This window comes from Vombatus ursinus, unplaced genomic scaffold (assembly GCF_900497805.2).
Source record: "Vombatus ursinus unplaced genomic scaffold, bare-nosed wombat genome assembly UNPS02014932.1, whole genome shotgun sequence".
NCBI classification, from domain to species: domain Eukaryota; kingdom Metazoa; phylum Chordata; class Mammalia; order Diprotodontia; family Vombatidae; genus Vombatus; species Vombatus ursinus.
The window spans coordinates 7,609,173-7,681,097 of NW_020954710.1; the positions used below are offsets into that span (position 1 = coordinate 7,609,173).

General features: G+C 45.8%; 1 long non-coding RNA gene across 2 annotated transcripts; it reads left to right on the forward strand.

Annotated features, from left to right (window-relative positions):
- The first annotated feature begins 19,266 nt into the window (after nucleotides 1-19,266).
- Nucleotides 19,267-46,790, forward strand: LOC114029527. 2 transcript variants are annotated; one of them, XR_003567503.1, is made up of 3 exons: nucleotides 19,267-19,326; nucleotides 33,479-33,720; nucleotides 45,474-46,790. It is a non-coding gene; the product is annotated as an uncharacterized LOC114029527 (long non-coding RNA). The 2 variants fall into 2 exon arrangements; XR_003567502.1 differs by lacking the exon at nucleotides 19,267-19,326 and adding an exon at nucleotides 21,126-21,369.
- The last annotated feature ends 25,135 nt before the right edge of the window (nucleotides 46,791-71,925 follow it).

A 71,925-nucleotide genomic window follows, 5' to 3' on the forward strand; every position in this document is an offset into this window, starting at 1 on the left:
CCTTCTTTAGTTGTTTAAGACAAACAGAGGTTAAGTGACTTGCCCAAGGTCACACTGCTAGTAAGTGATCAGGTCTTCCTGACTCCATCCTAGTGCTCTATCCACTGAACCATGTAGCTGCCCCAGAATCAGGAAGACCTGAATTTAAATCTAGCCCAAGACGTGTGACTTTGGACAAGTCATGTAACCTCTCTTTGCCTCAGTTTCCTCATTTGTAAAATGGGGGTGATTGATAATAGTATCCATCTCCCAGGGTTGTTGTAAGGATCAAATGAGATAATATTTTCTGTCTGACACATAGTAGGTGTTTCCTAAATGCATATCCTTCATCTCGGGAATTCCCCTTGAGGAAACTCCCCCTACCAACATACACCAACACATACCCTTGCAACTGAGTTGCCTGAGGGCACTGAGAGGTTTAAGTGACTTGTCCAGGGACACACAGGCAGAGGAGAGACTGGAACTCAGTTCTTCCTGACGCCTGGGCAGCTCACTAGCCAGTATGCCATGCTGCCTATTACTTCTCCCCAATGGTAAACCCAGAGAAATAGTCCCCCAAAGTTGGGAACCAAGGTCCTTTTTTATGGTCATTTTAATTGCTCTACTGCGCCCCCTGCACAATCTGAGTTTCCCTTCTGGGTGCTGCTCCTGGTTAGAAGAAAACAGAGACCATTAGGTCTGGGGCCGTTTGGGGACCCCCACCATCCTTAGCCCCCCTCTCTTAGAATATCGCCAACCAACTTGTGCATCCAAGACGTGTCCCCTTTCCTAATGAGGAAGTCCTTGAGGCCCAATCTGAATGCCCTGGAAGATGAGCATTTGCATATTCATGAGCTCTAATTACCCCTTGGTGAATGGGAGTGAATTACTGTAATTATAGGAGCCGGCCATCTCTGCGCATGCTTGGAGGATATTCTTTCGGCACTATGGTCAAATATGGCTCTCAGACCTCACGGTGCATTCACATGTGCATTCATCGGGAGTTTTGCTTCTTTTTCTCCCGGTTAGGAAGCTTTCGTTGGAGGCTAGGGTGTGAGTGTGAATGAAGATGTGAGTGACCCTTCCCTTTTCAGATGGCCTTCCACTGCCCTCTCTCTCTCTCTTTTTTTATTAGGCAGTTGGGGTTAAGTGACTTGCCCAGGGTCACACAGCTAGTATGTGTCAAGTGTTTGGTCTGAGGCTGGATATGAACTCAGTCCTCCTGACTCCAGGGCCAGTGCTCTAGCCACTGCGCCACCTAGCTGCCCCTATTGCCCTCTCTTACACATTCATTTGCTTGCTGCCCCCCCCCCGTTTAGATTGTAGGCCCCTTGAGGGCAGAGGCTGTCTTTTGCCTTTCTTTGTATACTCAGTGCTTAGCATGATGCCTAGTACACAGTAAGCCCTTAATAAATGCTTTTTGGTGTTGATTGGCTGATATTGCATTTGTGCAAAGCACACAGTGGATAGAGCTCCCCTACCTGGAGTCAGGAAGACCTGAGTTCAAATCTGGCTTCAGACACTTACTTAGCTGTGTGATCCTGGGGCAAATCACTTAACCTCTGTTTGCCTCAGTTTCCTCATCTGTGAAATGGGGATAATAATAGCAGGGTTGTTGTAACGGTCAAATGAGATAACAATTGTAAAGCATTTAGCACACAGTGCCTGGCATATGGTAGGTGCTATATAAATGTTAGCCATTATGATCATGTGTAGTTACTGCCACATCAGCATAGGTGTAGAGACAGGGTGGGAAAGTGGACAGAGAGCTGGACTCAGAACCAACAAGGTCATTGGATCATAGACTTAGAGCTGCTAGTGACCTCTGAGACCATGTAGTCAAACACCCTCTTTTTCCAGAAAAGGAAGCAGAGAAACACAGCAATGAAAGAAAAGACTTGTCCCTGGTCACAGAATAATAATAAGGGGGTTTGAATTCCGCCCCTAGGGATTTACTAGCCATGGGATTCTGGGCAAGTCACTGAGACTTTCTGCACCTCGGTTTACCCATTGGTAAAATGGGTATAATTATAGCTCCTCCCTCCCAGGGCTGCTAGAATGAGGTAATAATAACAGCTAGCATTTAATAATAATAATAATAATAATAATTTAAAAATAATAACTATTTAAAGGCTTGTAAACTATCATACGTGTGTTCTTATTTGAGCTTTGTAACCATCCTGGGCAGGAGGTGTTATTATTGTACACATTTCACAGAGGAAGATACTGAGTCACTTCTGAAAAATGATTTGCATACCTGACGGTGTTCTATATAAAAGTCAGTTGTGGCTATAGGTTGCGGTTGGCCTGAGAGGAAGGAGACGATTTGAATTTCAGCAGATAAATTCATAGGATTTAGAACTGAAAGGGAACTTAGAAGTTGTGTCCAATCTCCTCATCTTACAGAGCAGGAGACTGAGGCCCAGAGCAACAAAAATGACACATTTAGCAAGTGACAGAGCCTTGATTTGAACTCAGGCCCCCTGACTTCAAGCTCAGGCCTCCTTCCACTGTGCTGTGGGTACTTTCATAGAGGTTAGAGCTGAATGGGAGGTCAGAGCTCCTGGTCCAACTACCTCCTGGTAGAGAAGGAATCTAAGTCCCAGAGAGGGGAAGAAGTGACATTTCTAAGGTCCCAGAGGGGAAGAAGTGATGCCTCTAAGGTCCTACAAAGAGTAAAGAACAGAGCTGGACTTCTAATCTAGGTCCTTTGTGTTTAAATGGCATGAGTATTCTTATCCCCATTTTACAGATGGGACAACTGAGGCTCAAAGGTAAGGGGATCTCCCTGGGGTCATGTCATGAGCACATATCACCAGCAACACCATAACTGGCTAATTTTGCAACTCTTTCCCCTTTGGCAAGTCAAGAAGCATTTATTAAGCACTTACTGTATGCTGGGTACTAAGCAACGGAAATAAGAATGCAAGTGACATCCCACCACCTCTTCCAAACTTTCTGTCCCTGTCTCTTTCCCTTTCCGCCTTCTTCCGCCTCGTGCTGGGGACCTTCTGCCACCTCCACCCCATTTCCAGCTTCCTCTTATGTACTGTTTCCCCCAATTTGAATGTAAGCAACTGAACACAGTCGGGACTTCATCAAAGCTCGTGGACTTGACTTGATTTCCAAGGCCGCTGGTCTTCTCCATAATACAATGAGGTTTTGTTAGACAGCCCGAACTTATGGTGCTGCCCCATAGGCAAAGGTTAGTGCCCTCCTGGACAATTCGGAGTCTTTCAGTAAGTCTCCGGGTAGTGCCCACGGCGCGCTAGGGCATCGGGGGGGTCAGAAGGGGAAGGGCATGTGGTACAAAAAAAATGTGTAAAGGAGAGTTTCCAGTTCAGCTGACCCAGAGATCACTGGGGTCCCACGCACCTCTTATACTTGTGGTCTGATGTTCACTGCAGTGTAGCTTGACTTCATTTTCATTTCTCTGAGTGGGGTTGTGGAAATAGCTGTGAATATGGATATGAATATGCTCATTTTACTGATGAGCAAATGGAGAGAGTTAGAGAGAGAGAGAGGGAGGGAGAGAGAGAGAGATGGAGAGAGGCAGAAGGAGAGAGACACTGAGAGAGAAAGAGAAATGGGGAGAGAGACAGAGACAGAAAGACAGACAGAGACAGAGACAGAAAAGTTAAATGACTCACCCAGGATCAGTCACTTTTCAGTCATGTCTGACTTTTCATGACTCTATTTGGGATTTTCTTGGCAAAGATACTAGAATGATTTGCCATTTCCTTCTCCAGCTCATTTTACAGGTGAGGAAACTGAGGCAAACAGAGTTCAGTGACTTGCCCAGGGTCACACAGCTAATTAAAAAAAAATCTTAAGGGGCAGCTAGGTGGCGAAGTGGATAGAGCACCAGCCCTGAAGTCAGGAGGACCTGAGTTCAAATCCAGCCTCAGACCAAACACTTGACACTTACTAGCTGTGTGACCCTGCGCAAGTCACTTAACCCCAATTGCCTAAAAAAAACAAAAACAAAAAACAGTCTTAGGCAGGATTTGAACTTAAGTGTTCCTGACTCCAGGTCCATGATCTATGCTACCTAGCTGTGTTCAGATCAATTTACGACCTGTGTGACCTTGAATGAGGTACCTTAGGGGAAAAAGGCAGGAAAAAAGGGGACTGGCTCAGATCATAGAACTTCACACATGGAAGGGACCTCTGAGGTCTTCCAGCCCACACCCTGCCTGCACCAACTTCCCCTTTACAAAATTCCACACAGCTGGTCATCCAGCCTTTGTGAGAAAGCCTCCCATGAGCGATGTGAGCAATGACACTGCCTCCAGAGGCAGCTGGCCCCCCTGTGCGGCAGCTCTCATCACTAGAAGATACTCCTTTCTCTTCACGACTTGCTCCCTTCTCCCCCTAACGCCATTTTCTAGGGTGGGGGTTCTGAACCTTCCTTTGCCGTCACTCTGGTGAATTGTGCTCAGAATCGTGTTTTTAAACGCATAAAATAAAATCCAGAGGGTTGCAGTGGAAGCCAGTTATCATAAAAGACAGTTATCAAAATAGTTAAAAAATCAAGGTCGCCAACTGCAGGATAAGAAGCCCTGGTCTGGGGCCGACAAGATCAAATCCAAGCCCTCACCCCCAAGACAGACAGCTCATTAGGGCCTCCCCAAGTCTCCTCTCCGCTCCTCCAGGCAAATACCCTCAGGTACTTCAGCTGTCCCCATGGGACATTCCTCCAACATTCTCCCAAATCACCTCTGTTTGGCCCTGACTATATCTGGCATGTACATGCATCTCCTGGGGGAGCAGAGACTGGTTTTTTGTCTTTCTTTGTATCTCCAGCACTTAGTGCACAGTTCCTGGCACATAGTAAGCACTTAATAAATATTTATTTTCTTGGGTTTTTTTTGTTTGTTTCCTCCATTAGAATATGAGCTCTTCAAGAACAGGGGCTAGGTTTTTGTTCGTTTCTTTGGCCTTTCTTTGTATTTCCAGCATTCGGCACAATGCCTAGCACATAGTAGGTACTTTGTTGTTGTTCAGCAGTTCACTGGGGTCAGACTCTACATTTTCCTGTCAAAGATGGTGGAGTGGTTTGCCATTTTCTTTTCTGGTGTGTTCCCATTTTTTACAGATGAGGAAATTGAGACAAATAGGGGTTAAGTGACTTGCCCAGGGTCACACAGTTAGTGTCTGAGGCAGGATTTGAACTCAGGTCCTCCTGTCTCAGGCCTATGCTGGATCCATTGCACCATCTTAATAAACGTTTAATTTCTTGTTTCCTTCTTCTCCTGTATTAGAATGTGAGCTTCTCTAGAATAGGGGTTAGGTTTTTTGTTGGCTGGTTTGTTCTGTCTTGCTTTGGATTTCCGTCACTAAGCACAATGCCTGGCATATAGTAGGTGCATAATAAGTGCTTATTGACTGATTCAACATGACCATCTTCACTGGGCTCCTCTGGACATCCTCCAGCTGGGCTGTCTGTGGCTACCCGTCCCTCCCTGCCCCGTCACAATGCTCTGGGTATGTTAAGAGCCCTCTCAGAATCAGAAAGCTATGGCTGGCCAGGAGTCAAAAGAATTCACATTTCAGTAGCATGTTAGGGTTGGGTTTATAAAGCATTCAACTCCCCAGTATCCTCTGAGGCAACGCAGTGCGAATGTGGCTGTTCCCATTTGACAGATGAGACAATTGAGGCTCAAATGAGTAAAGGACCTCCCTTAGGGTCACACAACTGGTGCCAGAGCAGGGATTTCAAACCAGGGCCACTGAGGCCCAATCCCCAGCTCCTCCCACTGCACCAGGCTTCCTTTCACATGCCCGGGTAGATACCTAGGCAGGTGATGGTTGCCGTGGTAACACCAAGCTTGAAAAGATGGCAGCTTGCTAATGAAAACCCCCTCCACATTTTAATTAAAGTGGATTAGTTGTTGAAGTGCATGCTTCCCTAGAGGAGCATTATATGAGGTCTTTCTTTTTTTGGACAGTCTCTCTCCTAGTCTGAATTGCGCCTCATTATTCTGTTAAAAGAGAAATCTGTTCTTATGAGAGGTACTGGGCTTGGGGCTAAGAAGAACTGGCTTCAGGACATTTAGGTGGCACTGTGGTCCTGGGAGTCAGGAGGACCTGAATTCAAATCCAGCCTCAGACACTAGCTGTGTGACCCTGGGCAAGTCACTTAACCCCAATTGCCTCCAAAAAGAAAGAAAGAAAGAAAGAACTGGGTTTGAATTCCGCCTTGGGCACTTATTAGCTGTATGACCCTGGGTAAGTCATTTAATGTCTATGGGAATCAGTTTTCTCATCTATAAAATGAATGGTTTGGACTAGGTAGCTTCTGAGGGCTCTTCTATCTCTAGGTCCAGAGATAGAAGATTCCCTTGGCCTCAAGTCACATAAGCCCTGGACAGCTCACTAAATCTGTGAGTTAATTTCAGCTTCTCTATCACTTGCTCTGTCTAAGTCTATTGCACTCCATTTGTAATTGCCTGATGGACATTGTCATGGTGGAAAGGTCAGTAGGTCTATAGAGAGAAGACTTGGATTCCAATCCTGACACTGTCCTCTCAGGCGACGAGTCACCTCTGCCCCTCTGGCCTCCTTTTCCTCTTCTGGAAAATGAAGGAGGTTAGTCTGGAAGTCCTCTAAGGTCCCTCTAGCCGAGAGGCCCTCTGGCACACTTTGCTAAGGTATGGACCTGACCATGTTCCTCTCCTACTCAAAAGCTTTCAGCAGCTCCCCTCTCCTGGAAGTCCCATCTAGAAAGATCGTCCTCTGTGCTCAGCCGGTCATGCAACGGGCCCCTCAGAAATGTTTGTCCAAGAATCAACCAATGAGTGGCCTGTGGAATAAAATACGTATAAATGACACACGACCCTCCCGCCTCCCTTTCCAGGTTTGTTTCACCTCATTCTCCCTTAGGCACTCTGTGTGCCAGTCAAACTGAGATACAGTGCGTTCCCAGGACTGGCACTACTCATTTTTACTCCCAGAACAAGGCACACGCAATATGAAACACCCTTGTTGTTCAGTCATGCCCAACTCTTCATGACCCCATTTGAGGTTTTCTTGGCAGAGATACTGGTGAGATTTGCCATTTCCTTCTCCAGCTTATTTTACAGATGAGGAAAATGAGGCAAATAGGATTACGTGACTTGCCCAGGGTCACCAGCTAGTAAGTGCCCAAGATGGAATTTGAATCCAGTTTTTTTTTTTTTTTGAGACAATTGGGGTTAAGTGACTTGCCCAGGGTCATCCAACTAGTAAGTATCTGAGGTCAGATTTGAACTCGGAAAGCTGAGTCTTACTGACTCCAGGTGAAGCACTCTATGCACTATGGCACCCCCTAGCTGCCCTACAGAGGCCCACGGCTGCTGGAGAGGCTAGGACTGGGGAGGGGAGCAAGGAGCAGGGGTCAGGATAGGCTGGGGGAAAGCTCACCTGTCCTCAGTTCACAGTGTGGAAGAACCATGCCCTGTTCCTTCTGATGGCAGCTAACCCTTCTCGCTAACGAGGTGCTAAGCTCTGTTGTTTCTGGCTCTGAAGGACCAAAGCTCCCTTCTGTGCCCTCTGAATTATGGTACCCGAGCAAAAGTTCCATCGATGCTGCCTTAGTTATAGCATCAGGCATCTCATGTCAGTCTCCCACTTGGTCAGTCATGTCTGACTCTTTGAAGCATAGCGCAAGAATTCCTAGAAATGCACAGGGCTATGCTGATATTACACTCAATATGTCTGGGCCTTTCCTGATTTCCTTAGCCGATATGCCTTCTCCCCCTAAAAAAAAATTTCACCTTGCATTTATTTTTGTATATACTTTATATACAAAGTGTCCCAAAATCTTTAGTGCAATTTTAATGTGTTATTTCAGCACATGGCAGGTCAGTCGACAGAGCGCTGGACCCAGAGTTGGGAGGCTATTGCTTCAAACTCTCTCATGACCTCATTTGGAATTTTCTTGGCAGAAATACTGGAGTGGTTTCCCCTTTTTTTTTCTCCAGCTCATTTTACAGGTGAGGAAACTGAGGCAAACAGGGTACAATGACTTGCCCAGGGTCTCACAACTAGTGTCTCAGGCTGTCCAAGCCCAGTACTCTATCCACTATGCCATCTAGCTGCCCATGGAATCAGGAAGACCTGAGTTCAAATACAGCCTCAGATACTTTATAGCTGTGTGACCCTGGGCAAGTCATTTAACTTTGGTCTGCCTCAGTTTCCTCATCTGTAAAATGGGGATAATAACAGCCCCCACCTCCCAGAGTTGTTATGAGGATCAAATGAGTTAATAGATAGAAAGCATTTTGCAAACTTCAAAAACCTATACAAATGCTAGCTGCTACTATTCATTCATTCATTCATTCATTCATTTGTTATTTCCTATAAGAATGCAACCTCCCTAAGGACAAGTACTTTTTAAATTTAGTCTCTGCTTCCCCAGTGCCTGGCATGATAGCTGGCACATAGTAGGTGCTCATTTCAGAAAGGCTTGTTGATGGATAGATGGAAGGATGCCTGTCTCCCTGTTACAGTGTCAAGGGCCTTTCGCATTCCCAGCACCAAGCCTCAGGGTCTTGGACTTCATGTTCAAGTCCCTTCTCTGATGTGTCCTGGCTGTGTGACCTTGGGCAAGTCATAAACATCTCAGGCTTCTAGGCAGCTCTCTAAGACTCCACATTACGGTGAAGGTGCCAACAGGCATCAGTGGAAGAATTTCCCCAAGGGAAAGAAATCCTAGGTGCAGACCCTCTCCCCATTTAGTATTTTTCTGTTGGTGTCCCCACTGGAATGGCAGCTTCTCAAGGCCAGGCACTGTTCCATGTTAGCCTTGGCATTCCAGCACCGGGCACAGGGCTGGTCCCCCAGGACAGAGGGACCCTCTTTACTGTGAATAATGAATCTTTCCATGGTGTCAAATGTGTAGGTGCTTAATTTTTTAAAATAATTTTTATTGATATTTTCTGTTTCTTAAGGTGCTTAATTAGATACTTGTTGAATTAAACAGAAATGAAAGAGGCAGAGGAAGGCCTGGAAAGGAATCTTTTTTTTTTTTTGAGTAGGCAATGGGGTTAAGTGACTTGCCCATGGTCACATAGCTAGTAAGTGTTACGCGTCTGAGGCCGACTTTGAACTCAGGGCTCCTGACTCCAGGGCCAGAGCTCTATCCACCTAGCTGCCCCCTGGAAAAGAATCTTAAGAGATTCAGAGTGTGAGGACATGAGTTCAAACCTCATTTCTGCTTCTCACACCCTGTCTAACCTTGGGTGAGGCCTCCACTTCTGAAGGCCCTCAAATCTTCACCCAGAGGCTGAGCTACATTAGACGGTCTCTAAATCTCTGCTGGGCGGCTAGGTCGCGCCATAGTGCATAATGCACTAGGCCTAGAATCAGGAAGACCTGAGTTCAAATCCAGCCTCAGACACTTACTAGGTGTGTGACCCTGGGTAAGTCACTTCACCCTGTTTGCCTCAGTTTCCTCATCTGTAAAATGAGCTGGAGAAGGAAACAGCAAACCACTCCAGTATCTCTGCCAAGAAAACCCCAAATGGGGTCATGGAGAGTCAGACATGACGAAACAACAACAGAATCTCTTCTAACTTTCTCCTGCAGGCCTTCACCTGGGGCTCCGTGTTCTCTGGCAGATGGAGCTTTCCAACGTTCTTGCCCGGAGAGGCTGGGAGGGGGGCATTGGCTGTCTCCTCCTTGGCCCAGGGCCAGGCTCCCCAGGGACGCCCGCCTCCTTGGTGGCTCTGAGCCAGGTTCCCTTCAGGGAACAGGCTTGAAAAGGTAAAAATGCCTGATCTTGCTGCAGCCTCCTCCAACCTAATCTCATGTCTCCGATACCCCCAACTGTGTCAACAGGAGTCTGTAAAGAGAGACGGGAGCTCTCTGATAAGCGGTAATCTCACCTGGCTCAGATTTTCTTAGGTTGTTTCTGCCCAGATCTCTCCCCTTTGCCCATATTCCATTTAGGTCTTTTATCACAGAGCTCAATTCGATTGGGTTTAATTCAACAACCACGGTTTCTTTTTCTTTTTAATTTTTAGTGACTTCTTTGGTTCTCACATCACCTTCATTCTGGGGTGTTTCCTTCCCATCCTCCTACCCAGAGAGTTGCTCCTTATAACAAGTCAAGGCAGGGAAAGGAATAAACATTTCTATAGCACCTACTACATGCCAGGCACTGTGCTAAGTGCTTTACAAATATTATCTTATTTGGTTGATTAGATAACAAAGAATAAGAAAGACAGAGAAGGACAAAGCAGCTCAGAAAAACCAACCAACTGGGTCTGATAACATATGCAGTGCTCCATATCCATAGGCCCCCACCTCTGCAGAGAAGGGAGGGGGTACATTTTCTTTTCTCTCCTTGGGGGGTAAACTTCAGCCTTGTAATTACACTGCTTGAATTTCTTTTTTTTTAAAATTTAATTAATTAATTAATTTTTAATTGAATTTCTTTTTTCCTCTCTTTTTTAGTCTTTGTTATAGGCTAGGGAAGGGAGGAGGGATGTATTTGGAAATGAAAATGCAAAAACAAAAGCTATTAAAAATAGTAATAACTATATCCCCCAACATACATTTTTTAAAAATTGTCCACATGCTAGGCACATGTAGCTCCAAAGGATCTTGGTGGTCATCATATCAGACCCCTGCATTTTTTTCACATGAGGAAACTGAGTCTGGAGACATGAAAGCATCATAAGTTTGTAGCTTTAGAGCCGGAGATGACCTCAGGGACTGGCTAATTTGACCCCTTTATTTTATTTTACAGGTGTGGGAGAAAGGGGACCAGGGTAGTTAAATGTTTTGGCTGAGATGATGTCTGTAGTAAGGGGCAGAGCTGGGCTTGAAATGGAAATGAAATCCCTTTCGCTGGCTTTGATTCTTTGTCGTACTATGCTGACTCCCATCAGGCTTTATGTTCATGGCTTATCTCTTCCCCTACCTAAAGGGTAGGGATGCTAGGATATCTAGAGATAGAAAAGGTCCCAAAGCCCAACCTTCTCATTCTACAGATGAGGAAACTGAGGCCAATACAGATCACGGGACTGGGCTGAGCTTACACCAATAGTTCATGCTGGAGGTAAGCTTTGAACCCATGGCCTCTTACTACAAATCTGACGTTCTTTCTCCTGGTGCCGGGCTCTGTTGCTTTTTTTAATCCTTCTCGCCCTAGAGATTAGGGAGGGCCTAGAATCCCTCACTGGGAGGCTGCTTAGCCTCCCCTATACCGAGATGATTGTGTGGGATTTAGTGCTGGAAAAACCTTAGCAATCATCTAATGCCAAACACCTCTTTTCACAGAGGAAAAAGGAGGCAGGTGACCTGACCAGGGTCACACAACAGGTAAGTAGAGACTACATTCAGTGACGCTGAGCATGGGCTCATTCCACATGCTTTCTCTGGTAGTAATACCTTAATAAATGGTGGCTAAACTGGGCTGCCTTTGAAGAGCATTTTAACATGTTTATTTTAAAAGAAGACTTGGGGGGTGGAAGATATGCTTCTTAATAACAATAATAGTTTTTTAAAAGCCGCACCAAACGCCTTGTTTCTAAATGGTCGCATCTCCACACAGCCTGGAGGTCAGGACTCCTTGGTCCTTTCCCAGACCACCTCTAAGTTTCCTCATCTGTAACCCAAAGATAATTTCCCTTGCCCTTTGGGGTGAGGCATAATGAAGAACATTTGCAACACATTCTGAGAACTCAGTCACAGAAGCTGCCAGGAACCCTGCTACTCCTTGCACCCTGATGGGTTAAACCCCAGACCTGCTGGGCTCTGAGACGGGCGAGCACTGGGGTGATCTCACCAGGCCCTTACATCTCTGTCACGGGGGCTAGAGGAAGAGGCACCAGAAACTTAGGAATGGAGGGTGGAAAGCTCAGGAAGGCCTTGCTAGCTGAAAGGCTGAGGAGGGAGGGGCTGACCTGGCAATCAGAAGGCAAGTTAGAGGCACAGTGCATGTTAGTGTAGGCCAGAGAGGAGAGCTCATTGAACTCAAGGATGTCAGAGCTGGGAGGGCCCTTAGAACATAGACTGTCAAAGCTGGGAGGGCCTTTAGAACAAAGAGTGTCAGGGCTGGGAGAGGCCTTAGAACAGAGAATGTCAGGGCTGGGAGGGGCCTTAGAACAGAGAATGTCAGAGCTGAGAGGGCCCTTCAAAATTATTGAATTAATTTTACAGAGAAAAAACCTGAGGTGGGCCCCGGCCCCAGATGTCCAAAAACAAAGGGAAGGTGTCCTCTTGTGGTTTCATACTGGATGACTCACCACAAAAACTTTTAAGGGGAAGGGGGAGAAGGGGGGAAAGGGAGGAGATGAGAAACTGAGCACATTTCACACAGGCCTCATTTAAAATGCGTGACTGAGCTTTAAAAGGGAGCTGTTCTCACAGTCACCTTGGACATCTCCCCCCCCTCCCCCGACCCCCAGCCCCCAGTAGACTTCATGCTCCTTGAGGGGAAAAAGTAGTTTGTTTTTCTCTTTCCATCACCAGTCCCCAGCACAGTTCCTGGCACACAGTAGGCATTAAAAAACACAGAAAGTTGAATTGGATAGCCAAATAATCCCAGCAGTCCTCTCTCTATCTCTGAGAGCAAAGACCAGGAAATGACAGGGATGCCTCTCAATGAAGAAATGACTGGGCAAACTCTGGCACATGGAGGTCACAGAATATTCACTGTTCAGTAAAAAAAAAAAAATGGCCAACAGGAGGAATTCAGAGGAATGTGGGAAGGTTTGTGCGGACTGCTACAGAATGGAATAAGTAGAAGTGAGGGAGCTGTGTCTACCATGAGTGCAAAAATAGGAAGGAAAGGACGCCTAAAACGCAGGCGACCCCTGAGTAACTATGGAAGCAAATGATGCTTCGGGAGAGCAGATAATTAAGCATAACTCCTTCCTCCTGGCAGAAAAGCTGAGGCCTTCCTAGGGTAGAATAGCCTACCCACTGTCAGACCTATTACTGTGTGTGCTTGATTGTGTTTATTTGATCCAGGGGGACGTGGAAGGGGGTGGGGGGAGGAGGTTCCCAGAAACACCTGTGATGGAAAGCCAGAAGGCTTCGCCAAAACATATTTTTAAAAATAACAATACATCGCCCTCTCTTGATAAGAAATTGGTCAAAATTGGACTCGGGCTAGTAGAGTTCTCATGGCTCTGTGTTTCCCCAACATTGCGATGAGTCAAATGCTAGCTGCAGCCAGGTGTTGAGGGCTCTGAAAAGGAAACCTGCCACACAGCGGTGGGAACCAACCGGGTCTGGGGGAGGCCCAGGGTGTGAGCAGCCAAGGGTGGCCCCAGCTTCCCTACACGTGCCCGGAGGTGTCCTGTCTTGCCTGGCTGCCCCCCTGCTCCTTCACGTGTTTTTCTAATAAGGATCTCAAAGCCCCTGCTGCCATCTCATGTCAATCAACGAGCATTTATTAAGTGCACCTATTTATTTATGTGTTGTTTCACCCGTTAGAATAGGAGCCCCTTGGGGGCAGGAACAGGTAGCTAGATAGTACAGTGGATAGAGCACCCAGCCTGCAGTCAGGAAGATTCCTCTTTCTGAGTTCAAATCCAGCCTCAGACACTTCCTAGCTATGTGACCCTGGGCAGGTCTTAACCCTGTTTGCCTTGGTTTCCTCATCTGTAAAATGAGCTGGAGAAGGAAATAGCAAATCCCAAATGGGGTCACGGAGAGTTTGGACACCACGGGGGGGGGGGGATGCCCAAAACAATAAGGCAGGTCTGTGACATTTTAGCAGAGGATAAATAGGTCAGCCTTTCTAATGAAAGGCAGCTTGAAGAGGCAGCTAGGTGGCACAGTGGATAGAGCTCCGGCCTTGGAGTCAGGAGGACCTGAGTTCAAATCTGATCTCAGACATACAACACATGTCACTTACTAGCTGTGTAACCCTGGGCAAGTCACTTAACCCCAATTGCCTAGCAAAAAGAAAAAAAAAAGGCAGCATAAGGTGGTGGCCAAAGGCCTGAATTAGGAGTCCGAGGCTGTATAAACAGCTGTATAATCTCACACTTCTCTGTAATAGGTGAAAATTTGGCTAAATGGGGTACAGTGGAAAGAACCCCAGATCTAGACTCAAAGGATCTGAGTTCGAATCTCCCTTCTGCCACTTACTACCTATACGTCCTCAGACAAATCACATACCCTCTCTGGGCCTAGGGTTTTCACATCTATAAAGTGAGGACGTTGAACTAGGCATCTTGAGAAGCCTTTCGTATCTAAATCTTTAATCCAATGATCTCTCTGAAAACATTGTCTGGAGGAGATGGAGCTGGTCTAGGAGTCTGGAGGCTGTGGTCCTAGCCCTGTCACCCACTACTGGGGTAACATTGGACAAACAATTTCAACCTTCTGTGACTCAGTTTCTTCATTTGTCATATAGTGATGATCATTGCTGCCCTGTCGACCTCCCAGATTGTTGCAGAATGATCAGGGATGTTGAGAGGCAAGTGGGGTGGTTGAACAGCAACAACAACATTATTATTATTAATTAATAATAATATCTGGGTGGTACAGTGGGTAGAGCACTAGACTCAGGGTCAGGAAGACCTGAGTTTGAATCCTGCTTCAAACACTTACTAGCTGGGTGACTCAGGACTTCTCTCAGTAAATATTTACAAAGCACTTTAAGATGCTAGCTATTATTATCATTCGGCCTCCTTTTACAGAGGAGAATGAGACCAAGAGAGGTAAAATGGGGGGCAGCTAGGTGGCGCAGTGGATAATAGGATAATAGGCAATACTCCGGCCCTGGAATCAGGAGGACTTGAGTTCAAATTCGGCCTCAGACACACAACACTCATTAGCTGTGTGACCCTGGGCAAGTCACTTAACCCCAATTGCCTCACAAAAAAAAAGAAAGAGAGAGAGAGAGAGAGAGGTAAAATGACTTTTCCAAGGCTATCAAGATAGGAAGCTCTAGGGGCAGGTTTTGAACTCAGGTCCTATGACTCTCAGTGCAGGTTCCACTGTACCATTGCCTTTGGGAGCCAGAGCTTAAACCCAGGCCTCCTAACCACAAATTCTATCACTCTTTACAATAAAACACAGTCTCTCATTTTTCTCCCTCTTTACAATGAGAGGGTTGGACCAGATGGTCACTTACCCCATTGTCTCCTGAGGCTCGGAAAGAGTCTTTACTTGGTTTTTGAGGTTGGGTTGGAGGTCCTGTCCAGACTTGGGATGCTGTCTTCCTTCACATAGTCTCCTTGCCCTGCTCTTCCCCCACTCTCTCTCCTTTCTCCTATTATCTCACCTCTGTTTTTGATTTAAATCTCTTCCCTTTTTGGGCCTTTCCTATGGATCGGGGGCTGCAATGACAACCTAGGTAGGGAAGTCTCCTGAGGCCTGGTCCTCTATTCGACACTGCCAAGGGACTAAGTCAATAACCAAAGCTTCCATGGTCTTCTGTAGCTATGTGTGCTGTTTGTTTTGTCTTCTTTTCTTTCCTCCTTCTCGGCAGTCTGAGGGGAAGGTGACAGGGGTAGCTCTTGCAGAAAAGATGTTCATTTTGCAGGGATGAAAGAGAAAAGGGCAGGTAGGGAGCACCATAGTGCATAGAGCCCTGGGCCTGGAGTCAAGAAGACCTGAGTTCAAGTCTGGCCTCAGATACTTCCTAGCTGAGTGAGAGAAAAGAAATTTGGGATAGAGAGAGGGGGGAGGAGGTAAAGAAAGAAGAAAGGAATAAGGAAGAAGAAAAAGAGGGAGTAGAGGAGGAAGAAGAAAAGCAAGAGTGAGTAGAGGACAAAGGGGAAAAAGGGAGGGAGGAGAGGAGGAACTAGATGAGGAAGAAGAGGTAAAACTGGATGAGGAAGAGGAGGAGGAGGAAGAAGAAAAAGAGCAGAAGCTTTATTTCAGGCCTCTGTGTGCCAAAGGAAAACAGGAAAAAGAGCAGAGGCAGTTCTTCTAGGCAGGAGGTACATTTTGACTTTCATGCTGGGGTGCCCATTCTGTCATTTAAATTAGGGGGTCCAGGTCAGGTGATAGGTATTGCAGAGAAGTAGGGTGCTATAGGGGAAAGAGGGAAGGATTTGGAATCAGGCCAGGATTCACATTCAGACTCTACTACTTACTACTGGTGCTGTTCTTTGTGGCTGTGAGCATGTTATTTGACCTCTCTGGGCCTCAGGTTTTTTATAATAGCTAACATCTATATATGATAACACATATATAACTTACTTAAAACATTTATATAGCACCTATGTGCTAGGCACTATGCTAAGTGCTTTATAATTATATATATATACATCCAATCTATATTTGTGTTTTATATATTATATATGCATATATGTGTGTGCATGTGGTATAAACAATCCTATATAAAATGAGATTTGGACTGGATGACCTCCAAAGCTCCTCCCAGCTTTAACTTGTATGATCAATTTCAAGCCAAGATCATCAATGATGCGTTTGTCTGAGGTTCATGTGGGTGGAGGAAATATTCTATTGAAAATCTTAACTGTGCTATTTTATTAAATGTCTTTCATTTCAATGAATTGTGTTCTCTGGCTGACTAGAACCCATGGGGGTGCGGGCTCATGAACTCTTTCTTTCAATGGAGGTATACCTCTAGAAGACCTCGAATCTGGGGTAGTTCTGGGTACCCACATGAAAGAGCAGGGTGCCTGAGGTGCCCACACATACATAGAGGAGGTTTGGATGGACTGGTTAAATGAAGTGTGCGCCATCTTCCCTCCCCTATCTGCTGACCCTAGGCGGGTGTCTCTTATTTCTGTCCTATGAGTGTGCCTATCTAGCCTGACCACATTTAGGCTCAGGGACAAATATTTAAGATGAAAATATTTTTGGATATTTGAAAATAAAATAAATAGAGTTTAACTCTCCTTCCTTTCTGATTTTGTTTGCTTAATCAACTAAGTAACATTTCTAAAATATTTGCTACTACCAGGTACCTTTCCAGGTTGCAAGGTGCTTGAGGTCCAGCACATACATAGATGAGGTTTGGATGGACTGGTTAAATGATGGATGTGCTAGAACCAGATCAAACTGGGCAGATTGTTAAATTTTTGGTGTGAGCATTTATATCTTGGAAATCAGCAAAGGCTACAAAATCAGGGCTTGATTTATTGCTTTGCTGATTATGTGGACTTAAGAAAGTGATGGTGGTTGTTGTTCAGGTGGGTCCAACTCTTTGTGACCCCGTTTGGGGGTTTTCCTAGCAAAGATACTGGAGTGGTTTGCCATTTCAGCTCATTTTACAGATGAGGAAACTGAAGCAAAGAGGATGAAGTGACTTGCCCAGGGTCACACAGCTAGTAAGTGTCTGAGGCTGGATTTGAACTCAGGAAGATGAGTCTTTCTGACTCCAGGCTCAGCGCTGCCACCTAGCGGCCAGTGATGAAGAAAATGTAGATTAAACTAATAGATTGTTAAATATATACCAGTACACCCCTAGTTCTGGGGCTACAAACGCAAATATGAAACAGTGCCTGACCTCTGCGAACTTACCTTTGGTTGGTGGAGACAATACAAACACACACAAGCGAATGCAAAATAAGAACTAAGTATTGGGATGGGGAGGAAGGGACGAATTAGCATCTGGTTGTGGAGGAGACTCCTCATATAGGAGGCGGCTCCTTGAAATGTCACCTCCTCCAAGAAGGCCCCTCTGATCCCTTCTTCTTCCCCAACCCCCTTCCTCTCTGGCCTCTCTTTATACTGTGGAAACACAGCTTAGGAGCCACCTTCTACAGGAAGCCTTCCTTGATTCACCCAGCTACAAACATTCTTTTCCTTGTGGAGTGACTATTTCTATGTATATACTTTGCACTGAATTCTTTTTGGACATATCGGTCTTTCCCTCCGTAGAATTTAAGCTCACTGAGGGCAGGAATTGTTCTGTCTGTATCCCTGGCACTTTTCATAAAGGTTAATTCTCATTTCTGTAGTTCTTTCTCCCAAATTCTCCCAACAATCCTGTGGGGCAGGCTGCATAAGCGTTATTAACCCTCTTTCATATACACTGACGAGGGAGCTGACTTGCCCACGGTCACACGGTCAGGGGGCCTCTTCTCCCAACACCCTGCCTTCTGGCCTGGGGCCTCATCGTAGAATTGTAGGGTCTCGAGCTGAAGGGGCCTTAGGGAACATTTGGTTGGTCCCCCTTCAGTTTATAAAGGAAGAAACAGGCCCAGGGAATTGAAGTAATTAGACCAAGGTCACCACAAAGTAAGAGAGCCAAGAATAAACCCAGCTTTGTTGACTGCGGGCCCCAATTCTTCCCCAGATGCTGGTGGCCTCCAGACTAGGACTAGATTAAGTCCCATTCAACCTACCAATCCACAAACATTGACTGAGCACCTGCTGTGTACCAGGCACCGTCCTAGGCACCGGGGATGCAGATAGACAGGTTCCTTTTCTCTGGGGCTTGCATTCATTGGAATATTCATACAGAATAAACGAAGACTAAATCAGAGATGATTCCCCTAGCAGTTGGGAGGCGAATCTGTGTTTGTGCGTCCCTTCCCTCCCCTGACTGTCCGTGCCCTGAAGGCAGGGAACCTGGGCACAGGGCTCAACTCACACTTAATGTTGCTGGAATGGAATTGCTGAATTTCACACGGTACCTCCCAGCCCTAGTTCCTCTTCTCAGCTCCCCTCTGGGGACTGATGGAAGGGAGGGTGGGGGGGGGGGGGTTGAACAATTTAGAGCGCTAAGAGACCGCAGAAGTGAGTACTCCAATCTCCCACCATCCCTGACCCTTTTGCAGATAAGCGAAGAGAGGCCCAGAGAGGTTGAGCCACTACCCAAGGTCACACAGGCAGCAAGCAATAAGAGTCAAAGTCGAACCCAGATCCTCGCCACAGCACCCGGTTGGGAGGGAGCAAGGCCCCTAACCTTGATGTTCTTTTCTTTCTGCCCTTGAGATTCTGTAATACAGTTTGGCCCGCAGCTACCCCTTCCCCCTCCCCCCACCCCTTCCCTCGCTCGCCAGCTCGCTGTCTCCGTCCTCCCCCTTCCCCCACCCCCAGAGGTTGCATTCCCCTTTAAAAGTCCCAGCACATGCTAAGATGCGGAGCTCCTGCAGGCTGGGCTGCGGCACTGGGGAACTCTGCTGAGCTGGGCAGTTCGCGCAGTCACAGCTTCCCAACAATGTCATTGTGTGCGGGCGGCGGGCGGCGGGCGGCGGGCGGCGGGCGGCCACTGCACCAGCTGCTCAACTTTGCCCGAGCCCCGCGGCCCGCTCGTCCCTTCTGCCTTCCGGCCGCCTCCCCTCGGCTCGGCTGGCCTCTCCCGGGGGCGTCCTGCGGCGGAGCGAGCCCAGCGTCGGGACGAAGCCCTGCGTCCTGGAGTGAGTCCCGCGCGTCCTGGAGTCCCGCGCGTCCCGCAGCACCGCGCGCCCCGGGCGGGTAAGCTTGTGCGTCCTCCCCGGCGGCGGGTGGGCATCGGCTCGAGGCGGGGCTGCTCTGGAGCCTTCACCTGGAGGAGGAGGAGGAGCTGGCTATCCGGCCGCAGCCGGGTCCCCCGGCCTCTCCCCGAACCCCCTCCTCATTCCCTGGCTCCGAACTTGGGAGAGCCTGCCGGGAGTGTGGGATAGGCTAAGGAACCCGGGGGAGGGAAGCCGGAGGAGCGCTGGCCAGAGTTGGAGAACTCTCGGGGACAGCGGGTTCGAATCCGAGCCGGGTGACCTTGGGCCACTCATTAACCTCTCGGGTCCTTTTTTTTTTCCCCCTCCTCCTCGTTAGAATGTTGGGACTGGTGACTTAACCTCTGCGGTCCCTTCCTGTTCAGTGCCTTAGGTTTCTACTTTTTGTTTTCTTTGACTCAAGGCGGTCGGGGAAGGAAACGAGCATTTATTAAGCACCCACTGTGTGCCAGGAATTGTACTGGGATTCCAAAGCCAGCCGTAGAGCAAATTTTATTCCTTTCCAGTGCGTCCATTAAACGTGTGCACAGTAGATCTGGGCTGTACTACTACGATCACTACTACGGTTACTACTGTTAGATGCGATTCATATTGCACATTAAGGTTTGCAAAGCTTTTTAGGTAAACTAATTCTTTAGAAATTTTCCTTCTAGACTACTGGGAAAAGAGTGAAAGAGCAATTTTTTAAAAGATAGAGAAAAAACTTGAGGTTTCTCTCCTCCACCCCCTTTCCCTAGTGAAAAAAGGAAGGCGGTAGAGCACTTTTGGAAAACTTCAGGTTTTGTTGTTGTGGTTTTGTTTTTTTTTTCTTTATGAGAATCTTGTTTCCCTCCTGCCGCCGTCGCTGCGCTAAGCTCCCGACGTGATGGGGAATAGGGGGAGGCTGGCCATGTCTTAGGCTTCAGCCCTTGTGTCTGGGGCCGCGGGCCAAGGCATTGGCCGCATTGGGTCTGGGCTGGGGAGCTGCGGGAGCTCGCTGCTTCGCTTGGTAAAGGACAGGAGGTAGGTACGCGGAGCGCCCGGGATGGCCCTGGAAGTCCAGGTGCTGGGAGGGGACCAGAGGGCACGGCAGGCTGAGGACTTGGGTGCGCGTTGCCTGCCTCCAGCGTGCCCTCTGTGGGCTGCCAAACCGCCGGGACCAAGGGGAAGAGGAGCTTGGAGAGCCTGCGACCGGGCCGGGAGCCACGAGTGGGCTCAGCGGGGACCGGCCAGATCAATGGCTTGTGTCTTAACCTCCAGTTCTTGGGGCTGGTGGTTTCGTGATGTAATTGCTGCAGTATTCTTCTCCGTCGCCAGTTTTGCTTTTTCCAATCACTTAACGAGTTGCGGGTTCCCTGCCTGCGCCAGTGATCCAGGCTTGAGGAATCCCTGCCTCCTTCCACTTTCACCAGCAGCGTTAGCCCCAGCCCCCCACCCCATTCCTCTCCACCCCCTCCCTGCTGCTTCTTCCCTTAGTGTGTCCAAGGAAGCGGCAGCCAGCCGCCACTCCTTCCATCTGGGGCCGGGGCAAACCACGGCCTGAATTTCCCTGGCCTCCAGACAGCAGGCAAAAGGGCTCCCCTACCCCCCTCAGCACCGGGGCCTGGGAAGTGGGAAGGGAAATCTGATTTCTGAGGCTGTGCCTGGGCTTGTCCGGGCTTGTCGAAGCCTCTCCCAGGGACTGGGCAGATCGGGGTGGATCTTCAGAGGAGGGAGCCATATGGCTTTGCTGCCTGGGCCCTGAGGCTCAGGGTGTCTGGGTGGGACCGGGGTGCGAAGGGGAAGAGAGAAAGAGGGAGGTTACCAGTCACTTTGCAAAGTGTCCAGTGCAAAGAAACTGCGAGAAAGGCTCCAGGTCAGGATTTCTGCTAGTCAGAAACTTCGTTTATGTGTTTGTCTCCCTTTGTGTAAGCCACCTGGCTTAATCGGGATAAGAAGAAAGCCCTTGACAAAAATGAACTGAAGCCTCATGCCTTAAGGGACTCAGAATTAGGGAGATTTGGATTCAGAATCCTGCCTCAGACTTGTGCTGGCTGTGTGACCCTGGGTAAGTCATTTACCTCCATCTGTAAAATGGGGATGAGACCTTTAGCAGTTCCCAGGAGTGGGATCTTTGTGGGAATGAGGCAAACCTTAGAAGGCTATTCTGAGAGGAGAGTGGGTGCCAGCCTTGAGTCAGGAATTGAGGCAGAATGAATGATACAGAAGGAAAAGTGCTGGATTTGAAGCAAGAGGACTAGTTTCTGACCCTCTCTGGTCACAAACTAAAGAAATGAAGTCTCTCATGTTTGCTGATCAAAGTTCAGATTCAGGTTCCAAGGGGTAGCTGGGTGGTACCGTGGTTAGAGCATCGGCCCTGGAGACGGGAGAACCTGAGTTCAAATTCGGCCTCAGACACTGGGGTGTCTCTGTGCATCTACAAGCACCCCAAAACCTCTTCAGTATGACTCTGGGTAAGTCAGTTAACCCCAATTGCCTCCCCCAAATTCAGATTCTACTCTTTTCTACAGCTGTAACCTTGGGCAAGTGGCTTGACTGTGGGCCTCATTTTCCTCACCTTTAAAATGAAGGGCTTAGATGAGACGGGGAACTCTGATTTCCCTTTTAGTTCTAAATGGGTAATCCTATATCCTGGGTTCAAATTCGGCCTCTGTCAGTTCCTAGTTCTCTAACCATGGGCCAATTATTTAGCCTCTTTGTAATACCGAATTATAACTAGATTTTCCTGTAGCACTTTCAGTTTTGCAAAGCACTTTATATATGTTAACTGATTCCGATCCTCACAACGACCCAGGGAGGTAGGTGCTGTTATTATCCCCATTTTACAGATGAGGAACCTGAGGCAGACAGAGGTGGCTTTGTGATTCCAGGTAGGTTACTTGACCTTCAATTTCCAATGAAACAACTAATTCTAAGACTACAGAGACAATGTATCATAGTAGAAGAAGCCCTGGCTTTGGGGCAGTAGAAAAAGAGTTGAACTTAGTGGCTTTACCTGTGTGATCTTGGAAACAAGTTCATTTCATTGCTCTGGGCCTCAGTTTCCCCATCTGTAAAATGAGGAGGTGGGCTGGATGACCCCAAGATCCTTTCTCCTTCTGAATCTGTGATCCCAAGTTGTAGATTAGGGTGGAAGGAGTTTCTTTTCTGGCAGTTCCATACACCCGTACAGTGACTTGGCTGTACCCTAAATACCATGATGAAGGTAGTATGTAGACTCAGAGCTAGATGAAGAATTCCCAGCCCTGATAGTCTTTTATTAAACAAGCTCAGGAGATGGGGTTCCTAGATTTTGTTTTTAGTTTTGTCCATTTTGTGTTGTGTTTTGTTTTGTTTTTTCTCATCCTCTGTGGCCCTCTGTACATTTCATTTTATGGCACCATTTTCTGTCCACTTGGTGTTCTGTGGCACATAATAGAAGGGACTGTAGAAATGTCCTGCTTGCCTTCAGGATGATTACTGGATGGGGAGGGCTGGAGGTGCCACCATCTTGGTCCAGTCCTTGGCAGAAGGAGCTGAAGGGAGGGGGACTGTGGGTTTGAGTGGAGCTGGGTGGCCCTAGGTGCCCCAACTAAGGGCATTCTGGAACCTTGCTGGGAAGCCAAGAGGCGATCGATGGGACAATTGTGCCCTGGCTGATCTTTCTACTAGATTAGGATGGTGGCTGCAATTGGTGACTGTCTGTGCTGCTGCCCTAAGAAGTGGCCAGGGCTGTGCCAAAGGTGGAGGGAGCAGGGACGGGGAAATCTGCTTTTGTTAAATAGAATTGATTTTTTAAAATGTTTAAAAAAGGAAAGGAACGAGGTAAAAAAAAAAAAAAAAAAAAGAAGCGACCGTTAGGTTGTTGTTTCCTGGTCAGAAACTAAAGAAATGAAGTCTCATGTTTGCTGATCAAAGTAGGATCTGATCTGGCCTGTGAGTAGGGAGAACTCAGCTTTAATTGTATTTTTTTAAGAACAACATTGACACATTACTCAACATTAAATATAGCCCAATTATCTCCTTTAAAAATGTTTTTTTAAAGTTATAAACTGAACCATTAAAACAAAAGCAGATACATAACATGGTGCAGTATAAACAATGAATTTCTTATCACTCAACAAAGCATTTTTTAAAAATGTATTTTTTTTCAACATTTGCTTTTATTAGGTTTTGAGTTCTAAAATTTCCCCCTCCCTCCACTCCCCTCTCCCCAAGACAGCATGCAATCTGATATAGGTTGTACACAACAAAGCATTTATTAAGCACCTGTTAGGTATCAGGCACTGAGCTCAGTCAAAAAAGTCAATAAATATTTCTTAAGCCTCTATTAGGTACCTGGCATTTTTTTTTCTTTTTAAAAAATATTTATTTAGTATTTTATTTTTCCCCAATTACATGTAAAAACAATTTTTTAACATTCGTTTTTAAAAATTTGAGTTCCAAATTCTCTCCCTCCCTCCCTCTCCACCCCACTAATTGAGAAGGTAAACAATTCGATATAGGTTATATATGTGTAGTCATGCAAAACATATTTTCATATTAGTCATATTGTAAAAAAAAAATAGACCCAAAAAAACCCCTCAAGAAAAATAAAGTAAAACCAAAGTATGCTTCCATCTGTATTCTGACACCATCAGTTCTTTCTCTGGGGATAGATAGCATTTTACATCATAAGTCCCTCAGAGTTTTCTTGGATTGCTGAGAGTAGCTAAGTCATTCACAGCTGATCATCCTACAATGTTGCTATTACTGTGTACAATGTTCCCCTGGCTCTACTCACTTCACCCTGCATCTGTTAATGTAAGTCCCTCTGGGTTTCTCTGAGAGCATCCTCCTTATCACTTCCTATAGCACGATAGTATTCCATCACAATCATATAACACAACTTGTTCAGCCATTCCCCAATTGATGGACATCCCCTTAATTTCCAACTCTTTGCCATCAGAAAAGAGCTTCTATAAGTATTTTTGTACACATGGGTCCTTTTCCTTTTTGTTTATTATCTCTTTGGGATACAGAACTAGTAGGGGTATTGCTAGGTCAAAGGGCATACACGGTTTTATAGTTCCCTGGATACCATTCCAAATTGCCTTACAGAGTGGTTTAATAGATTAAGTTCACAACTCTACCAACAGTGAACTAATGTCTCAATTTTTCCACATCCTCTCCAACATTTGTCACCTCCCCCCTCTGTCTTAAGAGCCAATCCAATAGGTTTGAGGTAGCACCTCAGAATTTTTAAATTTGCATTTCTTTAATCAATAGTGATTCAGAGCATTTTTCATAGTGCTATGGATAGCTTTTTTTTTAAAGGAGGCAAATAAAATTTTATTTATTTATTTATTTTTAGTTTTCAACATTCACTTTTGTAAGATTTTGAGATCCAAATTTTTTCTCCCTCCAACCCCTCCCCCTCCCCAAGATGGCATGCAATCTGATATAGGCTATATATGTACAATCCTAGTAGACATATTTCTGCATTAGTCATGTTGTGAAGGAAGAATCAGAACAAAAGGGAGAAACCATAAAAAAAAAGAAAAAGGAGAAGATAGTATGCTTTGATCTGCATTCAGACTCCATAGTTCTGTCTCTCGATGTGGATGGCATTTTCCATCTATAGATAATTTTGGTTACTTCATCTAAAAATTGACTGTTCATATCCTTTGATCATTTATCAATTGGGGAATGACTCTCATTTTTATAAATTTGACTCAGTTCTCTACATATTTGAGAAATGAGGCCTTTATCAGAGAAACCTGGCTTAAATTTTCTTTTTCACAGTTATGGTTGTTTTTTCCCTCCATCCTATTCTTCTTCCCCTACCCCATTTATTCTATTCTTTCTCTTTCACCCTGTACCTCCTCAAAAGTTTTTTGCTTCTGACTACCACTTCCCTCAGTCTGTCCTTCCTTCTATAACAACCCCTTTATCTTATCCCCTTCCCTTCCTACTTTCCTATAAGGTAAGATAGACTTCATGCCCAATTGAGTGTGTATTGCTTCTTTGAGCCAGTTCCAATGAGAGTAATGTTCAAGCGTTCCCCGCCACCTTTTCCAACTTCCCTCCAATGTAAAAGCTTTTTCTTGCCTCTTATGTGAGATAATTCACTCCATTCTACCTCTTCCTTTCCCTTTCTCCCAGTGCATTCCTTTTCCTTACCCCTTAATTTTATTTTTTTAGATATCATCCCTTCATATTCAGCTCACACCTGTGCTCTCTGTCTATATATACTCCTTCTAACTGCCCTAGTAATGAGAAATTTCTTATGAGTTCCAAGTATCATCTTCCCATGTAGGAATATAAACAGTCTAACCTTATTTAAACAGTTTAACCTTATAAGTCCCTTATTATTTCCCTTTTCTATTTACCTTTTTATGCTTCTCTCTAGTCTTGTATTTGAAAGTCAAATTTCTTATTCATCAAGAATGCTGGAAAGTCTTCTATTTCATTGAATGTCCATTCCCTCCTGAAGGATTATACTCAGTTTTCCTGGATAGGTGATCTTGGTTGTAATCCTTGCTCCTTTGCCCTCCAGGATATCATATTCCAAGCCCTCCTATCCTTTGATGTAGAAGCTGCTAAATCTTGTGTTATCCTGCCTGTGGCTCCATGATACTTTAATTGTTTCTTTCTGGCTGTTTGCAGTATTTTTCTCCTTGAACTAGGAGCTCTGGAATTTGGGTATAATATTCCTGAGAGTTTTCATTTTGGGGTCTCTTTCAGGAGGTGATTGGTAGATTCTTTCAATATCCATTTTTCCCTCTGGTTCCAGAATATCTGGGCAGTTTTCCTTGATAATTTTTTGAAAGACGATGTCTAGGCTCTTTTTCTGATCATGGCTTTCAGGTAGTCCGATAATTTTAAAACTATGTCTCCTGGATCTATTTTCCAAGTCAATTGTTTTTCCAATGAGATGTTTCACAGTCTTCTATTTTTTCATTCTTTTGGTTTTATTTTATTGTTTCTTGATTTCTCATAAAGTCATTAGCTGCCATTTGCTCAATTCTAATTTTTAAGCAATTATTTTCTTCAGTGAGCTTTTGTACGTCCTTTTTCATTTGGCCAATTCCACTTTTTAGGGAATTTTTTTCTTCAGTGAATTTTTGTGCCTCTTTTTCCATTTAGCCAATTCTGCTTTTTATGGCGTAGCTTCTCCTCAGGGAACTTTTGTATATCTTTTTTCCATTTGGCCAATTTTGCTTTTCAAGGCATTCTTCTCCTCATTAGCTTTTTGTACCTCTTTTACCATTTGGTCTAGCCTGTTTTTTAAGGTGTTATTTTCTTCATTATTTTTTTGTGCCTCCTTTACCAAGCTGTTGACTTGTTTTTCATGATTTTCTGGCATCCCTCTCATTTCTCTTCCCAATTTTTTCTCTATCTCTCTTACTTGATTTTCAAAATCCTTTTGAGCTCCTCTGTGGCCTGGGACCAATTCATATTTTTCTTTGAGGCTTTGAATGTAGGAGTTTTGACTTTGCTGTCTTCTTCTGAATGTGTTTTGGTCTTCCTTGTCACAGTCGTAACTTTCTATGGTCAGAATTTTTTCTGTTGTTTGTTCATTTTTCCAGACCCTTTCTTGACTTTTAATTCTTTGCTAAAGTGGGGCTTTGCTTCTAGGATGGAAGGCTCACTGTCCCAAGCTTCAGGTTTTTTGTGCAGCTATTTTCAGAGACACTGCTAGGGACCTGTAAATTTTCAGTTTTTTTAAGGTGGTATGATTTAGGGAAAGATGGGTTTACTACTCTCCTGGCCTGTGCTCTAGTCTGTGGGTGACCACAAGCACTCTTTTCTGTCCTGGAACTGTGAGGAGGGTCTCCCCTCCACTGCTACCCCAAGCTCTACCATACTAATCTTCCTTCTGCCCTGGAACTGCCACCCAGGACTGTGATCGGGATCTGAGTATGGGCAAAGCGACAGAGTCCTGCCTCAGTGCTAACAAAGAGACCCCTGTAATCTCCTTCTGACTAATTGTTCGAACCCCTTACCATCTGTGGGCTGTGAGCTCTAGAAGCTGCCTCTGCCGCTGCCTCTGCCACTGCCGATTCAGTGGCTCACAAGGCCTGCTCCTGGTTTGCTGGGGCCGGGTCTGCGCTGGAGCCAGATCTGCTCAGGTGTGGCCTGCACTGAACTATACTCCACTCTTATCCAGGTGGGACAGACCTTTCCTGCCAACCTTCTAAAGTGTCTTCTTCTAGAAAATTATTTCACCATGTCCTTTTGTGGGCTCTGCCACTCCCAAATTTGTTAGGGCATTATTTAAAGGTGTTTAGAGAGATTTGGGAGAGAGCTCAGGTGAGTCCCTGCCTTTTCTTGGCTCCACCTCTCCACAGAGTTAATAATCATTTACTAAACGTGCCGGGCACTGAGCTCAATCAGAAAAGCCAGTAAGCATTGATTAAGCACCTGCTGTTTGTCAGGTACTGTACTAAGTACTGGGGATACAGGGAAAGGTAAAAGACAGCCCCTGCCCTTAAGGAGGTCCCAGTCTAACGGGAGAGACAACATGCAAACAACTATGTACAAATAAGATATAGACAGGATAAATTGACGATAATCAATAGAGAGTAGGCCCTAGGATTAGGAGGGCTCAAAGAAGAAGCTGAGGAGCACTGGCAAGACAGATGAAAGTGAGGCAAGACAGGAGGAGCCTCACCTCATTCCATTTCTGCCATTTATAAGCTTTGCGATGCTGGGCTTGTCTCTTCTCCTGTCTCTGAGTCTGTTTCCAGTAAAAATGAGGGGCCTCTGAGCATCTGGATGGCCCCTGAGATCCTGTTTAGCTCTTAAATCTATGAGAATGATCATGATAACTAGCATTTACATAGTACTTTAAGTTTGCAAAACATTTTATGACTCACAACAACCCTGAAAGGTAGATGGGTTTACTACTGGTATTATCCCTACTTTACAGATGAGGAAACCGAGGCAGGTAGTGGTTAAGTGACTTGCCCAGGATCAAATAGCTAGTAATAGTCTGAGGTCAGATTCCTGAGCTCTGTGCCTCACAATGATCTTCTAAATCACACAGGGATTACATAATTTGGTCTGTGTGTACTGAATGATGTCACTTGGCATTTCTCTACGTAGGTTTTTCCATATTTCCTTACAAATATGTATATTAGTTGTCCTTTTGTGCGTGTTTTTTTGAGGCTCAGAAATATTTGTTTACATTAAAACGTAAGTTGCTTGAGGGTAAGGACTATGTGCCTTGGGCATGGTCAGCATTTGGAATTTGTGATAACTTCCATGTACGGCACCTATGTGGCACAGTAAATGGAGTTATCTCTTCCTGAGTTCAAATCCCATCTCAGACACTTCCTAGCTGTGTGACCCTGGGCAAGTCACTTAACCTTATTTGCCTCAATTTCCTCATCTGTAAAATGAGCTTCAAAGCACTGCAGAGTCTCTGCCAAGAAAACCCCAAAATGGGGTGACAAAGAGCGGACACGACCAAAACAACAGCCGTGTATCTGTGAATCTGGTTTGCGTGTTTCTGTTTGCAGGTCATGTCCCGTGTTGGACTATGACCTCTTTGATGGCAAAGACCGTGTGGTTTGCCTTTCTGTGTAACCCTGGCTACTTAGCACGGTGCCTGACTCCCTGTGCCAAAGAAGAGTCTGTGATATCTCCTTTTAGTTACTCAAGGCTATATGTAACATTGTATCTGTAGCATAGTATGTATATAGTATCATATACTGTATACAGTATCCTGTGCTATGGTATAGTACTTACAATGCTTTAAGGTTTGCAAATTCCCTTATACATTTTGTCCTTTCATCAACCCTGGGAGGTAGGGACTATTATTCTCATTTTTATAGATGAGGAAACTGAGGCTGACAGAGAGAGATTGGGTGATTTGCCCAGGGTCGTGTAGCTAGAAAGTATTCGAGGCAGAATTTGAACTTGGATCTTCCTGATTTTAGCACAGTGTGTGGCACATGTAGTAGGCACAGCTGGGGTAGGAAGGTAGGCCTGTGATTTCATTGATATAGGGAAATTCCAATGTAGATCATTACCAGTTCTTCTGCTTGGAGACTTTCCCACATGCCTGGGCCATGGAAAGATCAAGTTCACAGGCTACTAGAGGAGGCTCAGAGGTCACATAGGTGCACAGGAGTAGAAACAGGATTTGGACCTGGGACCTCATGTCCTGAATGAGGCCTTTGCCCAGTGAGTCATTTAAGGCCTGGGCCTGGGCCACATGATGGGTCAGAAGCAGCCCTGTTCTAGAGTCTTTCTGGACCCCAGGGCTGGATCTCTATCTATAGTGACATACTGCCTCCGGTTTGGCACTCACTAGGTGCTTGCTTAATCCAAGCTTGTTAACTGATTGATTCCTGGGCTCAAAGACAATAAAATACAGCTCCTGCCCTCTAAGGCATTATTACAGGATCATAGCCGAGCTCATTTTTAATGGCTGATCTCCTCTCTTTGCTGGGTTCTTTACTATCTCCCAGTCCAGTCTTCCATCATTCTGTGTTTTCATAAAATACATTTTTTGCATATCTTGTTCTTACTATTGGATGTTTGGATTTTTTTTTTAAATCTTTTCTTGTCTCTCTCTGAGGAAGTGGTGGTGACGGTGGAGGATTAGATATGCAAACAATAATTTAGCCTCATAGACCTGAGGTTTCAAATTTAATCTCCGCCATAAACTCTCCAGGCCTCAGTTCCTTTGTCTGCCAAATAAGATGGGGTTTGGAAGGCGTGTTGTATCTGGAATTAGAGGCCTGAGGTTCAAATGTAGGCTTACTATTTATTTCTTAGGTGACCCTGGGTTCACCTCCCCGGGCCTCAGTTTCCTTACTTGCAAAGATGTCCAGTTTGGCCTCCAAGGATCTACTCGTCCTGGGGCTCCAGAGCCAGCCGTCTGGCCACTGTCTTCTGTGAAGGGCAGAGCGCAGGGACCAAAGCCTTGGGAACATGATACCCACATGTCAAGGGCCAGATGGAGCTCTTGGAAGAGAAAGGAGATTTATCTTACTCTTAGACCAAAGGGAAGGATGCAAAGCCAGAGAGACTATTTTGAGGTAGGGAGGAGGGTAGATAAGGGAGATATCCCAGGATGGACTGGGTCGTCTTGATGTTTTCCCTGTCAGGCTCTTAGCAGATGACTTCACCCCAACTTTGAGGCATACAGGCCCCAGGCCAAGAGAATAATAATGAGGATGCCTGGAATTTTTAACACAGCAGACAGAAGGCCTGATTTAGTCTCATAACATTCCTATGAAGTAAGAGAAAAGGCAGGGGATTCTTCTCTCCATCTTTCATTTGGGGAAAGTGAGGCTCAAGACTGGGCACGTGACATCTCTTTTTAGAAGGTGATATTTAGACAATGCCAGGAATAGATTTTTTTTGTCTCCTTACCCCGGGTCACAGCTTGGTTCACTTAAATGTTTTTTGTCTGTGGTTTACTTTAGTGATAGGTGTAATCTGTCATATTTTGTATTAGGGTAGATGAGCCATAACGAGGGTGGGGCACTGGGACTTTGTCCCGGGTTGCCAACATTTGGTGGTGTATTTCTTTCTCAGGGGAAAAGCTTCCACCACGTCACAGTTCAGCTCCTCCATGGCTCCTGCCCGCCTCCCTCCTCCCTTGCCTAGCTCTACTTCCGGGGTCCCCTCACCGTGGGACCTCTCCCTATGATCCCCACAAGGTCATGAGCTCCTGGGGAATGGGGTGCCTCCCCCTCAACAACTGTTTTGCCCTGGGGGGAAAGAATTCCTAGTTTGGGCTCTGATGATAGAGCTGATCTCAGAACAGGTGTCTCGGATGAGATGCTGGTCTCAAAAATGATGTCTTGACCTGCTCTTAAACTTCTCATGTGGTATAATAATACGAGCTCATATTTCTAGAGCGCTTTACTCATTTTGTATATGTTTGTTTACACATCTCCTTTATTAGATTGTAAGCTCCTTGAAGGCAGGTACTGTCTTTTATTTCCTTTTAAGCCCAGCATTTAGCACAGTACCTGATACATAGTGGCATTAGCAAGGTAACTCAGTAGATAAAGTAAGGAAGATTCATCTTTGGGAGTTCAAATCTGGCCTCACACTTACTAGCTGTGTGACCCTGGGCAAGTCACTTCACCCTGTCTCGTTAACCTCAGGTTCCTCATCTGTAAAATGAGCTGGAGAAGAAGATGGCAAACCACTCTAGCACCTTTGCCGAGAAAGTCCCAAAGGGGTCATGAACAGTAGGACATGACTGAAAAGACTCAACAACAATTGGTATACAGTAGGTGCTTAATGAATGTTGATTGATGGACTGATCCTCATAACAACCCTAGAAGAAAGATGGAAGTTGTTGTTATCGTTCAGTAATTTCAGCTGTATCCAACTCTTCGTGACTCCATCTGGGATTTTCTTGGCAAAGATACTGGAGTGGTTTGCCATTTCCTTCTCCAGCTTATTTTTCACATGAGGAAACTGAGGCAAAACATGCTTAAGTGACTTGCTCAGGGTCACACAGCTAATACAAGTCTGAGGCTAGATTTGAATTCAGGACTTCCAGTTATTGTTATTTATTCTTGTACAGGACTAATGACCATACAGGCCTGATGTCTTGTCTTGAGTGTGAATTGGATTTAAGTGAGGCAGAGCTGTGCAAAGTCATCAGCCTCACTGTCTCTCTCCTCCGGAGAAGTTCGGTGGTAAGACAAAAGTCAGGAGGATTGGGGGTGGCCCAGGTTGCAGTAGTTGACATTGGCCTTCCTGAATTAAGGTCTTTCCCAGGTCTCAGTTTATCTATGCCCATTCAATGACCAAGGGCTAGATAAGAATTGGGACAACAGATGGCCTAGGGTCCTCCTGACTCCAGGCCCCAGGCTCTGTGGTGCTAACGGACACAGGATTTCAGTCTAGAATTTCAGGTCTACAGAGATCAGTGTTTGAATCCTGCTGCTGGCAGTTCCCAGCACTGTGATTCCAGGACAAATTCCAGCACCTTCCCTGGGTTAATTATCTCCTATTTGTTCTTGAGCTTGCTTTGTATAGATTTCTTTGCATGTTGTCTCCCCCATGAGATTGTAAGCTCCTTGAGGGCTGGGGTTGTCTTTTGCCCGTCTTTGTATCCCCAGCCCTTAGCACACTGCCTGACATAGCAGGTGCTTAATAATTGTTAATTGAATTAACCTCTTTGAGCCTCAGTTTCCTCATCTGGGAAGTGCAGATAATGACACCTCCCTTTAAGGATTGTCTGAGGCTTAAATGCCCACTTTATAAACCTCAAATCCTATGCTTAGAGAGATTTCAGTCCCATCAAACCTAATAAGCATTTATTAAGCTCCCACTGTGTGCTTGGCATCGTGCTGAGGATAGAGAGGCCCACAGGAAAAACAGCCCCAGTGCTGAAGGGGTTTATATTTGACTGGATCGGGGATACTTAAGGATGAGGAGGGGAAGGTATCTGGAGAAACATCCCCAGGCTTAAAGAAATCTTAACACAAGTCCGCTAAAGAGGCCTCAAAAAAGGAAAGCTTGGAATCTGGATTCCCACAGTATCTTCTACCTCTCTGCCCCATACTTCTCACCTCTTCCTGGCACAGTTAGCTTTCAGAATTGGTGAAGGGGCACTGGTTGCAGTCACATCTGGAAATATGGGGAAATTGGACTCCTAACAAAGAGAAACTATGAAGGCTAAACCCCCGAGAAGGTGCCGATCTCAGACAACTAATTCAGCATCCTGCCTCAATAATCAATGCCCTGCTCCTCTCTGCCAGGAGGAGGGAAGTGGGTTCCCAGAGCTATTCTCTGGGACCATTATTGGTTTCTCAGTTACTCTGAGTAACTTTCTTTTCATTTACCTTGTTGGAGGCCTCTTGCCTGTTGTTTTTGGAGTTCTGTTTATTTTACTCTGCATCAAATTCATGTCTCAGGAAGGAGATTATAGACAGCCATGGCGTCAGGCTCTTCCTACCCCAGTTCTTGACCTCATTGTAGGGTTGGGGATAAGGGAAGCCAGACAAAAGGGTATGGGGCTGAAGCCAAGGAAATCCACTGACTCTCTGAGTTTCCAGATAATTTCAGTGGACATATAATTTCTCCAAGATTGTGGGGCAAGTGGGGTGCCCTGATTCTTTTCTCCCTTTTTCCACTACAAGAGCCTCCTCACCCTCTTTTCTCCTCCTCTTTTTCCATTTTCTGGGTTTTTAACCATTAATTTTCCCTGTTAGGTCTCCAGAGAGAACATCGCCTTCCAGCCCCTGGCAAAAGAAAAGAGGATGCCTTCCAGTTGGAGAGGAGAGATGGGAATGGGCCCAAATCTAGCGGGCACCAGCGAGAAGAGGCCAGCTGCTGACCCAGAGCAGCTCGACCTTTTGTGGGCATTTGGAGGAGAAACATTGACTCAATATGACCGGCCATCCTTTGTGGACTTGGTTTCCCCCTTCTGCTAATCACCAGTCTCTTGCACGAGGTGAGTGTAAGTGTCTAAGCCAGGGTGATAGAAGGTTGGCTGTCAGAGTTCCCTTATTAACCAAGACCATCTCATGGTGGGGGTGGGCATGAAACTTTCAGGTCTGGTTTTCAGAAGTACTCAAAAGACCCAAGCCCTTGGATCCCAGGACTTTGAATTTATTTAGAAACAAAGGCTAGGCTAAGAGGCTAAGGATTCCCTTTTTTTTTTTTTAATAGAGTCAGAAACAAATGATTCAAGTAATATTATTTGAATGTTTTAAATCTATCATTCATTCAATTAACATTTTTAATCATGAAGTCATGCATTTAGAGCTAGGAAGGACCTTTAGGCTGCCTGGTTGAACCATGTTGTTTTACAGAGCAGGAAATAGAGGCCCTGAGGGGTCACAGGATCATAGATCAGTACCTCAAAGGGACTTCTGAGACCACCCAGTTCAATACCTGTATTTTATGGATAGGGAAACTGAGGCCCAGGGAGGTCCTCAATTCAAACAGATCCAGTCAAAGGGCCACACTTGAGGCCCTAGAGGGCCACATGTGCCCTCAAGGCTAAAGGTTCCCCAACCCTGCCTAAACCATACAGCCTCCTCCACCCTTTAAAATCTCATATGACATGCTCATTAGAAATGCTTTTTAACTACTCAACCCTATGGGCTTCTCCTGGGTTTGTTAGCAAAATATTATTGTTAGGCTGCATGTGGTTTGTCCTTCATTCTTGAAGAGGACCATGACACCAGAGAGATAATGACGTGACTTGCATTTGAATTGGATTTAAGCGAGGGAGGATTTGCAAATTCGCCAGCCTCGCTGTCTCCTCCAGAGCCATCTGAGACCAATGATCAGATATAGATCAGGATGACTGGAGATGACTCAGGATGCAGTGGGAGACCTTGGCCTTTTTAAGCTAAGGTCTTTTCAAGTTCTCACTTTGGGTGAGGCAACACCCATTCAGTGAATAGGCCTCTTTAAGAAGTGAGTCAAAGGAGCTAGGTGGCAGATTGTATGGAGCGCTGGCTCTAGAATCAGGAAGACTTCAGTTCAAATCCAGCCCAAGACATGTAGTGGCTGTGTGACCCTGGGCAAGTCATCTAACCTCTTTTGTGCCTCAGTTTTTAGCCAGTACAGGCCCAAGTTCCTTCTTCCTGCATTGGAAATAAGCTGGTGTAGCTTCAGCCAGTTCTAGGTCTTTGCTCTGGAAAGCTTGGCTTTGGGTTTAATTGATAACTTGGGTGAGAACTTAATGACTGACTTGGAAAGCATTTGACACAGGTCTGTCCATGCCCTTACACAACTTTCCTGGGATTATGATCCCCATTTCTGGCAGGATTAATAGGAAAAGGAGCATTGATCTTATCACAGCTTACCTGAATGGCAGCAGCCTCCCAAAGGGTTCCCAGCTTGCAACTGCTCCCTTTCTCCAATCCTTCCCCCTCCCCCAAAACTACCAATATGATCTTACCAGCACTTAGCTCAGACCATGTTGCCTATCTTGTACCAAATATGTATAATCGTGCAAAACAAAACCCAGACATTGGCATCCTCCCAACAGCCCCCAGAGGTGGGTGCTGTTATTATCCCCATTTTACAGTTAAGGAAACTGAGGCAGACAGAAGTAAAGTGATTTTCCCAGAGTCACACAGTTAGTGAGTGTCTGAGGTGGGATTACACTCTGATCCACTGTGTGACCTAGATGCCTCTGAGAATCATGGGGCCAGTTGGTAAAGCCACCGATGAGATCGTTGAGGAGGGGAGAATGGAGAAAGGAGAAAGGTGAAAGACCCAAGAGAAGGGTCTTGGAGTTGCCCCTTCCTCTGCCCCCCACCCCACCAATGAGGAGGAGGAGGAGGAGCTACAAAGAGAAGCAATGGTTGGAGAAGTGAGCCAGGATCCAGAAAACTGTATTGTCGGGGAAGCCGAGGAGGGAGAATTTAGGTACTGACAAAACAGACCTGGAGATGGGACTGGAAGGAGATGATAGGGTATGGAGGATCCTTGCAACCAGGTCACTGAGAACGTTAGAGAATGCAATTTCAGCAGAGTGGCGAGGGCTGAGACCAGATTGCATGGGGCTAAGAAAGGTATGGGTGGCTGGGAAGGGAAGGTAGCAGGTGTAGACTTCACGGTCAACGCGTTAGGCCATGAAAGAAGAGAGTTTGGAAACAACCAAAAGAAGTTGATGAGAGCAGGGTGGGATACTAGACAAAGCTCTGGACTTGGGAGATGGGAAGCTCCAGGTTCAAATCTCAATTCTGACACTTAAAGATTGTCCAGAACCATAGACAAGTGACCTCACCTTTCTCAGCCTCAGTTTCCTCATCTGTACAATGGGGATAATACTAACTATAATGCCTACCTCCAGAAAATGAGGCTTAAAGGAGATAGTTGTATGAAAAGTGACTTAAAATCCATAAAGCACGGTATCAGTCAGTTAATAAGCATTTATTAAATGACTGTTATATGCCAGGCACAATGCTCAGGATACAATTCAGGAAATGGTCCCTGCTCTTCCAGAAGTTTGTATTCTGGGGTGGGTGTGGGTGTGGTAGTGCAGGCATACACATGCATGCACATACTCACACACACACACACACACACGTGCATGTGTGCACACATACAAGGTGTGTGGGAGGAAGTAATAGCTGGGGGATCAGAAAAGGCCTCACGGAAGAGGTGAGCTTTGATGGAAACTGGGGATTTTCAAAGAAGGTGAGATGGAAGATGGCCTGTGTGAAGAGCAGTCAGAAGCCCTGTTTGGCAGAATGGTAGAGCCTAAAATGCAGAATGCAGCTGGAAAGGCTGTGAAGAACTTTATGTGCCAAATGGGGAAATTGATCTTGATCGTAGAGGTAATAGGGAGGCATGGAGTTTATGGAGCAGGGGAGGACACTGTTGGAGTGTCACCTTGGCCACTGTGTGAAGGATGGATTGGAGTGTGTAATGTGCTCTGGATATTAATAGAGGATTTAAGAAGGCATGGGGAGGAGTATTTCTATAGTACCTTTGTTGTTGATGTTCAGTCGTTTCAGTCGTGACCAACTCTTTGTGACCCCATTTGGGGTTTTCTTGGCCAAGATGTTGGGTGGTTTGCCATTTCCTTCTCCAGTTCATTTTACAGATGGGGAAACTGAGGCAAACAGAGTGAAGTGACTTGCCCAGGGTCTCCCAGCTAGTAAGTGTTCGAGGCTGGATTTGAACTCGGAAAGATGAGTCTTCCTGACTCCAGGCACAGCACTTTATGCACTATAGCACCCCCTAGCCTCCTCTGTAGTGCCTACTGTGTACCAGGTGCTTTACAAATATTATATCATTTTATTTTCGTAACAACCCTGAAGGGAAGGTCGTGTTATTTTTCCCATTTTACAGTTGAGGAAACTGAGACAAACAGAAGGCTAAGTGACTTGCCCAGGGACATACAATTACTAAATATCCAAAGCCAGGTTTCTTTTTTAACATTTCCCTAATGCTTACTGTCTACCAGGCACTTTACAATTATTATCTCATTTGATTCTCACAATAACCCACCCTACAAGAGAGGTACTATTATCATCCTCATTTTATAGTTGGGGAAACTGAGGCAAGCAGAGGTTTGTCTATTTTTTGTTTTTGTTTTTGTTTTCGTTTTTTTTTTAAAGTGAGTTGCCCAAGATCACATAGCTAGTAGGTGTCTGAGGCTGATTTTGAACTCAGGTCTTCCTGACTCCAGGCCCAGCACTCTATCCCCTGAGTCACCTTGCTGGCCTTGGAAGTGAGTTGGGTTTGGGAGGAAAGATAATGAGCCCTATTTCCTAAGTGCTGAGTTTGAGTTACCTCCGGGACATTCAGTTAATTTGAATCCAATAAGGATACATATGTCTTTTTCTTATTAGGTCACCATTTTCAGGGAATAGTCATACTGCAGTGACTCTCAAATCCCTTTCTTGGGTCCTAAGTATTTTTGGGTTGTTTATCCCTAAATATATTAGTTCAAAGTTTCCTTTAGGTCCATTGGCCTCTTTCTCTGCTCGTTCTCAGAGCCTCTTGCAGGGGGAAGAGGTTAGACTTGGAGGCATCTGGGATCTGGGTTTAAACCCTGGGGAGCAGGCTGGCCTGGGGGGTCTCCCACTCGGAATCGATGGTCCCGCAGATTCTGGGATTTATCCCGGTCGTCTGAGCCATCGTGCTGGGCTGCCTCTGTTTCCTAAAGCAGGGATGACCTGGATTGGCATTTTTGGTGAGGATAGCAGTGTAGCCACGCCTGGCTGCTTTTACCTTCCAGCTCCCCGTGGGCCTATTTTAGGCTTCATGTGGGTTCTGTGGGGCTCCATTGGAGGAAGCTCCAAGGCCTGGAGGCAGTCTGCAATCCTGAAGATGTCTGGGCTTTCTAGCCTCATCCACTCCCACCTCGATCAGGATGTTAGCATTAGCATTGGCCTGATGGACAGATGGTTCTTTGGGATGCTGTACCTGCCCTGACCAGTCCAGTTTGGGCGCTTTCAGGGCTGTGCCTCGAGGCTGATATTGATGAGTGCTGTCATCTGCTAGGGGACATCAGCTGCAAAGCCAGGGTGACTCAGCCTACGGTGTGGGTGGGAGCCATGCAGGGCTGTGGTAGTGAAGCTAAGGAGATTCTCTCTGCTTCCTGGCCAGTGCAATCTGTCTCTGTCTCTCTGTGTTTGTCTATGTCTATGTCTCTGTCTCTCTCTTTCTCTTTCTGTCCCTGTCTCTTTCTCCCTCTCCATCCTTCTCTCTCTTTCTCTCCCTCCTTCCCTCCCCCCTTCTCCCTCTTTCCCTCCCTCCCACTTTCCTTGTCTCCCTCCCTCTTTCCCTACCTCTCACTCCCTCCCTCTTTCCCATCTTCTCCCTCTCTCCTTCTCTCTTTTCCTACCTCTCACTCCCTCCCTCTCTCCCTCCATCTTTCTCTCCCTCTCTTCCTCCCTCTTTCCTTCCCTGCCTCCCTCTTTCTCTGTCCCTCCCTCTTTGCCCTCCCTCTCTCCTCTCTCTCCTTGTTAGGGCCTTGTAGACTTCTACCCACTCCACTGGGGGTGTGGGGCGGTTCAGGGAGGGAATGCAGCCCCTGAGTCCAGCCCCAACCTCAGATTTGACCTGCAGCTCAGAGACCAAGAATCTTCTCTAAACCTCCCCAGTGGGATCCAGCCACTGGTTGAGTAGCGAAAGCATGGGGATGCCGTTATCCCCGAGCATCCCGCTCCATTGTTGGGCAGCGTGATTGTCAGGAAGTCTGATCCCACCTAAAGCCAAAATTTTGCCTCTTTGCAGTTTCTCCCCATTACTCCTGGTTCTGTGCGATGGGGCCAGGCAGAACAAAGCTAATCCCTCTTTCAGGTGACAGATACTCAAATACCTGAAGACAGGGATAATAGTTCCCATGTGTAGAGCACTTGAAGGTTTGTGAAGCATCTTACACATGTCTCATTTTATCTTCACAACTCAGGTTGTGTTATTATTATTATTATCTCTACTTTACATTTGAGGAAACTGAGGCAGACAGAGGTTAAGTGACTTGTCCAGGGTGACACCAGTTAGGAAGTATCTGAGGCAGGAATCAAAGCCAGGTTTCTTGAGTCCAGGCCCCCCACGGTGACCACTGCATCATGTCCTCCCTTGAAAGCCAAACCTCTCTATTGCATTTGTCTGGTTTTCAGTCTGGGTTTCCTCACTGTTCTGGGTACTTAGTCTTTCAGAGGAATTTAGAGGCTAGGGAGAGGTACGTGACATGTCCATTGTTTGTGAACACGTGCGATCAGTTAGCCAACAAGTATTTAATTAAGTGCTTACTATGTGCCAGGCACTGTACTAAGTGCAATGGATACAAAGAAAGGCAAAAGACAATCTCTGCCCTCAAGGAACTTACAGTCTAACATGCAAACATTTGTATTCAAATAAGACATAGACAGGAGGATTTGGAAATAATTAATAGAGGGAAGGCACTCACATCCCAGGAGATTGGGAAAGGCTTCTTATGGCCTCTGGGGTTTTAGTTGGGACTTGAAGGGAGCTGAAAGAGGAAGATGAGGAGGGGAAGCATTCCAGGCAGTGGGGACAGCCAGGGAAAATAACCAGAGTAGGGAAACACAGTGTTTTGTGCAAGGATCGTGAGGAGACCTATGTCACTAGCAGAGGATAGGGTGGGCAGACCCTGTTGTCTCTGATCGTTTTTGTTGATTGAATTCTTGGTCTCCTTATGGGGAGAATGGGAGCTGAGAGACAGCTGATAGGCAGGAGCTCCAGAGGCCCCAGATGGATGTCCTGCTCCCTCCAGCCCTGACAGAGAGGGACCCAGAAGCCAAGGGGGCAAACAGATGGCTCCCCAGGGTGTAGGCGTCTCTGCCCTCCTGACAGGCTAGACTGGTGCTACATGCACATGGGGTGAAGGAGAGGGAGACAGACAGACTGACTGACTTCAAGAACTTTGAGATTTAGAATGGAGGACCTGAGGTCCAGCCGTGGTCAGCCACCTTCTCCCCATGGGATCTTGAGTAAAACCTCCTTTCCTGCACTCTAAAATGGAGTTACATTACATGAGATCTCTGCTTCCTTCCCACTATAAATCCTCTGAGCCTCAAGGCACAAACCCAGAATCCAGAGGAAGTGGGGAGGGGCTCCATAGGTCCTCGATTCTTCTGGGCACCTCAGTCGCTACGGAACCTGGGGGCCTGTTGACCGGATCTGCGGCGTCGGCCCAGAGCAGAGTGGAAGGAGAGAAGCTCACCTCCCCTGGCAGGATGGCCACTGACCAAGTCAGGCCTGAGACAGGGGGTACCCAGGGACACTGGGAAGCTGGTTGAGCCATCACTTGCTGGGACCAGGGAGAGAATAGCTCTCCAATCAGCCTCTGGGGGCTGAGTTACTAAGGCTGAGTGGACAGTTGGGTCCTGTACATACACACACACACACTCCACATGTTCCCTGTCTGTCTCTGTCTCTCCATCTCTAGGTCTCTGTCTCTGTCTTTTGTCTGGCCTTGGAATGTTCATTAAATGGTGTCCCATCTGGTTTCCGATTGGCTCTGCTTTAAAACCCCTTTGTGTTAGCCTGTTGGCAGCAGTGTCTTCTTGTATGGGAAGGTTCAGGATGTGGTCTCTCTGGTTTTGTCTTTTCTGCCTGCCTGCCTCTCTGTCTGTCTGTCTCTGTCTCTCTTTGACTACATCTGTGCATATGTGTGTCTGTGTCTCAAGTCGGCTGATTTCTGTCCGACTGCCTGTGTCTTTCTATCTCCCCCTCTCTCCCTCTCTCTGTTTTTCTCCTCTCTCTGTCTCTCTCTCTTTCTCTTCTCTCTGTCTCTGTCTCTCTACTTCCCCATCTCCTTCTCTCCCTCTCTCTATCTGCTGGTCTCTCAGTCTTAGTGAGTTTGTCTCTGTCTCTGTCCCTCTGTGTCTTGTCTGCTGGTGTTTCATTCTACCAGTCTCCCTCCCTCCCTCCCTCCCTTCCTCCCTCCCTCCCTCTCTCTGTCTATGTCTCCCTCCCTCCCTTCCTCTCTCTGTCTGTCTGTCTCTCTCTGCCCCCTCTCTCTTTCTCTCTCCTCTCTCTAAGCCTGTCTTTCTCTGTCTCTCTTTTCTCTCTCTCGCTCTCAGCCTCTCTCTCTCTTCCTCTGTCTCTCTCTCTTCCTCTCTGTCTCTCTGTCTCTCTCTCTCTCTCTTCCTCTCTCCCTCTCTCCCTCTCTCTCTCTCTCTCTCTCTCTCTCTCTTTCCCCCTGTGTCAGTCAGTCTGTCTGTCCCCCCTCCTTCACCCTATGTGCATGTAGCACAGGTCCAGCCTGTCAGGAGGGCAGAGACGCCTACACCCTGGGGAGCCATCCATTTGCCCCCTCAGCCTCTGGGTCCCTCTCTGTCAGGGCTGGAGTGAGCAGGATGTCCATCTGGAGCCTCTGGAGCTCCTGCCCATTGGCCATCTCTCAGCTCCCATTCTCCCCATAGGACCCCAGTAGCTCAGTGCACCCAAGCCCAGGCTCATCTGCCTCTGCTGTGTCTGAGACTTGGATACCTTGTGGCTGTCACAGAGAGGCCGGACCTCTGAATGCATATGTCCCCACAATTTTCCATGGAGAGAGAGAGGAGAGAGATTTGTTTTTTCCTGCCTTATGCTGGACTTCTCTGATGATATCACTTTGACTGTGGGGCTGTGGAAAGGGTACTAGATTTGGAATCTTAGGGCCTGGGTTCAAGTCCTGACAGTGCTGTTAGCTACCTGGATGATCTTGGGCAGTCAGTCAGCAAACATATAATCAGCACCCACTATGTGTGAGGCACCATGCTGGGCTTGGAGGAATCAAGAGAGAGAATGAAATCTCTAGTCAACAAGGAGCATGCATTCTAATGGGGGAGACAAGAAACGTGTGTGTGTGTGTGTCTGTCTGTCTGTCTGTCTGACTGTCAGGCATAAAGCGACTAAATAGAAATCTAGACAAAGAAGTTATATACAAGGCAGTTTGGGAGGGAGGGCTTCAGGAAGGATTTCATGCAGAAGAAGTCACCTCCACTTTGGGCCTCTATTTCCTCATCTGTAAAATAAGAGGGTTGCTCTAAATATATTCCAGCTCAGTCTGAGGTCCTGTGGCCTCTGACCCCCTGAACCGAGATTGCGCTTCTCTACAGCTTGACGGGACCTGGGGTCAATCCTGATTGTTCCCTTCCCTTACTTCACTGCCCTTCTCTCAGCCTCAGTTTCCCTCTCTTTAAAATGAGGGGTTGCCCTGAATGGTCCCTTCCAGCTCTAAATCTGTGATGCTACAATCCTTTTCCCACTTGGGATCTGAAATAGTCAACCTCACTTATCCACTTGTCCTCTATGTTAAGAGTGAGGGTTCTTTTTGTGCGTGGATTGGGCTAGGTGAATGCTGATGCCTTTCCAACTCTCACATTCTGGGCTTTTCACAGGATTTAGACAGCTGTTCACTCCTCACCTCTGACTATGGCCAATGGTTTATCAGATGACTATGTATATATTAACTAAGGATATTTTTTTTCCTTTCTAAATTTAAAACATTTATTCCTATCTTTTGTTTTTATATCACCTTCATTCCTGAATATATTCCTCCTCCCATGCCCTGCCCAGTGAGCAGAAGCGGAGAAAAAAGGCAATTCAGCCAAACTAACCAAAACCTTAACTGAGTCAGACAGTATATGCAGCATTCCACACCCATGGTCCCCCACCTCTCCAATACTGGGAGTGGGGATGTATATGTGGGTTTTTTTTGTTGTTGTTTGTGAAGAGAACTTTTTAAAAGAGAAACTGAAGAAAGCAGCAATTAGACTCTCATTTTGGCCTATTTTAGAACTGCTTAAAAGTAAAAAAACAACTTTTTTGATTTTTAAAAATCGAATGTTTTTGTTACATCCATGTAACTGCTTTCTAAAATGTCAGAGTGCTCCCAGTTGGCAGCCCCATCGGTAACTGAGTTCAAGTCTCCAAGCTGCCCAGGGCTCAGAGAGGTCACCCGTCTGTTGTGTTGGGGACAGGATTTGAAGCCAGGTTTGTGACCCCAGCCCCCTGTCCATTCATCACACCATGCTGGCTCTCTGAAAGTGGACCATTCCTCCCCCCCACCCCCAAATGTTAAGTAGTTTGGATCTCTGTGGATAGAAGATGGTCTGAAGAAACATTTGGGTCAAGGTAATGTTTGAGAAGTTTCCTCTGGTGATTAATGGGGAGGAGAGCAGTGGATGGTTTTCTAATTAAGGGCATTGACTGAAAGAACTAGTCTCCCAGCTGGAACACTGGGCACACTGAGATCCCCGTCACGTCCCACCTATGTACATCAGAGACCTCCAGGCAGGGGCTCCTCGCCTGGGAGCTGGAGCTGAGCTCCTTGGGAGCTGCCGAGGGCGATGGAGCATTCTCAGTCAGCTTGGAGAGGGCTTGGAGATCTCCAGAAGAAGGGTATGCTGTTGGGCTAACAGCCGAGATAAGAACCTGACTCATGTTGTTGTAGACGTGCCAGGCAACGCCCAGCCACTAAAAGCAGATCTGCCCACCTCTGCCTGGTCCTTTTTTCTTACTGGGCAGAACTCTGAGGTTGGCCTCTTCTACGCTGGCTGCCATTCTGAGCTCTGACCCGAGCAGACTGCCTTTCCCTTCCCCATCCGTGTGCACCGTGAGTTCTGATTTTGGAGGAGATGCTTTGCCGACCGTGTAAAACCCCTAAAGCCTCAGTCATCTGGGCAGCTCGCAACCATTCACCCTTCTCTTATGATTTAATTAGCCCAATATTGTAGGGGCCTCCAGGAAATTAGTTTTTTTTATAAATTTTTAGTTAATAAGTTTTATTGAGGTTCTTTTAACATCTCCATAGCCTCAATGCGCCCTCCCTTCTAACAAAGAAAACCAGTTCAGCAATACCATTCAACACAGTGACTACATCTGGCAGTATATGTACCATTCCACACCTGCCGTCCCCCACCTCTCTATAGAAAGAAGGGAGGTATTTTTCCTCCTCTGTTTTATGGTTATCCTCTATGAAATTTAACGCATTATTTAATGCATAATGAGAATGCATTTAATGCATTATGAGGTCCTGCTTATATTGACTAGCTTGAATCTAAGGCATTAAGAGTAATCCCCCCCATATGCTAACACACACAACCCGAAGATCCATATCTCCTCTACCAACCAACTCAGGGCTGAGAGCTTTGGAGTTTCAGCATCCTGCTTGGTGTCCTTTCTGGCCAATCCATAGTATTTGTGCAGATGCTAACACACCCCAGAGACTGTAGGGTCCCTAGGAATCTGAGGCTGGAGAATGAAGAGGAAAGGGAGAGAAATCAAATGGCTGGGACTTCTCAGCCCTGGGACGGCAGAGAAACAGCTGGGTAATGCTGTAGGATTGAGCGCCAGCCACCCCATCAGCTGTGCCAGCCAGCGCCCGGGGCCATAATTCAGGCTGAGAACAAACAGTGCCCTGCTTAGTCAGTGATCCTTGATGATGGGAGACGGAGGGGGTGGGGATGTGCCCAAGAAAGGGGCACAGGCCTGCCTGGCGACCCTTTGGCCATCCATAGGGAGAGGGGACCGTGTGGGTGCCAGGAACACGATCCCGGGGCAGCCGGAAGCAGCCACGGCCGGCCTCTCCTTCCCAGTGGGCCGCGTCTCCGGCCTGTCTACCTGTTCTGGCTTTGTCCCTGCTCTGCCCCTTTCCTGGATTCCTCCCTCAGTGACAGCCAGTCTGTCTGCTTCGGGAATGAAGCTGCCTTCCCTAAATAGCCACCCACAGGGAGAGACCAGCTGACAGCTCTGGAATTTGACCCTGTTCACTCTCGAGCTCACTGGTGCCGTGGCCTCCTCTCTCTTTAGCCTGGCTTCTTAGACTCCTGGGAGCAGATCTGGAGGGGCCCTGCGGAGAGCAGGGAGTCGATCAGACCAGGTACAATCAAAAAGCGTTTATTTGTTCCTGCACCTGAACGCTGCCGCGTGTTAGACGTACAAAGACGAAAATGACTGAGGCCCGGCCTCCAACGAGCTTATTTACTCCTCTGGGGAGAGACGACATCTGCCCAGATGAGTAAATGCAAAACAGAGCCAGAGTCCATACAAAGCAGTTTGGGAGGGGGAAGGCACTGATGCCTCGGGCTGGAAAGGTCTCTGGTGGGAGGGGCTCTTGAGCTGAGCCTCCAAGGGAGCAGGGATTCTAAGAGATAGGTGAGGAAGGAGGGTGTTCCAGGCATCTGGGACACCTAAGCAGCTTTCTTGATGAGGATCATGGATGGAGAGCGGGGAGGGACCTTGAAGGCCATGAAGTCTTACCTCCCCATTTTACAGGTGAAGAAACTGAGGCCTGGAGATGTGAAATGCCTTCGAACATCAGAGAGCTAAAGCTGGAAGGGAGCTCCTGGGACACCTAGTCCAGACTCTTTATTTTACATACAAAGTTCAGCAATCCCAAAGAATACAGTGAGCACATCTGACCGTGTATATACCATTCTGTGCATGGAGCCCCCCCGCTTCTCTACAGAAAGGAGGGATGTGTGTTTCTTCATCTGGTTCATGGACTTCAATGGAATTTAATTTAATTTGAACACCCAAAGAGACCACAGAATTCTAGACTGAAAGCTGGAAAGGGCCTTAGGTCATCTAGTCCAATGCTGTCAGGAGAACTGAGGCACAGAAAGGGAGATCCGAGGCAGGATTCAAAGCCGGGGTATCCTGGCTTCCAAGTCCACCTGCATTCGATTAAGGCCTAAGGCTCCCAATGGCTTTGTCTGATCTCTCCAAACTCCTGGTTCACTGGTGGTGGAGTAGGGGGGAAGTTTGCTAGAAAGAGGACCTGGGTTCTAGTTCAGCTTTGTCACTTCCTGGCTGTGTGATTTTGGCCAAGCCACTTCCCCTTTCTGGGCCTCAGTTTCCCCTTCTGTAAAATTAAGGTGTTGGGCTAGTTGGATCTTCCCGGTCCTTTGCAGCTCTTAATCTGATATCCTCCCCCACCCCTGGTTTCTCCTCTTTGCTCCTTTGTCTTCACCAGCTTTCATTTTTTTGAAACCAAGTGACTCATAGGAAGGATGTCTCTGCCTCATTGGTCAGGGCCGGCAGGTGTGGGGGCTGCCTGGAGGGTGGGTCCACCTGAGCACTGAGCAGGCAGGTGTCTTTTGTTGTCTGGCTCTGTGTAGCAGCACCTCCAGCAGGGAGGCGGGCAGGCGGGCCAGGGCTGGCGCTCAGCTTGGCGCTTGGCAGCTCTGCCCGTCCCAGAGGCCGGCGAATGAGTCCGACAGGTCAGACGGGTGGAAGCTGACGGCATCTCTGCTGCGGGCTCCCGGCCGAGGACCTCAGCTAAAGTGCAGGTAAAAATCTCTCTATCTCTCTTGAGAGAGCCTTCCTTCAGTACTGAGGGGAGGAGGCCGAGAATAAGGTTCGGGGAAGAAGGAAGGGTCACATTCTTCAAAGAATTTGACTCCTGGGGAGGGGGGGAAAAGTGAGATGAGGGAGGCATTTCTGTCCTTTCAAGGCCTGAGGGAAAACGAGGGTTTATTCCTGGACCTGGTTGCTCAGTGGAGGCCAGTTGGTGAGGCCAAATCCTGTCACCAGGAGATCTTTTTTTTAACCCCCTGAAAATAAAAACCCTCAGGAAAGTAATTCAAGGGCTGTCTGGCTGTGTTCTGTTCCCTTTGAAAGAAAAGGTTGTGGGGGTGGAGGAGGAGAGAAGGGAGTTAGGGGGAGAGAAGGGAGCATTGTTTAGCATTGGGACAGTGGGGGATCTTGAGAGTATGGGGGCCGTTCTCCCGAGGGAAAGAGGAGCTTCTGGAAAGACGGGGCAGCTCTGTCTTTCTCTGTATGCCCCGTGCCCTTTGGAAGATCATTTCCTGTGGAGTGGGGGAGTCTTGGGGGACACCTGTTCTGCCTTCTTTACTACCCTCACATAGAGTTTCCATCTCTCTTTGTTTATCTGTTTCTGTCTCTGTTTTTCTGTGTCTCTGTCTTGGGACATCTCTCTCTTTCTAACACTACTTCATTTTCTTTGTCCCTGTGTGTCTCTATCTCTGTGCCTCTGTCTGTCTGTCTCTCTGTCTCTCTCTTTCACTCCTGCATCAGATAAGGAAAGTGCCGTAGATTTCAATAAGATAAGAAAAAAATTTTCTACCCTGTTTGGAGTAAACATTGGGTCTTTGATAAAGAAAAAAGTACGGAACAGTAATTTGCCTTCTCCACCCTCTCACCCCCAATATTATTTGTTCCCATATATCTCTCTGTCTTCATAGAATTTTCACCATGACTCAGCAAATTTGAAAACCTCTTTTTTGGGGTGTTTGGGGTAGGGTGCTGCAATTCCTTGATTTTGCAAGGCTCCCCAGGCCCTGTCCCAAGAGTATTTTAGTTTATAAGTAGCCTAGATTGAGGGGTACAGGTATAAGTGTCTTACCCAGGATGACATAGCCGGTATGTGTCAAAAGGTGGGATTTGAACCCTGGGCCTCCTCTGTCCAAGGCCTGTTCTCTCTCCACTATGTTGGCTTGCCTGTCCACTTAGGAGAATGGAGTACTTAGGGATTCTAGCATCTCTGTCTTGGAGGAGCCCTCAGTGACCATCTAGTACCATCCCTGCTTTAGTGGGAACTCCGTTCTCTGCATCCTGACCAGGTCTGCATTCAGACCTCCAGTGATGGGCACCCAGTTCACTTTGGGACGTCTGTAACCGTTGGAAAGTTTTCTCTTGCATCAAGCCAACATTTTCCTTTCTACATCTTGCAACCTCTGCTCCTGCTTCTGCCCTCTGGGGCTAGGCAGGACAAATTGCTCTCCGAGAGACAGCAGGATGTCATAGGATCCCAGATCTGGAGCCAGAAAGGACATTAGATCTAGAGGTGCTTGATTGGGTGGCCGAGGACCGGGAACTTGTATGGGAAAAGCATAGTCACTAATCTCAAGCTGAAATTTAGCATCTCTTTCGATTAGAAATTTTTTTAAAAACAACACACAGTTATCATGAGGAATATGTAGCTTCTCCAGGCTGCCAAAGGGGTCACTGCAAAGGTAAAGAATCCCGGATCTTATGGTAATAACAACTATCATTTACATAGCACTTTAAGGTCTGCAAGCTACTTTACAAATATAATCTCATTTGACCCTCACAACAACCCTGAGGGCCACCTCCAGTCATCCTGATCTGGCCACTGGCCCCAGCTGGCTCCAGAGGAGAAAGTGGGCCTGGTAACTTTGCACAGGCCTCCCTTACTTCAGTCCAATTCACTTGCATGTCATGGCATCACCCTCCTGATGTCATGGTCCTCTTCAAGAATGAAGGACAAACAACAACTTTATAAGGAAGGTGGTGTTATGATTCCCCATTTTACAGATGAGGAAACTGAGGCAGACACAGGTTAAGTGATCTGTCCATTCACATTCACATAGCTAGTACATATCTGAAGACAGGATTTGAACTCAGGTCTCCCTGACTTCAGGTCCCAGCCCCCTCAATCTAGTTGCCTCTTAGCTAACTTCCTCATTTTATTAGATGAAGAAGCTTGAGTCTCAAGGTAGGTAAGGACTAACTGAGTTAGCAGCAAAGCCAGGATCTGGGTATAAGAACTCTTGACTCCTGGGCTGTTCCATGGGACCTGCTCTTTTACTGCTAAGATGGTGCCCATCATCGTGCCACTGTCTATTTCACAGGCTTATTATAAACCCTAAGTGCTGGGGTGACTTAATACTATGTTGATTTGTTGACCTGACTTGTGATTTTACTGACATAGGGAAGTTCCCAGGGCAGAAGCTGCCTCTACCAGCGCAGGTCAACATCTACTTTGCCACTTAAGAGTCACCTGGGGCACTCGGTTAGATGACTTGTCCAGGGTCACATAGCATGTGTCATAGGCAGGACTCAAACACAGGTCTTCTGTCTCTCAAGCCGACTGTCTCTGTCCTCCACTGTGGCTAGCCATCATTATTCTTTATGATCAGCATAATTACCTGAAAGTTATTTCACTTCACAATGAGCTCCCATCTCCAGTACACAGATGACTTAGATAATTGGATTTTTTAAGCTCCTTGAAACTTGATTAACTGGCTGGATCAGGGGGTTGGTTAAGCTAGGCTCCTCTGAGAACCTGAACAGGAAGAGTTTCAGAATAAACACTCATTCATTGCCTTTTGCTTCACTTGTCCCAAAACCCTCATGAGTATTGAAAGGCAGGGAGAAGTTCAGTCATTTTAGTCACGTTCCACTCTCCGTGACCTCTTTTGGGGTTTTCTTGGCAGAGATCCTGGAGTGGTTTGCCATTTCCTTCTGCAGCTCATTTTACAGATGAGGAAACTGAGGCACACGAGGTTAAATGACTTGCCCAGGGTCACACAGCTAGTAAGTGTCTGAGGCCAGATTTGAACTTAGGAAGATGAGTCTTCTGGACTCCTGGTTTGGCGTTCTATCCAGCTGCCCCTAGGGAGAGGTGTTCAGGTCAGAAGGATCCTCTTGCCAGGGACCCCAGGTCAGTGTGCCATCTATACTCATCCTGCAAGGAGAATGTAAGCTTTTAGACAGAAAGGACTGACTTTAGTTTTGGTTTTTGCATCCCCAGCACCTGGCATGTTGTTCTGGAATAGACCTATGATTTTTTTTTCCCCTTTTCATTTTTTTTTAACTTTTTTTTTCTTTTGATTGGACAGTGAGGGTTAAGTGACTTGCCTGGGGTCACACAGCTAGTAAGTGTTATGTGTCTGAGGTCGGATTTGAACTCAGGTCCTCCTGAATCCAGGGCCAGTGCTCTATCCACTGCGCCACCTAGCTGTTCCTTTTTTTACTTTTAAAAATTAATGTATGTGGATATCTTTCATATCAACTACATTTTCCCTTTCCCCTTCTAAAGAGCCATACCTTATAACAAATAATTCAAAAGAAAATAAAGCAATTCTATAAAACTAACCAACCTATCACACAAGTTTGACATATGGAGCTTCCCACTCAGAGTTCCCCCCACCTCTGCAAAGAATTGGGGCTGGGTGCCTTCTCCTATGTCCTCTTTGGGACCAAGCCTTTCATCCTGTGTGTTTTCATCAATATAGAGAAGACTTCTTTTTTTAATTTTATTTATTTTTGTAGGCAATTGGGGTTAAGTGACTTGCCCAGGGTCACACAACTAGTGTCAAGTGTTTGGTCTGAGGCTGGATTTGAACTCAGGTCCTCCTGACTTCAAGGCCGGTGCTCTACCCACTGCACCACTAGAGAAAACTTCTCGTACCACATGCTAGTGGGTTCCTGCTTTACAGCAGAGAGTTTCAAGCAGGCAAGTCTTGGAGTCCAGGAGAGTTGCCCAGAGTTGATTGCCTGGGATGCTCAAGGTTTAGCTGACTTGCCCAGGGTCTCCCATCCAGTACCAGAGGTGATATTTGAACCCAGGTCCTCCTGATTTGCAGGCTAGTTCTCTATCCACTCTGGCGTGCTGCCTCATGCCGTGGACATGGTAGGTGCTTAATAAATGTTTTTTGGATTGATAGACACTGAAGACTAATTAGTGGCAGGCAGAACTTTTACCCATGACCATGTTCCTTCTGAACTAGTAGAATAGAATCTTCCTGTGGACAGGGCCTTGGAGCTGACAGCTTCTGCTGTTGTAGTCAGCGGGGCAGTTTAGCTGAGGAACAGGCAGGTAGGTAGAATGGGAGAATCAATTCTCCCTGGCCATCTCTGTCTGCTCCCACTTAGGCTGGCTCAGGTTGTGATCTCTCCTTGAGGACCCAGCCCCTATCCTCCCTCTGTGCTAACATCCCGGGGTGGAAAAAATCCAAAGGATCCTTATCTGTTTGCTGGAGACTGAGATAAGAAGGGAGTGTGCAGCACCTTTTGGTTCGCCTGCCCCAACGCCCCCGGGAAAGGGTAGGGGAAATACAGAGATCAGAAGGAATCTCCTGCCAGGGACCCCAGACCTGTGTGCCATCCATTCTCTCCCTGTTAAGCAAGCTGCAGATCAAGGTTAGCAGCTGAAGTATTTTAGCCCAGAGCAAGGGTCTTGAGTCAACATGGCTTCACAATAAACATATTGTTAGTTACGTTCATAAAAGCCCCGAGCCCCCAGATAGCCTTTGTATACCAGGCCAGAACTGCAGCTTCCCAGCCAGGTAAATCCTGTATAGTCAAATACCATTGGCTTTCCCCCTTATCCAGACTTTCTGTAGCAAAAACACTGAGAATACAACTAAAATACTTTTTTATCTAGAAAAACCGTTGTTAAAACACGGTAAAATGCAAACCACAATAAAGCAAATTTAAAAGCAGATAGACACTTAATGGTGTTTCTCTCCACGAGATCAAATCATCAAATCCCAGGACTGAGTTTTATTGATCCCTTTAGTTTCTATATCAATTATTTCTATTTATACATTCTATACCTCCACCCCCAATTTGTAGAGGCAGCTAAGTGGTAAAGATAGAGCTCTAGGCCTGGAGTTAGGAAGTTATGAGTTCACACCTGGCCTCAGTTTACCTGCTGTGTGACCCTGGGAAGTCACCCACTGCTTGCCTCAGTTTCCTCAACTGTAAAATGGCGGTAGTAATAATACTTACCTCTCAGAGTGGTTGTCAGGATCAAATGAGATATTATTTGTAAAGCACATTGCACAGTGCCTGGCACATAGTTTTTTGTTATTCACTTAATAAATCTTTCCTTCCTTTCCCAGGAATTAAATTCTACCTTATAACAAAGAAAAACAATTTAGCAAAAAGAACAGATACAGAGACTATATCTGTGACAAAGTATATAGCATTTGAAAGCCAAGAGGAAGGTAGTGTGATTCTTTATCTATTCTGACACCATTATTTCATGGGACCATAGACGTAAAGCTGTCTGTCTCTCATTTTACAGATGAGGAAACTGAGGCCCAGGTCCCACAAGTAGTATTCAAATGCAGGTCTGATTCCAAATCCTACTTTTCTTTCTACTTTTTTTTTTATTCCTGTCTTGACATTTTTAAAATCTATTTTCTCTCAAATAATACACGTCATCCTTTCAAAATTACATAAAAGGAAAAAAATACACAAAATTCTACTTTTTATATAATGGTAAAAAAAAATACTGAATTATAATCACCAAAAACAGTCAAATGAGATTTTTAAAAAATCAAACTAGACTCTTACATTCCCAGCTATTTCTGGTTTGTTGCCAAGGGAGCCCATCATTCCGGGCACACCACTCCCGACTTTGTTCTCCACAGCGCAGGTTTCCAGTCCCTCCACAGGCAGACTTCTTTTCTCCCTCTCTGACATAATCCGCTGCCCCAGCCTTTAGACGAGATACTAATTCCCTCTTCAGATCTCGAGTGGTTCTTTTCATCATTGCGGCCCTTACCACCTTGCCTGCATCCAGACCTGCTCATTGGATGAAACAGATGCAGGCTCAAAGGGAAAAAAAATTAAGCTATTCACTCTTTCAAATGTCATTTTGAAACTTAAAAGGAACACTGTCAACTGGGGTTAGAGGCATCGGATGTCTCCTTTCAGAGAGAAGAGATGAGTGTGTGTAAGATAGAAACACTCCTTCCAGTGTTCCCTATATCCCTGCCCTCCAGCCCCAGCATTAGTGTAAAGAACACTTCATTGTGACACCAAAATGCTCAGAGAGAACGATTAAGCTTCCCAATAGAGTGAGATCCGCTAGATACCTGAAGACTTTTTTAATGAATATTCAAATTCTAAATTTCCTGCAGAAAAGTGACTTCTATTTTTTATGAGGATGAGCAATAGAGCTGCAGTGTTATGGGACTCTTAAGATGCACGCTACTTGGATGATCTTGGACAAGTCCCCTAACCTCCTGAGACCTTAGTTTCCTTGAATATAAAATGAGGTGGTTGGACCACCTTTCTAGTTAGATCTGTGATTTCTAAAATCCAATCCCAATTCAGCAATCATTTGTTGTTGCTATGTACAGGATGAGGCAGCAAGGTGGCGCCATAGTGCATAAAGTGCTAGGCCTCAAGCCAGGAAGACTTGAGTTCAAATCCAACTGAGACATTAGCTGTGTGACCCTGGACAAGTCACTTCACCTTGTTTGCCTCAGTTTTCTCATCTGTAAAATGACTGGAGAAGGAAATGGGAAACCAATCCAGTATCTCTGCCAAGAAAACCCCAAATGGGGTCATGGAGGGTCAGACACAACTTAAAAAAAAAACCAACTAAACAGCAATGTGCAGGATGAGAGGCATCATGGAGCAGTGAAGAGAGGATTGGCCTCAGAGCCAAGAAGACTCTGCCCCTGTAACATACTAGCTTAGTGACCTTGTGTGAGTCACTTAACCTCTTGGTTCTCTCAGACAATTCCTAAGGCTATAAGTTGCAGAAAAGGTACCAGCCTGGATTGGTAGAGGAAGAGTCTTGTCAGGAAATTCCTTTGCCAATGAAATCACAAGCCCAGTTTCTATCCCTTTTTGCCAGGCACTGTGCTAGGTACCAGAGACAAAAACAAAAATGAAAAATTATTCTTGTCCCCAAGAAAGTTCTATGCTGTGGGGTTGTGATGTTAGTTTCATAGGATCATATATTTTAGCTGGGAGACTTCTTAAAGGTCATCTAGTCCAACCCTCTCATTTTACAGATGAGGAAACTGAGGCATAAAAACATCAAGTGACTTACCCAAGGTCAAATGAATAGGAAGGGGAAGAGCTGGGATTCAAACCCAGGTTATTCAGCTCTAAATTTAGCCTTTTTTGCATCATAGCACACTGCCACCCCAGTCTCTCGGTCATAAATCATGAAATCTCCTCACTGGAAGGATCACCTAGTCCAACCGAGACCTGAGAAGGAATCCCATCTGTAAGAGAACCTGGCCAGTGGTTAGCCAGCCTCTGCTGGAAGACTTCAAATGAGGACACACCTCAAAAGCCTCCTAAGGCAGTAACACATTCCAGTTTTGCATTCCATTGTTAGGTAGTGTTTTCTCAATACCAACCCTAAAGTTACCTCTCTATACCTTCCACCCAGGGGTGCCTGGTTCTGTCCTTTGGGGCCAGGCAGAATGGGGCTGATCTCTCTCCTGCTGGGATGCTTGGCGATGGACCCGTCCTACCTTCCCCAAAGTCAAAGCGAGCCCAGCTGAACTTCATTGTTATCCTGTGCCTTTTTATACCAAGAACACTGGAAGGGTTTCCATTCTCTCCCGCATGAGATCGCACTGTCTGCCATCTAATTACAGTAATTGTCATTTGTGCATCAATCTGCCCCTTATTGTTGGAAGTATTGAGTTTTTCCTACGCTGTGTGCCTAGGACTGTGCTGAATGCTTTGTGGAATACAAAAACAGGAGATTGTAGAGAGTTGGACCAATCCAGCTAGCAGGTCTTTGTTTCAGGAAGTTCAGAGAGATTCCTTAGTCAATTTCCATGTCCCCAATAAATAGAGAATGCTCCCATTTCCCTCAGCAGCTCTCTTATCCATCCCATCGTTTTCAGGATGAAGTTTACCTTTATCTTCAGTCTACACTGACGGAAAAGGGGCTTAGTATTTTCCTCCAGGTCTGAGGGTCCATGATGTAAAGTGTGGACCGTCCAACCTTCCAATGCCTTTACTGATTAACTCCCCCAGGACCTTTGGGATAGAAATGTCTGTCACTAACCCTTGTGACTAATACCTTGAATCCTGCACTTGAAAGACTTTTTCTTTTATCCCTAATCTGCATACATAATTCATGAGAGAAGAGGCCGAATGTCTGGGGTACAATGATTTAAATGTCTCCTTGTTCCAAACCCACCAAGAATGGTTAGTATGTGGTAGGACTTTGGAGGTGATGGTGTCATCACTATCTCCTGACTCTCACCTTGGGACCTGACCCTCAGACGGCAGTCTTCAAGCTTTTTGGTGTAGCAAGAATGAAGAGAGTTCTGGCTTTGAAATCAGAGGACCTGGGTTCAAATCCCAGCTCCACTTAGTCATGGTGTGACCTTGGGCCAGTCATTTAACTCATCTGTGTAATAAGGAATTGGGAGGGATTGACTCTCTCAGCACAGATCTCACTGAGTGAGTCCTCTACTCAATCGAATGCACTGGTTTCCTGTTGCCTCTAGAATAAAATGTAAACTTGTCTGATTAGTTCTTTAAGCCCCACCCTATCTTTCCATTCTCATTGGACATTACACCCCCTCCCAGGGTCTGATCCAGCCACACTGGTCTTCTCTCTGTTCTCTCACACACCCACACACACACACACACCCACACATACCCACACACACCCACACACACCCACCTTCATCTTCCATGCCTGAAATGCACTTCCTCCTTGCTTGTTCCTTTAAGGTACACCTCAAACATCATCTTCTGCTTGAAATCTTCTTCTTCTTCTTTTTTTTTTTTTTTAGGCAATTGGGGTTAAGTGATTTGCCCAGGGTCACACAGCTAGTAAGTGTCAAGTGTTTGGTCTGAAGCTGGATTGGAACTCAGGTCCTCCTGACTTCAGGGCTGGCACTCTATCCACTGCGCCACCTGGCTGCCCCCTTGAAATCTTTCTTGATTCCCCCAAATGCTAGTGCCCTCCTGTCTGAATTAACTCGTGTCTAATGACTTTGTTTATATTTATTATATATTGTATTATGTATAATATAATATTATATTTTATATTTTATATAACAATATACAATATAATACATTAAATATGTTATATATTATACAGATCTGTGATCTGTCTGTATATATAAATATAGGTATGTGTATATCTATCTATATATGTACTTTTACCTATAGACAGACATATATATGTATATATATACACCCAGATACTTGTATCCCCTGTTAGAATGTAAACCCCTTGTAAATAGAGATGGTTTCATTCTTTGTATTCCCAGAACCAACCCAGTGCATGGCGCGTAATAGGCATTTAATAAATACTTGATTGACAGATTGTTTCTGAGAATTCTTGCAGCTCCAGTGATCTCAGAGGCAGTCAGATGGCTCAGTGGATAGAGAGTCAGGCCTGAAGTCTAGAAGACTTGTCCTTGTGAGTTCAAATCTGGCTTCAGACATTTGCTGACTATGTGACCCTGGGCGAGTCACGTCACCCTGTTTGCCTTAGTTTCTTCATCTGTGAAATGGGAACGATAGCAGCACCTACCTCTCAGAGTGGTTGTGAGGATTAATTGGGTTAATATTTGTAAACCTTAAAGCTTTATATAAATGTTAGCTCTATTGTTGTTTCTTGTGAAATGTCCACAGCCTGATGTCCAAGCCATAAGGAAAGAAATGAGCACTTATTAAGCACCTACTGTGTTGCTAATCAATTGGAGGCAGAGAAGCCAATTAGGAGGTGATGATGAAGGCTTCGACCAAGGTTGTTGTGTTGGTCCTTCGTTCTTGAAGAAGACCAGTAACATCGGGAGAGTGATTTCTTGACTCGCTTGTGAATTGGATTTAAGCGAGGCAGAGCTGGACAAAGTCGTCAGCCTCACTCTTGCTTCCATTCACCAAAGTCCAGCGGCAGGTCAACTGTTGATGGCAGTTGAATGCAGTGGAGGTGGCCATGGAGAGAACGGGGTGGTTATGGATGTAGAAGCCCTGGGAACTGATCGGATCCTTGTAAAACACTTGGAAAGGTGGAATTCATTCATGACTACTTCCTTGAAGTCGTTTGTATTTTAGAGATCCAGGATGCCAGGGGGTCACGGCATCTTGGGCTGGGTGGAGCAGGGGTGCACTCTGACAGGTGTCTCCCAACATCGCTTTTTGTAAACGCATGTATTTTTAATGCCAGAATATCCTGCTCCCATTGGCTCATGGGTATTTACTTTGCACTAAGTCACAAGTGTCACAGTAATGGCAGAAAGCTGCTGGCTAGTGGACATGCTGGAACAATATCCAGACTTTACAGGGACTGAGTTCTTGACCAGGGGTGGGAAAGCTGCCACCTCGAGGCCATATGTGGCCCTCTAGGTCCTTAAGTGTGGCCCTTTGACTGAATCCAAACTTCATCCTTAATAAAAGGATTTTGTTCTGTAAAACTTGGACTCAGTCAAAAGACTGCCCCCAAGGACCTAAAAGGCCTAGAGGCTGCAGGTTCCTCACCCCTGTAAATCTAGCCCTTGCCAGCAAGGACAGCAGTGCCCCTGTCTCTATCTGTTTAAGGTTTCCCAGATGTTCTTCTGACAGTCACCTTGTGATGTAAGCAGTACAGAGATACCCATTTTACAGATGAGGAAAGTGAGGCTCAGAGAGGTTAAGGGATTTGTCCAGGTTCACTCAGCTAAGTAAGTGATGGAGCCAGGATTTTAACTTGTGTCTTCCTGACTCTAAAGCCATCATCCTTCCAATTTTTTTTTGTCTGGTACTTTGTGGGAAGTGGTCCTATTTACTGATCAGTCTAATTGTTCACTTATTGATGAATTAATTTCAAAATGTGAGATCCAGGTGGGGATATTTGGACCATAGGATCAGATTTAGAGTGGGATGAGACATTTGAGGGTGCCTAGTCCAGTCCTGCTCTTTGATAAATGAAGATGGTGACTTAGAGTCACAGAGCTAGTGAGGGGCAGAGCTGGGCACCGAGCCCAGGGGCTGCAAATCCATCGTTCTTTCCACTGTACACAGAATCTCCAGACCGGCGACTGATCTGGCTGGCAACCTCACTGGGAAGGAAACGGCTAATTTGGTTTAGATTGAATTTTCTTTCCTTCTCTCTCTCCCCCACCCCCAGCCTCCACTCTTTTCTCTTTTCTCTCCCAGATCTGGTCTAATCTACTCCTTTTATCTTTCTTTGGATCTCAGAACCTCCAGAGATTTCCCCTATCCCTGGGTCTTCTCATTCCCTCATCTCAGGCCTTGCTCTGAGGCAGAGCAGCGGACGGACGTCTAGCAAGCGCTTGCCCCTATACTCTGAGATCCTTAACCCTGGGAACGGAATGTGTGGGTCCTCCACACCTGCAAGGTAACATTCTTTGTAACTGGTGGTGGGGGCTCCAGTGAGATAAGGTGAAGAGCTCTGCACAACTTAAAAGTTATGTAAAGCTTTGTTGTTATTATTATTCCTGGTATTTGCTTTGTAATTGTTAATGGCACCTAACACCAGATCTGGGTGTTCTGATCTCTTATTCTCTTATTAGTACTTTGTCATCGCATAGATGAGCAGAGGGGACAGCTAGGTGGCACAGTGGGTAGAGCACCGGCCCTGAAGTCAGGAGAAATCCGGCCTCAGACCAAACACTTGATACTAGCTGTGTGACCCTGGGCAAGTCACTTAATCTCAATTGCCTAAAAATTAAAAATAGATAAATAAATAAATAATAGATGAGCAGAAGGGCCTGACTTGGAGCTATAGTCATTTATTTTTCCTAGTTTTTAAAAAAAATTTTATTTCATTAAATATTTCCCAATTAAATTTAAAAATTTTTTAACATTCATTTTTTTAAATTTTGAGTTCCAAATTCTCTCCCTCCCTTACTCCTTGAGAAGGCAAACAATATGATATCAATTATAGGTGTGAAGGTCATGTGAAACATTTACACGTTAGCCACGTTGCAAAAGAAAACATACACGAGAAACAAGAAATATGAAGAAAGTGAAAAAAGTATGCTTCAATCTGCACCGAGTTCATCAGATCTCTCTCTCTTGAGATGGGGAGCATTTTTCATCATGGGTCTTTTGGAGTTATCTTGGATCATTGCCTTGATCAGAATAGCTAAGTCACTCACAGTTGCTCAGCTTACAATACTGCTGTTACTGTGCACAATGATTTTCTGGTTCTGCTCGTTTCACTCTACATCAGTTCATGTAAGTCTTTCTAGGTTTTTCTGAAATCCACCTACTTATCATTTCTTACAGCACAGTAGTATTCCATCACAATCGTTTACCACAGTTTACCTATCCATTCCCCAATTGATGGACATCCTCTCAATTTTCAGTTCTTTGCCACAACAAAAAAAAAGCTACTATCAACATTTTTGTTCAAATATGTCCTTTTCCTTTTTCCTTGTTCTGTTTGGGATACAGACCGAGTAGTGGTATTGCTTGGTCAAAGGGCATGCATTGTTTTATAGCCCTACCAAATTGTTCTCCAGAATGGTTGGACCAGTCCACAACTCCACCAACAGTACGTTAGCGTCACAATTTGTCCACATCCCGTAGAGGCAGCAATGGCATGATGGATAGTGTCAGATTCTGAAGACCTGGGTTCAAATCTTATCTCTGGTACTAACAAACTAGGTGACCGTGGGTCAGTTACTTAACCTCTTGGAAACTCAGTTTCCTTATTTAGGGTTGATAGCATGAAAATTTCTTAATAATTTGAGCTGTTGCAGAATAGAATTGGCTGCCTTGGGCAATGGGCCCACCCCACACTGGCTATCTTCAAGGAGGGGCTGGATAACTTCCTAGATAGGTTATATTCAGATCTCAGGAATTCCTCTCGGGTATGGCTTGGATGAGGCAGCTGCTGAGATCTCTTCCAACTCTAAAATTCTGTGCTTCTGTGATTCCTCTATAAAATGGAGATAATAAGACCTGCGGCATCTCTCTTACCGTATTGTTCCCATGAACGAATCGTTTTGCAAAAGTACCTCAAAAAAAATGCTAGTAATTACTATAATATATATATGCATGTATACTGTATACACACTCACACACACACACGAGTGTATGGAGCCCTGTATATTTTTTAATAACCGTGCACGTTTTTGAGTTAGTCTATTATTTTGAGTTATAGGGAGAAGATTTCTTTTTACTTCCCATCATGCCGTTGGCCTCTCCATGCAAGCCTGGAGGGAGGGGCAGACTGGGCCTGGTGCCTCTTGTCCTGCCTTCTCCCCAGCCCCAATCTTGTTCCTTTACCCACATTTGTTTTTATTTCGCAGATTTCTTTACTAGGCATTCATTCAGATTGAATGAGCGTTTGTTCGTGTTTATTTTCCCACCTCCATGACTTGGCACATGCTGTCCCCCAAGCCTGGAATGCCTTCTCTCTAACCTTGGCCTGTCCCAGACGCTTCAGGGCTCAGCTCAAATGCCGCCTCGTTCAGGGGCCTTTTCTGATTGTCCTGGGTGTAAGTGCCGGTGTTACTGGGTAGATCCCACATATCATTGCCCTGGACAGAATGTAGACTATTTGAAGGCAGGAGCGTTTTTTTTTTAATCCCCAACACTGTGCCAGGCATATAGTGGGTACTTAATAAATGCTTGTTGGTTAGTTGATGATCTAGTGTCTATGATATGCAAGGCAGCATGGTATAGTAATAATAGTAATAGTAATAATGGGCAGTTAGGTGGCGCAGTGCATAGAACGCTGGGCCTGGAGGCAGGAAGACTCATCTTCATGAGTTCAAATCCAGCCTCAGATGCTTACTGGCTGTATGACCCTGAGCAAGTCACAAGTCACTTAACCCTTTTTGCCTCAGTTTCCTCATCTGTAAAAATGAGCTGGAGAAGGAAATGGCAAACCAGTCCAGCATCTTTGCCAAGAAAACCCCAAATGGGGCCACAAAGAGTCAGACATAAATGACTCAACAACAACAAAATATTAATAATAGTTTATACTTATACAGTACTAGATAGACTGCCTCAAAGCTAAGGAAGACCTGAGTTCAAGTCCTGCCACTGTCACTTGACGAATCACTTAACCACTCCGTGATCTAGGCATCTTTCTAAGACTCTGAGTTTCAAGGGGTGACAACCTACGTTGGTAGAGGGAATTTCCTGACCTAGGAGGTTACTATACCATTGAAATCCTAGGTCCGTGCTAGATGATAAAAATACAAAGAGAAAATGGGAAGAGGAAAAAAAAAAATCACCTGCCCCTGGCCTCAAGGAGCTTACATTCTCATCCATCGAATCACAAATGGATTTGACTTCCTGGGTCTCCATTAGCTTTGAAATTCCCCAGGGGTATTGGGTGCTATTTGGGAGTTAGGGTCAGTGAGCAAAGCAGGCCTTTTGGGGGTTTGCCTTCTTTTCTTTGTGCCCAGCTTAGATAAGGGAAGGTGTTTGTGTACTTGTGGTCTTATGCCATTCCATGCTACCTGTTCCTGAAGGATTTGCCTTTGAGATAAAGTCTAGTGGTTGGCTGGGATTTTTTTTTTCTCCCTGTTCAGGAAGTTAGTACTGAAATCTTGGCTCTTTCAGACTTTTAAAAGTTCAGTAAGGGGCAGCTAGGTGGCACAGTGGATAGAGCTCCAGCCTTGGAGTCAGGAGGACTTGAGTTCAAATTCGGCCTCAGACACATGATACTCACTAGCTGTGTGACCCTGGGCAAGTCATTTAACCCCAATTGCCTCACCATAAAAAAAAAAAGTTTAGCCAAATTTACTATGTTAGTAAAATTTAGCAACGTTTCCTACTTTAGTAAAGTTTAGCCAAATTTACTATGTTAGTAAAGATTAGCCAAGTTTACTGCATTAGTAAGGTTTAGCAAAGTTGCCTACACTGGTAAAGTTTAGAACTTCTATGGTTTGTTTAGGTCCCAGGTACAGCTTTATCAGTTGAGGTACAGAGATGGGACAAGAGGGGGAAAGGGTACTGCTGAATTGTGGGAGCTTTTTTTTTTTTTTTTTGGTAGATATGCCACAATTCCTTCCTGTTCCCCAGCATAGTGACAGAAGAAGGGACAGAGTTTCCAGACTGTTGGTAAACATTAACACAGGCCCCTGCTGGGTAGATCGAGGGGCATTGAGAATGGACCTTCACTTCCTTGCTTACAGATTGTGCTAGCCATTGGCCCTCCTTTGAGCTGTGCATTCTAAGCTAGAATTGAGGTTTCTGGGTTTTTTTTGTTTTTTGTTTTTGCTTTTTGGTGAGGCAGTTGGGGTTAAGTGACTTGCCCAGGGTCACACAGCTAGTAAGTGTCAAGTGTCTGAGGCCGGATTTGAACTCAGGTCCTCCTGACTCCAAGGTCTGAGTTCTATCCACTCACCACCTAGCTGTCCCTAGAATTGAGGTTTCTAGGACCTCTTGGCATGCTGGGTATGTCTTCTTCTCCTTCTTCAGCTGGGTCACTCTTCCCACCTGTGCACAGAGACCTGAGTTTGGATCCTGCCTCTAGCAGCTCCTAACTGTGTGACTGGACAAGTCATTTAAGCCTCAGGAGGAAGGGAGCAAGTGTACCCACATCACAGGGTGGCTATGAAGATTAGCTGAGACAGTAATTGGAAAATGCTTCATGTCCCTTAAAATACGATGTCAGTGTCAAATGTTACTGTCATTTGGGGATCCAGGGAGGGGAATGTACGAGGCCAGGATCTGGGCTCTAGATCTCAAGACCCCTCACTGTAGCAGGACTTTGGTTCACATCCATGCCCTATTTGGTAGCACTAGCAAATCTGGCTCCGTTTCAGCTTCCGCATTTGTAAAATGGTGCCCATCCTACTTAAACCGTTCAGTGGAAGCTTTTGGCAAACTGTAAAGTACTGGAGGGAATTATTTTTGATGCTCTTTTTCTTTAACTCAACTAGTGATTTCACTGGTGAAAGGAACTCTGAGTAAGGAAACTTCCTCTCTCAAAACAAATCAGTACTTTCTCTTTAACTAGAATCTTGAGCAGTTGCTGAGGGTACTGAACAGTTCAGGTGACTTGACTGGGGTCACACAGTCATTGGTTTTTATTATTATTTATTTTTGCCATCATCATTGTCTAGACAGCACCCTAGCAACAGGATTGCTAAGTCACTCCTATAAAAGACTGAAATTCTATATACATACATACATACATACATACATATATATATATGTATATATTTTGGTGAGGCAGTCAGGGTTAAGTGACTTGCCCAGGGTCACACAGCTAGGAAGTATCAAATGTCTGAGGCCAGATTAGAACTCAGGTCCTCCTGACTCCAGGGCTGGTGCTCTATCCACTGCGCCACCTAGCTGCCCCATATGTGTGTGTGTGTATTATATATATTATATATATATATATATATATTATATATATATATATACATATAATATATATATATGTTCTTCCCTCAAAGGTACCTATGGTAGTAGGGTCTGGAGGACTATTTATAGGGTATGTGGCAGAGAGGATTCTCATTCAGTGGAGTAGACTGGTTGGGCTCTGAACTCCCTTGGAGCCCTGAGACTCAGAGTCTGTGAGTGCAAAGGGAATTCACAAAATCAGTAAACATTTATTAAGCACTGAGTATGTACATGGCTCTATGCAAAATACAAAAATATGAAATAATTCCCACCCTCAAGGAGCTAACGTTCCAAAATGGGGAGATAACAGGAGAGCAATTGGTTACACATGAAATATAGATGGAGTACATAAATGATTATCCCAGAAAGAAGGCAGTTGCCTTAAAAGGAGAAAGAGAAGATGGGATGTTAGCTGGAGGAAGCCAGGAGGGAAGAGAGGAGAAGGGAGAGAATTGCAGGGAGGAGGGATGGCCAGTGAAAACTCCCAGAGTCGAGAGATGGAGTGTCTTCTTGGAGGAACAGCGAGGAGACTGGTGTCGCTGGTTCAGAGAATACACAGGGAACAACTAAGACGAAGACTGGAGAGATAATTAAGAGGCACGTTTGGGAAGGAAGATGAAACCTGGAATGTTGAGTGCCGAAAGCTGGGGGTAAAAAGGCCAAAATGAGAGAGTCCCTGCCCTGCCCTCAAGGAGTTTACATTCTGGTCAGAATGCTGCCCTGCTCCCTCTCTCTAACCTATCTCTGCTGATGTCTTTTATCTGTTCATTGAACAGCTCTGCTTTCTCCCCTGTGTATTTTGGACTCCTCCCCAACATCTAGTCATCCCATGTTTCTGCCTGCCCTTCTCATGGTTCCTGTCCAGCCACTGTATTCTTCCTGAATTTTCTCCCTGCGCTTAGATCCCGAGAAGATGATGAGAAGTCAGAGCCTGGGTGGGTTGGCCGGCCAGCTGTGAGTGTTTCTTTGGCAGTGTCTTAGCTGGTTGTTGTGAGTAATAGATGAGGAAGCAATCAGCAAGTATACTGCCCTAGAAGTGCTACACGTTGTTAGGCCCGTGAGGATGGACGAGGCCAGCCTGGGACACCATCATTGGAGACCACAGCTGGGCAGCCCGGGCTCGAGATGGAATGATTTATGTCCCTTCGGTAAGTACTTCACGGTGGAGGGGGAGGAAGGAGGTAGATGGAGGAGTTCTCTGGCAAGGTCTCACTGAGCTGAGGACCATGGAAAGACCTCTGGACTTGAGGGCCAAAGGACATGGATTCAAATCCTCTCTCTGATACTTACCAGTTGTATGACTTTGATCAAGTCACTTTCCATTCCAAGACCTCCATTTTCTCATTTGTTAAATGAAGGGACCAGATCATATCTAATGTTCCTTCTAGCTCTGAATCCTATGGTGCTGAAAGTGTCAATGAATGAATAAAAGAGAAAGAAAGAAAGAAAGAAAGAAAAACATTTATTAGGCTCTTACTATGTACAAAGTACTGTGTTGAGCACAGGGGGATACAAATAGAACCAGCATAATGAGATTTTAATGTGGCTGAAGTTTGCATATGAGTATGGGACAGTGGAAATAAAGCTAGCTCTGGAGTGAAAGGCCTGGGTTCAAATTCTGCCTCTCTGATGCTTACTTACCTGTGTGACCTCAGATAAATCATTTTTACCTCCATGGACCTCAGTTTCTTCATCTGTAAAATGAGGGGGTTAGACTAGAAGCCTTCTGGGGTCTCTTTCAGCTCTAGAGCTCTGATTCTGTGCTCAGTGAGTCAACCAATTAAAAAGCATATATTAAGTGCCTACTGTATACTCAGCACTATGCTAATAAGGGCTGCCAAAGTGAACATGAAACTACCTTAAGGAGCTTACATTTGATCAGGGGAAATACATGTGTAAATAGATATGTGTAAAATAAATATTAGGTAATTTTGATCATATGATAGAGGTTACAGTGACCCTAGGAAGTTACATGTAAGCATGTGTTTGGAATGGACACAGTCTGGGGCAGCCACAAATGTGCATGCATGCGTGCATACACACACACACACACACACACACACACACACACAGAGTTTTACTTCCCACAGGACAAATTCCAACCAAGGCTAGTAAGGCAGGAAAACAATAATTCCTACGTGGGTGTTGGGAGAGGCATCATAAGCTTTCTTTCTCATTAACTAAAAGCCAGCCCCCAGCATGATGACTGGGGAGAAGTGAGTGTTATTCTCTACCCCAGTGACCCACGGTGGGATAGATCCTCCCAGGCCTTCCCCAGCAGGGTCAAGCGCGCTCCACCCTGGGACTCTGGCCGTGGCTTCCTTCCCTGTTTGCTGGGGTCTGTTGGGTTCTGAGACAGGCCACGTTGTTATGACGACAAGATTGGAGCTCACGGGGCACAGATTCGTCGCACGAGGGGGTCAGAGTCAGAGGTCACGAGCCACCAGGAGACGTGAGATCACTCTAGGGGGGACGTGGCGTCTTCAGCTGCAATCTCCGGACATTAGCCTCCTTTTGGATATTCCCATCCTAACCCTTCTTGCCACAGGGGATCTGGTCCCATGCCCTACCCTACCTACTCCTCATTTTGCATCACCCCCAACGGGAATCGTTGCAGAAGCTGAGCGCCTGTACCGTGTGTGTCCTGGACTTCTGCAGCCAAAGCCCCAGTGAAGGGTCCCCAGGGAAGCACAGCTGGGATGCTGGTTCCGGATCTCTCTTAACCCCAAGTCACTGGCAGAACTTGCTACCGGACCACACCCTTCCTGCCAACGATGACCGCCCGGAGGCTGACTCGGGGCGCTTTTCTGTTCCTTCCTGTTCCTGCTTTTCCTATTCTTCTTCCTCCATCCCGACGCTGCCTGGTCCTGGAATGATGATGAGAAAAATGAGAATGACTCACATGTCTATAATGATTTGTGGTTCATAGAGTGCTTCCTTCACGACTCAGTGAGATCTGTAGAGCAAGGATCATCCCCATTTCCGGAGAAGAAAACTGAGGTTCAGTGAGGTCAGAGGACCATTGATCAATTACTACAAGGACACTAGAGGCCGTTCAGCCCAAACCCCTCATTTTTCACAGTAAACTGAGGCTCAGGAGCAGGATTTGAACCCAGACATCTGATTCTGAGGCCGTTGCTCTTTCCATTCTCTCAGTCCCTTTCTCCAGCTGGAGTCTCTCATGAAACCCTAATCTGGTGTAGGTCCTGAGTCCTCATGCTCTGGGCTGATCCTGGTGGAACCTTCCTGGGGTCTTGACCAAAGGCATCAGGAGATCAGGAGTATACCACACAGGGGCACTTGGCTTCCACTGCTAGTTGAATGAAATTCAGAGGTTATTGAGTTGGAAAGGACTTTAGAAGTCCAGTCCAGTTCTTTCCTTTTTACAGAAAAAGAAACTGAGGCTCACAGAGGTGACATGTTTGAGGTCACATTCATCAGGAATGTCAGACTCAGAACTTGAACTCAGTTCATCTGATTCTAAATCCATCCTTCTTTCTTCACTAATAGACTATACAGCCCCCCAGCTAATTAGTAACTTCCTCTATGATACTAAAGAGTGAAGGGGTGGGGAGTGGGGGCCTGAGTGCCGTTTTTAGCCAAGTCAGGGCCCTCCTGGCATTGTTCCATTTACCCCGATGGACCGGAGCCCAGGGTGATGCCTGGATGGAATTCCCCTCTACAAAGCACATGCCTTTCCACGTACCCACTGAGCCCCCCAGGCCCCATGTTCTCAAGCCTGCAGTCAGCTGGAGGTGGGTGTGGGCTGTCACAGACTTGTGGAATGCCTAGAATGTGGGCTTCAGGGACAGGCTCCACTCCAGTCTCCCGATGACGCCGCCGCCACAGCATCTCTGGATCCCTGCGGATGAAGGTCTCTGCATTCTTCCCAGTTTTAAATCGGGCTAAAGAATGTCAGCCCCACCATGACCCGCCTGCCCGCCTGTGCTACCACCACCAATTTAAAGGGGCCACAAGCTTTCTATAGTAACAGGCCCGGTTGATTGGAATTCAGGTCAAAAGGTTTGAGAATAACCCTTTGCTACTCCCCCCCCTCTTCCCTACCCCTTCTCTGTTTCTTTTCATGTTTTTTTTTCTCTATCTGGGAAGAAGACTGTTGCTTTCTCAGCTTGGTAACAAGGATGCCAACACAAAAAAAACTCAGAAAGGTGCCTCAGGAGTTTCTGGGTGACGGGGAAACCAAGCCAAGACACTTTCTTTGCTTCGACTCGGGTCTTTGGGAAAAATGTTGCTTACTTAGTACGGAGTGATCAGAGCTAACTTGGACTCACCGGCGGGGACCCCAGAGAATCTGGGCTATGTTTGAGCTGGTGTGTCCTGGATGTTACGTGATGGCACAACCATCCTGCTTTGTCTGCAAAGGGGAAAGAGTGCTGGGCTGGAGTGCAGAAGCCTCTCAGCCCTGCTTTCTGCATCCCTTGGGGAAAGTCCTTTAAAGTCATCTTTGTAAAATAAGTGTGATATTTGTCATAACGAAGGCTTCTTTTTTGTAATAATTTTGTAATAATGGTCTCTTCTAGATCTAACAGCTATTAGTATTACATAATTTTTACTGTTATTTATTTTTAAAATTTATAGCAAATAATTATTAATTAATTTTAATTTTAAAATCATTTTATTGGATGCCTTTTATTTTTACATCTGTCATTTCTGGATGTATCCTATCTCTCCCCTACCAGAATTGAAGACTCCAGGGCAGCTAGCTGGTGCAGTAGATAGAGCTCCGGCCTTGGAGTCAGGAGGACCTGAGTTCAAATCTGGCCTCAGACACATAACACTCACTAACTGTGTAACCCTGGGCAAATCACTTAACCCCTTTTGCCTCACCAAAAAAAAAGCAAAAAACAAACAAACAAACAAAAAAACCCCAAAACAGAACTGAAGACTTCCTTGAAGCCGAGAAAAAGTTAAACAAAAAGAGCCAGTACAGTGATTCTGTTTGATAAGGTATGCAACCTTCTGTCCCGGTAGTTCTCCACCTTTCTGCCATCAGGAGGCAGGTATTCTAAGAATCCACTAAACCATGGGTCTGCCCAAAGCTGGAAGGGGCGGGTATGTGCCCCTCCCAATGAGGCCACAGCCGCACAGGCCAACAGAAAGGGAAGACGAGAGCAGGGAAGGGCCAGGCTGGGCAAGAGTAGCTTCCTATTTTGGTAGTTATATCGCTGTTAAAACAACTCTGAGGGACCACACTATCAGATATCACACTTATCAGACTGGCTGACACGACAAAACAGGAAAATAAGAAATGTGAGAGATGTGGGAAAATTGGCATACTAAATGCATTGTTGGCGGAGTTGTGAACTGATCCAGCCATTCTGGAGAGCGATTTGGAACTATGTCCAAAGGGCTATAAAACTGCGCATACTCTTTGACCCAGCAATAGCATTTCTAGGGCTGTCTGCCAGAGAGATCATAAAAAGGGAAAAGGACCCTCATGTACAAAAATATTCATAGCAGCTCTTTTTGTGGTAGCCAAGAATTGGAATTGAGGGGATGCCCATCAGCTGGGGAATGGCTGAACGAGTTGTGGCACGTGAATGAAATAAAATACTATTGTGCTGTAAGAAATGACGAGCAGGCGAATTTCAGAAAAACCTGGAAAGACTCGTATGGTCTGATGCTGAGTGAAGTGAGCAGAACATTGTACACAGTGAATGCCACGCTGTGCGATGACTAACTTGGAAAGACTTAACTCTTCACAGCGATGCAATGATCTAAGACAATTCCAGAAGACTCATAGAGGAAAATGCTATCCACATCCAGAGAAAGAACTATGGAATCTGAATGCACATCGAAGCAATCTATTATCTTCTTTTTCTCTCTCGTGGTTTTTCCCTTTTGTTCTGATTCTTCTTTCACAACACGACTAACATGCAAATGTGTTTGATATGATTGTACATGTACAGCCTACGTCAGATTGCATGCCATCTTGGGGAGGAGGGGAGGGAAAAAATGTAGAACTCAAAATCTTATAAAAGTGAATGTTGAGGGGCAACTGGGTGGTGCAGTGGATAGAGCTCCGACCTTGGAGTCTGGAGGTCCGGAGTTCAAATCCAGCTTCAGACACTTGACGCTTACTAGCTGTGTGACCCTGGGCAAGTCATTTAACCCCTATTGCCTCACCAAAAAGCAAAAATAAAATAAAAGTGAATGTTGAAAACTAAAAATAAATAAATTTTAAAATAGTTATATTGCTTTCATTTATAGGTCACCTTAAGACTACTAAGTTCTTTAAACATACTATCTCATTTGTTCTTCATAATTACACTATGAGGTAGATATTATTATGATCCGCATTTTACAGATAAGGAAACTGAGGTGGTGCATTGGATGGAGTACCAGGCCTGGAATCAGGAAGATTTAAATTCCAATCTAGCCTCGGATACTTAGTAGCTTGGTGACCTTGGGCAAATCACTTTGCTTCTGTTTGCCTCAGCTTGCCCATCTGTAAAATGGAGATAATAATAGTACCCCCTCCCAGGATTATTGTGAGGAGCAAATGAGATAGTAATTATAAAGTACTTAGCATGGTGCCTGGCACTTAGTAGGTGCTTTATAAATGTTGGTTATTATTTACGAGGATCATGCCATTAGTAGATGTCTGAGGCAGTATTTGAACACAGGGCTTGTAGATTGCAGGTCCATGGTGCTACCCATTATACCACACTGCCTGCCATGCTAACTTTGACTCATTACTCCTGCTATGCAGGTGCTAAGCTCAGTATTGGGCTGTGGGTGGGCCCCTCTCCACTTTGGCATGAAGGGACGCACCTCTGAACCACTCTTTGGCTCTGGCTCTGCCTACCTTTAAGGGTTGTTGGTAGACTGTAGTGGGGAGTACTTTAATGCTTCCTATTCCAAATAGAATGTAAGCTCCTTGAGGGCAGGAACTATTTCATTGTTGTCTTTATGTCTCCAGTGCCTAACACAGTGAGACAAGTAGGAGGCGTAGGGATTAAAACGCTGAGCCTGTGGTCAGGAAGATCTGAATTCAAATCCAGCCTCAGACCCTTACTAGCCAGGTGACCCTGAGCAAGTCACTTCACCCTGTTTGTCTCAGTTTCCTCATCTATCAAATGAGCTGGAGAAGAAAATGACAAATCACTCCAATATCTTTACCAAAAAAAAAACCCAACGGGGGTCAGAATCGACTGAAAAATGACTGAACAATATACCCCCTAAAAAAAAAAAAAGCAGCAACCTAGTGCCCAGGCAGTTAATAAGCGCTTTTACAAATTGGATTGAATGAAGCCTGGAAAATAAACCAGAGGGAAGAGAAGAGGCTCTTTCATACCACATGTTCCAATCCTATAGAAATGTTACAGAAACAGGTGGCTGCCACCATGCGGTGGTCTTGAGGTATTAACAAAGCCAGAATCCATGTGCCCAGCATCTGATTAGGTGGATTTTATCAACACTGTTCTGGCCAGATAGGATCTTTCAGTTCCTCAAACCTGACACTCCATCTCCCATCCATGACTTTGTATGGCTAACCACCATGCATGGAATAATAATTACAATAGCTAACATTTACGTAGGGCCTACTATGCACCAGGCACTATGCTGAGCGATTTACAGTCATCTTATTTGATCTTCACAACAACCCTGCAAGGTAGGTGCTATTATTACCTCCATTTTACAGATGAGGAAACTGAGGCAAAGGGTAAGTGACTTGCCCAGGGTTACACATCCAGGAAGTATCTGTGGCTGGATTTGAACTCAGGTCTTCCTGACTTCAGACCCAGCACTCTCTCCATTGTGCCACCTCTAAGAATTCCTAGTTTCCTGCAAAGCTCAGCTCAGGCCTTATCTTTTACATCAAGCCTTTCCTAATTCCGCCTCCCATCAAAAAATATACCTCATCTTTATTTTGCCTATATTTTTTACATATTTATATATATTTACACATTTCATGTGTATTATATTATTAGATCATACATTAATATTTCATATGCATGTATTATATATTTGCGTATTTCATATGTATAGATTGTCTCCCCTGCAAAAACGTAAGCTGAGGGCAGAGATAATTTCATTTTTGCCTTCAGATTCCTAGCACCTAGCACAGTGTCTGTTACATACTTCAATGGCACCTGCTATGTGTCAGGCATTGTGCTAAGCCCTTTACAAAGATGAACTCATTTGATCCTCACAACAATCCTGGGAAATAGACACAATTATTATCTTCATTTTATAGTTGAGGAAACAGGTCGACACAGGTTAAGTGACTGTCCCAGGGTCACATAGCTAGGAGGGATTTGGTGGGATTTGAACTCGGGTCTTGCATTGTAACCTAACACTTAATAAAAGTTTGTTGATTAATTGACTTCCAGTGTTATACCTTGTCAGTATTTATACTTGGTTTTCTTCATAACCGCACTTCCGTGTGGCCTTTGGCTTTCACCGGTGGGGTGGAAACAGGGTTGGATTTTGAGTTTGAAGACTTGCTTTTTCCAAATCCTGTCTTTGTATTTATTATGCACGTGACCTTGAGCAATCTGTCAATCAACTCATATTAAGTGCCAGCTGTACACCAGGTGCTTTGCTGAGTGCTGGAGTTACAAGTACAATGAATGAAACAATTCTTGCCAGTCTCATGGACAAGCAGAGCCTCAGTTTCCTCACCTGTAACAGGTGAGGGATTGGAGTTTCAGCCCTAGGTTTGGGATCCTCTCCTGGGAACTGGGGATATTTGGAAGGTAGTGAACAGCCCTTGCCCTTGGGGAGCTCACATTCTGTGGGAGAAAACCCTGAGCGTATTTGCATAGTGGGCATATGCCCGACAGGACGTTTTTTATTAATTGTTATTGCTGTTCTAAACATCTCTGCCTAGGGTGGGAAATCCCAAAAAAGGCAGGGTTTCCCCTGTGCCTTGATAATGCCAAAGACAATT